Raw genomic sequence first — 72,089 nt, 5'->3', positions numbered from 1 at the left:
AGGAATAAAGCAAACTGTCAGTGTTCATTTGAAGATCAGTGCTTCCATTAAACCCAAAGAAGTTCAGAAATCTCCTGGGACAGTCTTAAACGACGTTCCCTGTTGGGAACATACATCGCTGTGCACATGTAGACACAAAGGAGTAAATAGATATGGGGTTTCAGGATGGAAAATCCTTACTTTGGTGATAACTGAAAATAGGGCTGCACAATACTTTGTTGATAACCAGATTGCGATAAATAAACAGATATTAAAGGTGAACTCGGGACTGCCTTTCTCCTGTTGCCAGTATATTGGTCAAATACAATAAATTCTAGAATTTGAGAAATAGGGTGGCCCACAGGTGCAAACACGGACAACGGCCTAAAACATTTCCATTAGGAGAAATGCGCTGCAGTTAGAAAACCATATATTAAAAAAACACAAAAATGTCCCAAAACACATGCAAATGAAAGGGTCCATGTCGTGCTTTTCCGGTTATTACCCGTCCCCTTGTGTGTTATGAAGGTTTCTATGCATGTAAACAGTCTGCAGAGTCACAAACCCTCAAAGTACACCCTGTAGCGAGTACAACTCTAACACAGTCTATGCTGCCCCAAAAGGCCTCGTTGGAGATTTCTCATTTTCCATTGTTTACTTCCTGGGTACTGTGCCGTGTGAATACCCAGAGGCCACACTCTCTGCCAGCATTCCACGAAACAAAGCTTCCCAAACCTTTCATGCCGGATATGTGCAGCGTAGGGCACTGAAGAACGAGGCTGTTCCTACTTTGTTTGGACCAGCAGGAGATTCGGGTACACAACCTGTAAGTATTCATTGTTGTTTGTGTATTTATGATGTTTAAAACAAACAAGGTATCTACCACGGCTGCTTAAATGGGTAAACGTTTTTCATGCTGCTAAGTTGGGATCGCAGAGAAATGCTCTCCGCAGATCATACTTTCCAACCCTCCCGATTTTCGCGGGAAACTCCCGATTTCATTGCCCTCTCCCGGTTTCCTCCCGGGGTCATATTTCTCCCGCATTACTCCCAATTTCTGACAAAATCAGATTTACTCACTTCCACTCGGACCTTAATACAGCTACACCATTGTTTGGTTTCCATGGTAGCGCGTGTGGTGCCACGTGATAGGACATAATTCACCGTGTGTTTGGTGTGTGTTGCAACCCGGACCTGTTAGTGAGGGCATCGGGGTTGTTGTTCACACTATAGATATATATAAACACTAGATGACTCACCCGCGCTGCTGGCCAATGGAGACCGACGTTGCCACTTGGCCGCCATCTTGCCACAGGCAGTGCTCTCATTCATAACATTATGGTTTACTATTTAAATAACCATAGCTTGATCAATTTTCAACCAATTTTCAAACGGTTTGGTTTTTTATAAACATCAAAGATGTAGTTATGATACTGCATACTTATAATCATGGACTTTCATATGAAAATAACATTAATCAGATAAAGCAATATCTATACACACACACACAAGGTATTTATATTAAATATTTGCCGGTGTATATATTTCCACTTATTTTATTATATTGTTAATATTTAAAATAAATTATAAATAAATTATAAAATTAAAATACATTTATATTTTATATATAAAAATCGGTCTCATGTTACCACTCTGTAAGCCAAGAGTTGTTAATTTAGCAATGCCTTAGCTTGAAGAACAGGGACACAACTAATGACAATAGCATATGTTGGTATATTATTTAGATATTCACACCTTTATCAGAAGAACCAAACCAACATAAAATGTGCTCACAGACAGGCCAGTTCTGTCTAATTTATCACAATTATTTTTGACATGAGATCTTCATATCATCCTAGTTTTGTATTTAGTTTCTCGATTTGTAAACAAATCCAGAACCTTTGAAATATGTTATTGAAAAAAGACCAAGAATAATATAAACTGTACCATGTGTCCTTTTGTGTCCTTCTGTAGTCCATTTGTGGTTTGTCTTGTCTCACCCCGGCTGATATATCACAAAATCCACTGTTTAAATTGTTCCCTATATTGCCCCTATGCCCCTGTAAGGTGTCCTTGGGTGTTATGAAAGGCGGCCCCCCAACATAAATGTATTATTATTATTATTAAGAAGAAGAACAACTTGGTGTGGTGTGGAGGGGATGTAGGAAGCAGGAGCAGGTGGGGAGAGATGGGGCTTCAAGGTTCAAGGTTATTTGTTTTAAATGTGTCTTGGAGATAAGGACCAGCTGCACACAATAAAATACAGTATAACACAAAACCAATAAGTCACACGGTGACACATAGCACACCAACAATCAATCATCGTCCAGCCTCAGCTTTGGTATTCTTTCACAACCATGTTATGGGTTTATTAGACTGAGCAAACATAAACATATGTGGGGAACATAGTGCTGCGTCTCATGGAAGATGAATATTTAATAAATACATAGTAGTTGGCGATATATGCTCCTAGTGATAGCGATTCGCCATTAAACATCCGTAGGCTGCACAAAAGTCTGGCATAGTCAGGTACTTCTGTAAACACAAAGCCAGCAAATTCCTGTATCATAATGCAAGACGTTTTTAACAAGCCAAACCACTTGGAAGAAATCATGTGTAACTTAAGTTATGTTGAAAAGAAAGAGCAGTTCTGCCTCTCCCACTGGTGTAAAGTTGCTGGGTGAACTTTGTAATACTAGGTCTCACTCACAGCCTCTTGTTATTAGCCAGCTAATAAATACAACCACATACACAAAGAAAAGCTGCAATTTCAACATGTCCAAGCATACTGTGTCATAGCCATGCTAATAATGTTTCTAATAAACCAAACCGTTTGTAAATCAGTCAAGATTTCAGAGAGTTAAGAGTATTTTTGTGCAGATCACTCACCTTACAACAGCTACCATAACGCAAATCAGAGTAACTGTTGACTGTGACAAGATGGCGGCGGGTCAGCTATGCTGGAAAATCTCCCATGAGCCATCTAGTGTTTATATATATCTATGGTTGTTCATTCTGGCTAGCATGACATGCAGTAGCAGCAAGTGTACTCATCTCTTTTGATCCAATGTATAATAAAATGTGGAGTTCCATACTTAACACACCGCCTCCGACTCCCATTCATCGGCTCTACACGCGTCTCTTTAGCAGCGCGCGCAACTGAAAATCTAACGGTACGTCCCCACAGCAGCTTCAGAAGAAACTTCCACCGCTTCCAACGCTTCTCTGCCCATTGACTTTGAATGGGGATGAAATCACTTTGCGAAGCGAAGATTTCCAGGATGTCCAGGATCTCCAGGATTCAAAAGTTGAGCAATGTTCAACTTTTGAAGCTGAGCTGGAAGCGCCAGCCAATCAAACACGTTTATGCAAATCTGCCAGTACAAGCGCTAGCCAATCAAACCATGTGTATGCTGGGAGAACCAGACCGCAGTTCATTTCCTCATATTCCAAACGAGAAATTACGGTAGCAAATCACCCGGTTCTTTACGACCAGAACTATTAACGGGATACAAACCGGAGGAACCAGGCATGGAGGGAGGTGGCAGAGACAGTGGGGGAAACTGGTAGGTTTTCGCCTGTTTGGGGAGTTTATATATATATATATTGCTCGCATAAAATCCCCGGGGTTTTTTGCTTTGTATGTCGGGGGCGGGAGATTCATGTGATTGGTTGTTGGTCGCATTGCTCGCAAAAAATCCCCAAGCTGTCAGACACGCCCAGCTCCAAGATTTTCAAGATTTTTGAAAAGCTGCTGTGTGGACGTCCCGTAAGAGGGTGAGGAAGATAGTCACAGAAAACAGAACAAGAATCGACAACTCGACCCTCTGCTCACTCCTTTCCTGTAAAATACAGGTCCAGCCCATACAGTATGCTCCATCAAGGATGGTGCTACAGGCTGCAAGGCAGTGCACTTAGAACTACAATAAGCATGTTAATGTTGATCTAACAGCTCCGGCGATCGACTAGCACCCCAACGTGCAAAACGCTTACAATGAAACAGACTCACTGCCAACAGGGACACTTTGCCAACTTTATAATCCCCGTAAAAACGTTAACAAGCCCTCCTCCCAGCTGCATCACGTTTTAGTATCTGTTTCCATAGAGTTTTGATCTTCTTGTGTTCTATATTTGTTTTGTTTATGCTGCGCTTTTAGTAAACGCTGCGCATGTTTGGTCAAGTTGTTGAAGATGTTTCTTCATTTGCATGCGTTTTGGCACATTTGTGGTGTATATTTGCATAGTTTTACAAATGGCATCGCGTTACTGGAAGTAAGTAGGAATGGGATCTTGTAATTATCCAACAAATACAATTTTATTTAAAGACAATTTTTTATATTTTGTACGACTGTATTAAACTGAAAGACGGATTTGGTCATATTTAAGGTGTTCTGCATGCAATGACTGTGTTATGCCAAGAATGTCTGAATGTGGAGTTTGGAAAAAAAAGATACATCGGTGTCCAATGACAATATAAATTCATGATGTATCTCCTTTGGGCACAGCTGCATCGTTCCTTACGTAAAGGACCATTGATTAGAAGTGTGCAGGCAGAACATGCCGAGGAGCAGCGATCACAGGGAGTAACACAGCCGGGGGCTCGGAGGAGAAATGAGACTGTAAACTGTTGTCGCCGCCGCCGGCACGAGATGCCACCGCGCACAATGATAACAATTCATCATACAAGCAAAGCATTAATTATAAGCTTTTATAATTAAGTGCTAACCTGACAAGTAATGCATATTGATCCCAAAGGAGGACAAATAGTAAATACTCTCCAAACATAACCGGCTGAAATACATCATGCTTATCTCTGAGATCGATAGCATGGCTCATTCGAACCGTGACCTCATGTCTTCATACAAGTCAAGGTCAAGCTCATGGAAAAAGATGCCACATTGTGGTTATAATATTTCTCATATAATAATTACTGTCGCACGCTACAGTGGGTGTCAATTAATCCATAATCAATTTCCAGGCCAGTTGGAAGCTTATGATGTATTTCCACTGAGGGACAGAATAACGGCCTGCTGTGTGAGTGTGTGTTAGTTTCAAATACAAAACAGAGCCCTTTATTGATCTGCTTGTGTGAACTCACTCAGTCAAAACGGGCAGGAAATGCTGATCCCAATGGGTGCAAGTTGTTTTTTAATGAGAAACGTGATTGAATCCTGAATTGAATCTAATTTGGAAATCCCGCTCGCTCGAAAATGTGTTTGTCATCTGTGCAGAATTGAGAGGCATGAGATAAACATGTTACGGTTTATATGATAAAAGCAATGAGGAGATTGAGTTGTATGCATTGAAAAGTTCTTTGTATTTTATTCACCCCCCCCCCACCCTGTTCTGGGCCTGATTCACAGTTGGAGCTAAAGAGAATCAATAATTCTCACCAAGGAAATGTCTACATCAAAGACAGACATTTCTCTAACTGTAAAGAATATAAAGTAGATATCTGGCTGACGTCTACTTTAACTATTACGCAGCGATTCAATTCATTCCTGCAGTTCAGAAATGGTCTATTTGAGACTTGGCTCATGAACCACAGGCATATATATATATTTCACTTTAAAACCCTCATATGTAATGATACTCTTGGCGCCATATCGCTTAATGCTGCCATGTTTCGTTCGAGGACACTCGATGTGATTTATGTCCGGTGTTCGAATACAGCGTGCAGTATAGGAAAGATTTACTCAGCAAACATGGAATATAAACCAAACTTTAAACCACCTTGGATATGAATCCTTATAGAGCACATGTGTCAAACTCAAGGCCCGGGGGCCAAATCAGGCCCTTGGTGGATTTAATTTCGGCCCGCAGGATAATTACTATTAGATCTGGCCCGCCGGTATATCTCACGCACACCTTCACTCCATCCTGAGGGTCTCCTCAGCTCAGAGCCTGAGCCCAAACATTGATGAACCTGCTCCCAAGATGAGATGCCAAGTATCTGGCTTGAACTAGCATCACAGAGCAGCACTTTGTTTCTCACGACAACAGGGCATGATTGTTTTTTTCTTTGAGGGAAATAGTTTTTTTGAAGCTGTTGTTGGCCTGTGGAAAAATGTAATCATAAGAAATGACTGAGGAAAAGCTGCAGATAGAGCCATAAGAAATTAATGCAACTGATTATTTAATGTTTAATGTTGTTTTTATAGGCAATCATTTAAGCTTTGTTGGTTCCAGGTTTAATATGTGGAATAAGTTCATTTCAAGATGTTTTGCAATAAACATTGAACCAGTCCGGCCCTCCACTAGTACCCATTTTTTTATTTTGGCCCACTGTGTATTTGAGTTTGACACCCCTGCAGTAGAGGAAAGATTTAGTCAGCAAACATGGAATATAAACCAAACTTTAAACCACCTTGGATATTAAACCTTCTAGAGTAAAGACATTTGGATCTTGGATGATTTTGCACAGAAAATAATCAAAAAATACAAAGAAGATTATTTACGATTGCGCTGTAAACAACTTTTACACAAGATCCGATTGTCCTGAAATACCATAAAAGATAAACTCGAAATCATCTAAAAGCCATATAATGTCCTTACAGCCATGGCTGCCGCTCGTCCTCCTGCAGTCCACTCTCTCCATTAGATTATGAAGTACTCTCCTCTCCACTCCTCAAAGTACAAACAGAACTAAATGTTCTTATGAAATCACTAAAGGCTTTCTTGCAGACAGTTGGATTAGAAGATTGATGCTACTATTTCTGTACGGAAAATATGTAGCTGCAGTTACGGCTTCGCATAAAAAGAGAAAGGCTTTTTCCAAAGGTAACATTAACCAACAATTTACAATACATTGAACATCATGAATTACCATTAATCTTGCTGCACTGATCTGCCTTGTGGCGGGTTTTAAAATACTTATTTGTGCAGCATACAGAGACTAGGAAATTGCAATGTGAAGCCAAGTATAACTAAAAGTACTTTTCAAAGAGGCCCTCATGTAATTTTTGGGTTTTCCTTTTCCTGTAGTGTGTTTTATTGGTTTTAGTGCATGTAAATCACAAGTGTCAAACTCAAGGCCCGGGGGCCAAATCAGGCCCTTGGTGGATTTAATTTCGGCCCGCAGGATAATTTCTAATTACTATTAGATCTGGCCCGCCGGTATATTGCACGCACACCATTTAAGCTTTGTTAGTTCCAGGTTTAATGTGTGCAATAAGTTCATTTCAATACGTTTTGCAATAAACATTGAACCAGTCCGGCCCTCGACTAGTAACCATTTTTTTTATTTTGGCCCACTGTGTATTTTAGTTTGACCCCCCTGCAGTAGAGGGTACTAATATGAACCTGAAAATGAGCTTAAGAGCGCCCCTTTAAGATTCTTTTTACAAAACTGACCAGAGGAATTGAAAGCAAAAGCAGAACAGAGGAGAGTACAGCTGTACGTCTCTACCTCTTCAAAGACACATCTACAGCACTTAAAGCCCCTGTCACCGGCTGGTTGTGCAGATTAGTAAACATCTCAGCCCTTTAATCCTTTTTTCCCTTTTACAGTTGTTTCTTTACATCAATCACAGGAATGGGAATGAGGCTTGTAAAGAAATGAAGTCAGAAAAAAACCTCTTAATGATTATCACTTAAGGGTTATATTGAAGCGCATATTAGGCGCCAAAAAGTGAGATGTAACGTAAACAGAGGGGATAATGAGACTGAGTGCTGCCATTTGCTTCACTTTGAGTTAAGAGGCCACTCCATCGCTGCAAACGGCACTAATGGCTGATTGTGCCGCATTTATGATAGGGTAGAAACACATTCATCCTCACATGTGATTGGTGCAGAATTAAGACGACCAACTGTGTCTCTGCCCTTTTCTACCTAACTTGTATGCTTAGCTTTTCACCCACTTCTAAACCAATTTGGTCTCCAAGCAAAGAAAATACCAAAAATCAAAGGCATGCATTTCTGATTGCAACAGTGTCATGCTGGCCAGCACCCCTTATTATACATAACATACTAATTAGTTCAGTTTTCATGTCATCTAGAAACTTCTGTTTGCCTCCTTGATAGGCTGTGAAACATGGAGGAAGATCAAATTGAACATTACAGCAGAGAATAAGAACTCAGAAAACAGAGAAATTATTATAGTAATATAACAATGAATAAGGACAGAGTAAACAGAATTAAAGTTGAGGTTTAGCAGGGTCTTAAATCACAATTGATATGGAGGAATGCACACAGCAGTACATTTCACGAATAGGAATATCACATTTCCCTGTACGACTATATCTCGGCGCCGGTGCAGCATAGAATTGACCCCTAAATGTGGTCAGGGAAGGATTTCTAATACAGCAACGGGGAGCCGAGATAAAGCAGATCCTCGCCCTCTCTGCATATATACGCTGCACATCAGCACCGCTGGCAAACAACACAAATGCCTTTGCATATGCGGGGCATATAATGAACATCGACGCACACACAACCAAAACATGGCTTCATGCTGCACTCATCCTAAAAGGCAAGAAGGCACTACACCTACACACACACACACCCACCCACACACCACACACACCACACACACACAACCACACACACACACACCACACACACACACACACACACACACACACACACACACACACACACACACACACACACACACACCACACACACACACACACACACACACACACCAACACACACACACACACACACACACACACACCACACACACACACCACACACACACACACACACACACACACACACACACCACACACAGGCCTATGGAAGGCTCAAGCAGCTGATGACCCTCGGCTAGCTGCTCTTATCAGTCTAAGCGGTCACTGGCTTAAGGCAAAAGGAAACTACTGGAACTGACACTTTGGATAGATTTAGGAAAGAAATGTAATGGAGAATTTCTGCAAACCATAAATGATTAACTCTGCTATTTCTCAATGTATAGTATTTGCCTCGTAAACACAAATAGTTAAACATTTGTGATTAGACTCTGGTTGAGCTGTAAATGCACCGATATTCAAATATAGTGTAAATTGCACCCAGCAGGGCCGTGAGGAGCATTTCCCCTCAGTGACACTTTGTATTACAACCCACTGAAAAGGAAGTAGTCAAGAGCCTCGTTCGCCCCCGAGGTATTAAATCTCACAGACGTGTATTAAGTTTGCCAAAGACAGATCCGTCAGTGGATTCAATCAGAGGGGTACAAACTGTCTTCGAGTTTCTCAGCCACTTAAACCCCACATAGGCAGAAGTCGCCAAAGCACCGCAGTCATTTCAGCAGCCAGTGGTGAACTCGCAAATCCTTTTCTCTTCTGCCTCCCGCGGCTTAGGCGCTGCGGAGCGAGCGGAGTGGCGTGCCACGGCCGAGTCTTTGAGGTATTCAAAACACACACACACACACACACACACACACACACACACACCACACACACACCACACACACACACACACACACACACACACACACACACAGATGAAACAGCCTCTGGGAGGTGGTCAGCTCACAGGTAGGGCTGTGTGTGTACACGCGTTTTCTCGTGCGTGTCCATCTAGGCATTTGTATGCGAACATGTGTGCACGCTTGAATCTGGATATTTGTATTATGCATCAGAGTGTACCTCTGTGTGAGAATGCAGCGCCATTTCCTGGTGCCTGGTTCAGAGCTGATAAGGACTCAAGACTTAAATGCATTGCAAATTGAAGAGACAATTAGTGCTCTGTTGTTTTACAATCAATACACTTGCTGCAGCACCGTTACAACAGAGAACACTATTGAATTAGTGTGATGATGGCTCACCGTGGCCACTTAAACAAGTGCTTTTGTTCCAGGTGTGCCAAGTAAAACAATGGAGGTGTTTTAACCAACCTGATCTCACCAGAATGCGTGACTCCACCACGACTCCTTAACACCACAATGCGTGGTGGACTCACGAACTTTGTTACATTTGCGTGTCGGCACCACGCAAACAACCCCAATGTAAAGTGAATGAGGCTCCTTTGTCGTGGTGCACACACGCATTTCTACAACGTCCTTCAGGGAGCTTTTATTCTATAAAACGTTTTTAAAATATACTTTATAGCTTGTAGTAACTCGCGGGAGGCTTCTTTTATTTTATTTGTATTCATAATAATTTTTATTTTTCGTCAGAATGTATTATGGTGCATTATTTACGATTTTTTGTTCTCAAAAACAGTGCATTGTGTGTAATACAACTGTGATTGTTATTAATTAGTTAGTTTTTAAGGAAGGCCAGAGCTTCAGCTGTGTCCAATAGATTGTTCCCTTTAGTTAACGTTTTTTAAAAGAACATTATATTCCAATTTGATCATGTCCCCTTTATTGTATTACGGAGAGCAATGTGAGCATCCATTCCCATTGGATAACGGAGGATTTTACACCCGGAAGTAAGTATACTCTTTACTGTCGATTGATTTTACAGTGATATCTGCACTACTCATCGACTCAAAAACACCAGATTATCCTTGTTGATTACACAACATTGATTGGTTTAAGTTGTGTACAATACTTTTGTAATTTTCCCCTTCGATTCGGAGAAACAAAGATTTGTTCAGTTTAGGATGGCCGAAGACACTACACTACCCAGAATCCTCAGCTATTGTTCCGCGTTGCCTCAAGCTCTGTGATTGGTTGACCTCCAACTGCGTTCCATATGAAAAAAAACGTTTCGTAAAAGATAAATCATACTTTATTCAGCAGTGCTTGCTTTACTCTTTGAAAGTCATCACATGAATGCATTGTAAATAGTACACATCTGTCGTAGTTCTTTCTTTATCTACAGAGATCTGGCCTCAAAATAGACCGGAAACTATTCTTTTACTGTTCTGTTTTAATTTCACAATAAAGTTAGTAGTAATAATTTGTTTGATATTATTGTTTTTTATTAACTACTAGACCGCTGGGTCATGTTAAGAATATCTTTTCTGTGTTGCTGTGGGGTTTTTCCATCGCTTTTGTGTTACAAATATCAAAACAATAACTAAATATATCCGTCGTAAACTAAACCAGAAACAGCAGTATATTTTATTTTGTTAACACTGTAAACTTGACAGCTTTTTAACCCAAACCACCTACTGGTTAAAGCACGTTATTACACGTTTAGAGTAATATTGAAATCTTGAAAAGGGATGTCCAAAATAGCAATTATATACAGTTTTTAATTAACTAATTAATTTGTAGAGAATAACGAGTAATGTATATACTTTATAGGGATCTGCAGATAAATATTTAGTCTTCTCAAGCACCAACAATCATTACATTACATTACATTGCATTTAGCTGACGCTTTTATCCAAAGCGACTTACAATAAGTGCGTTCGACCAACAAAATACAACCTTGAAGAAAACAGAATCATAAAGTACATCAGGCTTCATAGAGCAAAAACATTTCAAGTGCTACTCAACTGGCTTCAGATAAGCCAGTCCTCCAATCAAATATCTCTCCTGATTGTTGGCACTTGACAATCACCTTCCCTGAATTTTACTCAGGTGTAACTAAAGTCTGCTTTAAGGGTTGTTTATATTTCACATCATTAATCAGAATCTGTAAAGTAACTAAAATAAATGTAGTGGAGTAAAAATACCAGGTTAACCTTAAAGAAAGCCCTCATACTGACGCTGTGTACAAGAAGGGGATGAACAGACTCTATTTTCTGGGGAAGCTGAGATCCTTCCACGTGTGCAGCAAGATGCTGGAGATCTTCTAGTCTGTTGTGGCCAGTGCACTCTTCTTTGCTGCGGTCTGCTGGGGGGGGGGGCAGCATTAGAGCCGGTGACACCAGCAGGATCAATAAAGTGATCAGGAAAGCTGGGTCTGTCATCGGCATCAAGCTGGACCCCTTTGAAGCTGTGTTGGAGAGGAGGACACTGAACAGGCTGTTGTCCATGATGGATAACCCACCCATCCTCTCCACCTGCAGCTGGACAGTCAACGGAGCTCCTTCTCCAACAGACTGCTGCAGCTCCGCTGTCACAAGGACCCATACAGGAACACATTCCTGCCCACTGCAATAGCTCTGTACAATAAATCACCTCTGGCTGGAAGAGAACTCTCTGCTCCATAGTTTCTCTAATACAACATCGCTGTACATTGTACACATATATAATCTGTTCAATATTTGATATTCCATATTCCATTGTCATATATTTTTGAATATGTATATTTGCATATATAATATCTACATGTATATTTTTTATTTCAACACGTAGCCTATATTTTCTATTTTCTTTTTTTTCTATTCTTGTTTATTTGTGGTTTTGTTTTATTGTAAAATGCCTTGTCTTTTATGCTGCTGCAACAAAAACAATGTCCCAAATTGGGATCAATAAAGTACCATCTTATCTTATCTTATCTTACATCCGGACTAAAACCACCAGACTCAGGGACAGTTTCATCCCACAGGCCATAAAACTATTAAACACCTGAACTTTGAAATAACATCCATAGCATTAATCTGGCTGCTACTTAGAAATGATTTGTTTAATATATCATATTCCAATCCCTTGTATAGACTCTTATTGCACTATTTCACTTTTTACTATTTTACTAATTTTCTTTTTGTATTGACTTGCACTATTTTTTCTGTGTATCTGTTTTATTGTGTTGCACTGTTGGAGGAGCCTGTGACCTAAGGGGGAGGGGGGGGCATCGATGGGTTTCATTCCATTTCAAAATGCTGTTTGTCGCTCAGCATACACTCCGCGCACTGCCACTCCAACATCCAATCACAGAGGTTGAGGACAAATCACGGGGTTTGTCAAGCAAAGCATATGGTGGAGTCCCAAACGATAGCTGAGGATTCTGGGTAGTGTAGTGTCTTCGGCCATCCTAAACTGAACACATATTTGTTTCTCCGAATCGAAGGGGAAAAATACAAAAGCATTGCACACAATTTAAACCAATCAATGTTGTGTAATTAACAAGGATAATCTGGTGTTTTTGAGTCGATGAGTAGTTCAGATATCACTGTAAAATCAATCGACAGTAAGGGGAATACTTACTTCCGGGTGTAAAATCCTCCGTTATCCAATGGGAATGGATGCTCACATTGCTCTCCGTAATACAATAAAGGGGACATGATCAAATAGGAATATAATGTTCTTTTAAAAAACGTTAACTAGGGAACAATCTATTTGACACAGCTGAAGCTCTGGCCTTCCTTAAAAACTAACTAATTTAATAAAAATCCCAGTTGTATTACACACAATGCACTGTTTTTTGAGAACAACAAATTCGTAACTAATGCACCATAATACATTCTGACGAAAAATACAAATTATTATGAATACAAATAAAATAAAAGAAGCCTCCCGCGAGTTACTACAAGCTATAAAGTATATTTTAAAAACGTTTTATAGAATAAAAGCTCACTGCAGGATGTTGTAGAAATGCGTGTGTGCACCACGACAAAGGAGCCTCATTCACTTTACATTGGGCTTGTTTGCGTGGTGCCGACACGCAAATGTAACAAAGTTCGTGAGTCCACCACGCATTGTGGTGTTAAGGAGTCGTGGTGGAGTCACGCATTCTGGTGAGATCAGGTTGGTTTTAACTCAATCGTGTATTTCCCTGAAATGCTGTAATGTAAGAGCTTCCCACCGACAGCGTGAGGCTTGATTTATCCACAGCTAGCATGAATATCCAACATTAATCTCCGGTGTTGTACACCCCCCCCAGTCTCATTAATTGTCAGTAAAGGCCACCTATCCACACACTTGTATAACAGAGGAGCAGCGAGCATCACCCGCGCTGCTTTCTGTGCTTCTGAAAAACAACCGACGAGGCCATTTGTCATTGGAGTTGCACTGCATCAGATACCAATCCATCTCCCCTTCCTAAAATACCAACTTGTTCTCTCAATTTCTTCCACTCCCCGAGACAAAGCCCCTTCCTTCTCTTCCTCCACCTTTCCTCCATCCGTATCCTCACGATCCCCCAGGCAGAGATAAAACTGTGAATTACAGAAGTCCTTGAGAAACCCCGATTCAGACGATTCTGTGTCAGCTCCGCGGCCCACCCGTACCCCTGGTGATCTCTGCCCATCCATCTATTACTCCCCCTTCAGACATCTCCCCTCCGTCTCCTTTTCCTCCTCATCACCAGCTCTTGTGATACTAAATCACCTCTAACAGTTATCTGGGCTTGCATAGGGCAAGGAGGCCATAAAAGAAGGGAAACCTAAAAAACTACGCCAGCTGCACACCAGGGACAGAAAAGCCTACATCAAACTCTTCAGGTCTGCACATTTGTTGCTGTTGGTCCTCCACCATATAAATAAAAAGTGTTTCGCAAGACAATGAAACTAACTTCTAACTCTACCAAATGAGCAGCATCTCATTCACATTAGATAGAAAGAGTAAACTTGCATGTCCATGAGCAACTGATAATTAAAGGGTCCGTCTTATGCCGTGTTGGGTCTTCCCCTTTCCTGTAGTGTGTTTTATGGGTTTGTTGTGGTCTGCAAAGGCAAACAATCCCAAAGATTCAATCTCGAGGATACTGGCTTCCAAGCCAATATTTCAAGGATGCTACGTCATCGAGTGCCGCCGAAGGACTGTTCCAATCTCCAGCATACTTGGAATTCCACCGAGGCCGCGTCCTTGGTTTGGGGGAAATGTCGAGGCTGCACATGGGTAGACTTCGTGTCCTTAAAATCCCCACAATGCTTTGCGCACCGACCAATTTCAAAAACCCTTGCGGAGAATGGCTGAACCGACGCGGCACACATTTAAATGTAAGTATGTAGTGGCGTAGAACATGTGTTGGTAAATATGTTAATTTATTACATTTGTTTGTTATCACCAAACATGTGTCCCGTGAAAGTAAAGCAAGTTCATAATTAGATAGACATCGTGAGGTATTTATTTTCGGTACAGTTTATGTTGAAACCGTTAGAAAGAGTGGCACACTTGTTAGCCTGTTCCATTCTTCTTCGTTTTCCGAGGCCGTGGCTTGGAAGCATACTTGCTTCGTTTCTGAAGGAAGTGACTTGGAAGTACGCGACTACCAAGCCAGCATCCTCGAGATTGAGAAACGGCCAGCATGTCGTTGTGTCCCTGGGACACTTCACCCCAAATTGCTCCTGGGGATTGCCCACAGTATTGAGTATGTCTAACAAGTGACATGTAATGTAATGTATAGGCTAAGGGGCGGGACATCTCTTGACACATCACAACAGAGCGGGCAGGCAGTACTGGAAAAATAAAGAGCTTTTTGAACATTAAAGCATGGAGACATTTCCCAGTAGAGACACACAATACAAAGAGGAACCTGCACATGGGAATTTGAAGTAAAACTCTTTTGACTGTATAAGAGAAGCTACAGTTTGAACAGAAGTGCATTGACACCTCTAAAACAAGTGGAGTTGGTGCAGGGCCTCCAAAGTATGTTCATTGATAAAGACATCAGTGGTGATCAGTTTACAAGTCACTGATGTTTTACTTTAACACCATTTATTTCAGGAGTTTATTTTCCAGCACAAGAATCAATACACACTCCGATTCCTCATCCAAGAACACACGCAGCCTCTATATGTAATGGGTTTTGAGCCGAAAGTGAACCAGTGGTGCTTGGTCTAAATAATCCACGACAGAGACAAGAGGGGACGGAGTCAAACACACAGAAAGAAGGACATAAGACTCTCTTCCTTCCTGCTTTGACCCGCTGGGTTTACACTTGTTCTTCTTCCGCTGCTGTAGTTTGATGGACAAGCCTCAGCAATTATATAAAGGTGTAGTGATGTGTCATCCGTCTTTCCTGGGGGACTGATGTCAACCCCACTCTCATACGAGACGCCGTTTGCCTGACAAATGGCCCAGGGGTGTGCCAGCCGGAGCAGATGAGGGGCAGAGGGAGGGACTGGGGCCATTTGGATATTAAGATGATGGAGACGAGGTTTCCTCTTTCCACTGAAGTGCCCGGAGCCAAATTGCTTCTTTAGAGAAATGATTTGAGCTCAATATTCCTCCACAGGAGACAGGGAGGTAACAGAACTGAACAGAATGAGAACAAAACACACACAGGTGCTGCTGTCCGCACAGAAGTGATTGATGAGATGCTGGATCAGGATTTTCTTTGGCTGAGTTACTCCTGAACTTAGAGTATAACAGCTCCGTGCAATTCTTTAGGTATTTGCCTTTGAGCTCGGTCGATTTCACCTAAGGCCTAGATGGTAACTGTAACTGTGTGTGTGTGTGTGTGTGTGTGTGTGTGTGTGTGTGTGTGTGTGTGTGTGTGTGTGTGTGTGTGTGTGTGTGTGTGTGTGTGTGTGTGTGTGTGTGTGTGTGTGTGTGTGTGTGTGTGTGTGTGTGTGTGTGTGTGTGTGTGTGTGTGTGTGTGTGTGTGTGTGTGTGTGTGTGTGTGTGTGTGTGTGTACTAGCATTACTATACTTGTGGGGACCTACATTTGTTTACATAGTCACGTGTGGGGACTCGCCTCCCTTATGGGGACAAATTGGAGGTCTCCATGAGGGGGATCATTAATTTTAGGGTGAAGACTTGGTAAGGGTTAGGCATGTGTTGGTTATGGTTAAGGTTAGGATAAGTCTCCAGGAAATGCATGTAAGTCAATGTAATGTCCCCTGAAGTGATGTATACATGGTATGTGTGTGTGTGTGTGTGTGTGTGTGTGTGTGTGTGTGTGTGTGTGTGTGTGTGTGTGTGTGTGTGTGTGTGTGTGTGTGTGTGTGTGTGTGTGTGTGTGTGTGTGTGTGTGTGTGTGTGTGTGTGTGTCTAATCTCTATTTATCCAGGGAAGGTTTGCTCAGCACTTGCGGCTCCTCTTGCGGTAACACTTCTTCTCATCTCCAAAGCCGGCTACTGAGGCGGTTTTAAGAACAATTAAAGTCATAAACTGTTTCGACTAAACTGTTTAGGGAAAACACACCTGATACATTTTTCCAAAAATGTTGATGTTAGTTGCTATGGGGGGGAAAAAGAGCATTGTACTTTTCCATTTGTGCCACCTGGGTATCACAGGTTTTATTGCAACCTCAAGCGGCAACTTTCCAAAATGCAAATGCTGTCAAAATGTGACATTACTGTCTCTCTGGGACCGGCCTGAAGCCTGTAATGTTTTATTGGCTGGAGCTGGTTGACAAAGCCAGCCTGATTTTAAAGTGTGTGATGGAAAAAGTCATTAGGATTAAAGGCCCAATCAGATGCTAATCAGCTGATCTGGTGGGACAGAATGGAGGCTTGTTTTCCTGTCACAGTTGGAGCGAGACAAATAAGACAGGAAGGAGGAGGAACATCGATCCAAAAATGCACATACTGTCCACACACACACACACACACACACACACACACACACACACACACACACACACACACACACACACACACACACACACACACACACACACACACACACACACACACACACACACACACACACACACACACACACACCACACACACACACACACACACACACACACACACACACACACACACACACACACACACACACACACACACACACACACACACACACACAGCATAAGAAGGCAGGTGTACTAGATGCCCCGCCATGCCTGACTGACTAGCTGACTGGCAAGGTCACACAGATTTTGGATGAGTATGCTGGGCATCACTGAACCCACCACTGACAGGGGAAGGATACACACACACACACACACACACACACACACACACACACACACACACACACACACACACACACACACACACACACACACACACACACACACACACACACACACACACACACACACACACACACACACACACACACACACACACACACACAAGGGCGAAGAAGCCTCCATGATTAAATTGGTTTATTTAAGAGGGGGAAGGCGGGGTTGGCAGTCAGGGAGCAAAGGCAGATAGGGGGTAAAAACATTTAAATGCAATTGTATGTTTAAGCTTACATAAGGAATGGGTTGGGGGGGGGGAGCAACCACTGAACGCAAGTTTTCAAACATAGAAGCAGGATAACAGAGGGAGACGAACAAATAGAAAAGCACCATGAGGAAGCGATGATAAGAACATTGGCAATGAAATTGGTATTTGCAAGTAATTTAACACAAAAGCTGCATGTATCCATGTATACATACTGTATACTACACACTCATTATTACAGTATCATGTACACGAGTACACAAACAAAGTACCGGTGAGAGACAAGCCTGTGGTTCAGACGAGAGCAGTTCCCAAGTGCCTCTTTGACAGGCAGCTAAACCGCATTAGCAGAAACAATGGACTCAATCTCCCCAGCGTTCCCTGGAGAGTCCCAGAGAGGGGTAGCGGGGTGAGAGGAAGGAGGTTTAGCCTAATATACGTGGGGAGGCAGGGGGCTTTGGCATGACCCGGTTTCCAACGCGTCTCACTGTCAGCTGGTAATTGAGGAATAGCAAGGTATAGGAGTCAGTGGATAAGTAATGATCTTCTTGGGTCATTGACCCCCGTCCATTATCGTTAATCTAATCTGAGAAATAAATAATGAAATCCACCTGAGAGGCGATCCCGGAGAGGATCAGCACTCGTGCCAATGTGTCGGCACTCATTCTAAGAAGTGTCTGAAAGGCAGGAAATGGCAGATAATTCGCACAGACCGGCCACGGCTGCTGTCGGAGCCTCAATGAGCACAGATCTGTCAGCTTAAATGTCTGTCTTCAAAGGCGTATTGATTTTTTGTATTGCCGCTTTGGGCACAAAGAAGAAACGATCAAATAAACAAAGACATTATCATCTTACAAAGTTGATCGGGGATCTTTTCATCAAACATGACCTATCGACACGTAGCAGCGACGCAGTGACGTTGGCAGATGATTGGTTCATGATTCAAGTCTGATATTTGACTACTTTAAGCTCAGTTTTGGTCTCTTTTGAATACTGAGGGAAATTGTTAGATCATAAATTGTGTTAAAGCCTCAAGCGTGCCAGTTGCTGGGAGAGTAGTGTACAGAGGCTTAATCTCGCTGTGACTGAAAATAGGATTGATGAGGGCGGTGAGAGAGAACCAAACCAAACAGTAAGGTTGCGGCCCATAAAAGCAAAGACGCTGAAACGCTCCGTATGGCTGATGGAAACTGCAGAGCTGAATGATTACTCTCCTCATCATCAGTTTCAGACATAATCACTTGCCCCTGTGTAATGTGGAATATTCATTAGTGTGACTATTAGGAGTTCAAACATTTAAGGCGAGAGTCAAATGTGTATTTGCTTTCTGAGATGAGACGTATACATTAACTGAGGAGCTGGAGCGTGTGAAGTCTGGCTTAGCGTTACAACATGCAAAGGAAGCAGCGAGCTTAACTGCCTTAAAACAGACAAGTGTTTCATGTACTTTATTTAGCATCCTTACAGACAATAGATACGTACATCGAGGAACTAATTATGTTCTGGTTCGATTTCTCGGCGAATCACAGATGTTTTCCCAACTGCTCAGCCTCTCAACGTTTTTGTGTCCCGCTCGTGTTGCCAGGTTTGGAATTATCATGCTTTTACAGAGACAGAAACTTGTGTTCGCCAAATCTGGCAAAGAGCGCTAGCCAGAAATGGCACACAAAAGGACACACGTACTCAAATCGGACAAAAAAGGGTTGTGTTTTTAAGCGGAGACACGCGTTATTACGCTGAAGGAAATACAAACTAATATAACGCATACTGACAGAAAAAGCACAGACTGCCAATAACTAACTAATTGCACACTGCTCGTTGTACGACACATGGGGCTGCTCAATTAAACGTATTTTAATCGCAATTACAATTATGGCTTGCAACGATTACGAAAACAACGTAATCGAAATAAAAGGATTATCTTTTTATTATTATTTTCTTTTCAAATTTTTTTTTTTTGTATTGGTTTTTCAGTTGAAGTATACTTAACGTTCAGGTCATCTTCTCCAATAAATTGATGTTTTCAAAGTAAATGGATAATCGTTTTTAATAATCGTGATATCAATTATTACACTAATTATTAAATATACTATTATATATAACATGTGGAATAAGAGAAGAGCACCCTCATCAATATAGAATCAATACAAAATGTACATTGGCAGCATTACTATTCTATTGATGTACATGTATAGCAAAGTACAATTTTATTTTCTGCAGCAATGCCTTTGCCTTTGCCTTGGCTATAGGCAATAACTCAACTCCATATTTAACAAACAGTCTGGGGTTGATATCAATCTTTTGATTTCACTCTTGGAAAGAAAGCGAGCAGGGTATTTCCTGACTATCCACGCATAGTCCACCATCTTTCACACATGGCCCAACTTCAACTCAGTGCAGTGCTGCAGAGCCTCTCACCCAGATGATATACAGACCTCCGTCGTGACACATCTCCCTCTGTCTCACTGCCCAACACATCTCCTATATTAGGTAATGCACAGCCCACCATGTAAAGAGCAATAGATTATTCTATTCCTGGCGACAACAGAGGAGAAAGGGCGAGGGAAGGGGGATTATACAGTAAAGAGCAGAATGATGAGGAGGCTAATTTAAGCAGTTTGGAAATGCTAGAGCGAGAGAGTGAACGAGAGGGAGAGTGCAGGCTTAATGGAAATTAACTTTATGTGGTGAGGTGCCAACTGTCGGTGCTTTAAAATATGTTTGTTGGAGGAAAACGTGTTTTAGCACATGTATTTTAGAAAACAAAATGCCTGGTTTCTAATCCAATCTCCTCACCCTTGCTACCTGCGTAAATCTCTCCCCAGCACTAATGAACTATTAAGACAAATACCGAGGGCATATTCACTGTGTTGACAGAGGCTACGCTGCTCAGTCCCTGGGGCCCATGTGAGTTATGGGTCACCTCTTCCTCTCTTCTCGCCCCGTCTGCTTTCCTGTTTCCACTTGTAACTCCCTTTCTCTCACTTAGCCATATGGGGACTGACACATGTATCTCTCATCTCCTCCCACAGAGCGGCGGGGCCGTGCGACTGTTCTGTGCGACTGTTCTGTGCGGCATACAGTTAGCAGAACCTGTGGTGATGTATTGAGGGTAATGGCCAACCGCGTTGGCTGAGATTAATTGATACTAATGGCTAACACAGTTAGCGGTGAGTGATGGCCGCTACACTGCAGACACACTGGAGGATTAGACACAAATCAAGTTGCGACTCTGCTTCCACTGCAGCAACACGCGCCGTCTGCTCCGTCATCTAAGAGCTGTCTGAAAGAAAAGAGATGTGTGTGGGACCATAAAGCAGCTCTTGGGCCTCTACTTAGCTGTGAGCTTGACTGGAGGCTCTTGCTCCAAATTGTGACATCCACAGTTTGACAACCTAAATGCTTAAAGTGATTGATGACTTTCCAATTAAGTTATCTTTAGTGAGGCTCTGTTTTAAAGTAAGTCACTGAGCTGGAACCGCTTTAGGAAGTACAAGAACAGGGTGTATAAAAAGTTTCCTCAGAAAAATCACCCCAAAAGTACATTATGGAGGCCGAACAGGCGGCAGGCAGATCGTAGAGCAGCATTATAACAGGAAGTGAACTATTCATATGCATATGCCATGTCTTCCCGGACAAACAGACTCAAGTTTAGTTTTTTTCCCAGGGCCATATGTGCACTAAACGCTGCTAATGTTTAAGTTATATAAGCCTTCCGTGCAATACGAGGGGAATCGTGCAATTTAATTAATTTATTATTTGTTTATGTACATATTCCCTTTTTTTAAGTCCCATTTATTGTTTTTATTGTTTTTATAGTGTCTTGTTGTTTTTATATTGTCTTGTTGTTTTTATATTTTCTTGTTGTTGCGTATTGGCACCTTGAGTCTGTTGTAATTTCGTTGAACCTGTACAATGACAAATGCAGTTCTATCCATATTGCAGGAGAGAAGAAGATGCAACCCATCCTAATCGTGCCTTAGCAAATATCCAGACAAGAGATGCAAGTTAACACCAGACATAAGGCTCGGGATATACATTCATTTCCACTGAATAGCAACTTACATTTGGTGGAGGCTGTGAGCTAAGAGAGGGTTTCATTCAGAGTCACATAGACCTTTATTTGAATGTGTGACAATGCCTCACTGTCAAGTAAAGAAATGTCAGCGCAAACTATGTCAGAATTCCTCTAATACGCAGACTCCAGTTTAACTCGACCGAACTTGAACAGAAATGTCACTTTATTGTCAACTAAATGCTGTTAAATGCCCACCAGACGCACTTTAAGTCCCAACAGAGACAGCTATTATGAAAGGAGATTCATTTAAATGTGAGAAACAATCAATAGCTCGTGTTTTGAGAGTTGAGACAACAGGTGTTTGGTTTTTGTAATGATGTTAACCTGCATGCATACCAATACCTCAGATAAGGTTGAATGAGTTGGATAATTTAGCAATATATGCACTTGTTTTTTATCAATTCAAACCACGTAATTGTGTATCTTGATATCTCAATTTTGGTTTTCATTAAGATGGTACCTTTGAAAGATCATCAATTATCAATCTGCATACTCGCCCAGCCCAAAGTGTATTTTAGAATGATATGATGAATGTATTGTTTTTTCTGAGCAGATCAAGCATGCATCATTTTGACAGAAACTTCATCAGCTGGAGCCACGTCATGTAGCACTGTGGCTCCTCTGCTCTGCCTGCTCTTAATCACAGAATATGACTTGACAACTATTTGAAAAAGAGCCCATCATTGCACCGGACCGAGATGACTCATCCAGTATGGCTGCCACTCCATCACAGTGGGCCGGCCTACTGCGATCACTTAATCAGTGCTCCTCTCCGCCTCCCCGCTCATAACTCATTCTCTTCGACTCCTGCGGACCCCACCTCTGAACCGGACCACTGGTTTTGCTTTTCGGGACAAAGGGGGTGCCATTGATCGTCATTTCTTTCAATTGCCTGACTGACAGCTCTGACAGCATGAAGGGTAGGAGAGGAGAGACCGTGACGTGCAGCTTCCTTTTCCCTCGCCACAAGGTTTTAAACTTTCTGCTGCGTTCAGGGCCCAATCCACCCTCAAACACACAGCCAACACCGCAGCCCCCTCTTCCCCTCCCCAGGAGGCCTAAAATCCCATCATCCCTCGATGTTGGCACCGCTGTTGCAATCCTCACCCCATTAGCATAATATTCCCATTCCCTTGCCGCCACACTCCTACAGTATCAGACAAACTGCTTGGGGAATCATACTGGGAGATGCCCTGCTCATGGTCATATTCCGTCTTACGACTTTCTCACAATTCATTCCGCTTTACCACCCTCATGCAGATTCATTCACTCGCTCTCTGCACGTCTTCTCAAATGTGTCTGTCTGTTAGTGCAAACGACTCTATTAGAGGTGTGAGTGAGAAAGGTTGCAGGGAAAGGGAGAGATATGAAGGAGATGCAGAGTAAAGCGAGAGAGATGAAGTGTAACACCGTCTGTTTACATGGCTGAAAGGCTCAAACCACTTACCCCAATGATCTAAAATGCATTTGTATCTTATCACGTTTTACCCTAGATGGGATGCAGTCACAGTATTTGCATTTTGGTTACTTTGACAGTTAACACAGCACACATGCAAACATGAATATCCAGTAGAGTAAAAGCAGCCATTTGCAATGACAACAGAAAGACAGCTAATGATCCCCCATGCCGGGTGTCAGGCGGCTGGTGTGAGGGCCAGAGGGTCTGACCGGAGCCGCGTCGGGGGCTTGTAGATCGGCTGAACGAGCTTTCTAATTGCCTGAACTCCAGTAAGTGCCTGCAGCTCTCCATGTATGCAGCTGCCATGAATATAAGTGGGATGCACGATATTGGTTTTTTGAAACCGATACCGATAACTTCCTGCTTCTCAAGACCGATACCGATAATAAAAAATTTTTTACGCCACTAATTATTTTAACGCGATTAACGCATGTGTATTTTTTTACCTCGGCCGCCCCGTAGCTTCAGAGCGCATCGAGTTTAAAATACCATCTACAAGCTGATGCTGACAGCCCCGCTCCTGCCGCCCGCTTGTGGCAGACCACACTTCCACGCTCACCGGCAGGCACCGACTGGCCATCTGGAGGACCGGGAGGGTGTGTGTATGTGTGGCCCGAGCGAGCGAGAGAGATACCTTACGTGCATTATTGTTGTTAGCATCTGGTGCTAGCTAGCTGCGCTAACGGATATAAGGAGCTGTTTAAATGAAAACAGAGGAGCGACATTTCGCCGACAACTGCGCCAAGCACTTGACTTTATGCAGGCAGCCAGACAGTGGGACATTGTAGGAGAAGTCAGCACACTCAGCACGGATAGTGCGCAACATGATTGCAGCGTCCAGGCAGCTCCGGTTCGAGCATATGCCTTGAGTTGCACGTTGCACATAGCTCCAACACACACACACACACACACACACACACACACACACACACACACACACACACACACACACACACACACACACACACACACACACACACACACACACACACACACACACACACACACACACACACACACACACACACACACACACACACACACACACACACACACACACACACACACACACACACACACACACACACACACACACACACACACACACACACACACACACACACACACACACACACACACACACACACACACACACACAGTATTGTATTATTGTACCGATAATTATCGGGCCGATAATTATCGTGCATCCCTAAATATAACTCATCTTGGGTAATAAAAAGTACATTTCTGATTTAGAATAACTTGTCTTTTAAAAGTTAACGAAGCCATGCTGGATTCATTATCTCCCGTAAACAAATCCACACTAGAGTAGCCATAATTGCTCATCTTCAGTGCAAGGCATAGACGCAGCTGGAGGAAATATTGAGCATGTGATACATGTGCCATCACTGCAAAACTTCTGGCTGCAACTCTTGTTTTGTCAGCAGATACTTTGTAATATGTTGCTTTTTCCTATCGAACTCAGTGCAGCTGGTTGAATAAAAAATACATAAATGCAGCCCACGTTGGATTTTGAAAGGTAAGGTAGAGTTATACTGTTGGGAAACACTGCCGGAGTGAGAAATTGCAGGCACTCTCCAGGCAAATTGCAATGATCTCAAATCTCTGATAGCGACAATCAGATTAATATTGCCTTTTGGATATCAGATTTTCATCTAAACAAAACAGACCCAGTTAGATATTCAATCAAGGCATGGCTCATCAGAATCATATTTAATAAAACTTGGATAAAGCAAAGAAGTGGGACAAACATGCCTCTCCACTCGATGACCTTGTGGAACCCTGAAGTGTGTCTCTGTTTCTCTCAGACTGATTGCAATGCTGCCGCCACATCACTGGACTGATGTGAGTGATGGAGGACTTACTTAACTCCATCGGCATTGACAGGAGGAAGGAAACACTGTGTCCTATACCAGAATATCAACTACAGAGCAGTGCAGGGCTGGGACGCCCTCTGTTGGTCATTTTTAGTATGGAGCAATCAAAAATGTAGGGACTATACAGTATAGACCAGTGGTTATCAAATGGGGGTACGCGGAACCCCTAGGGGTACGTTGGAGTACTGCAGGGGGTACGTGAGATTTATTTTATGTTAATGAAAAAAAACGTTTAAACAAACTACTAATAGTAGATTATCTACTTTCTTCAAAAGTTTACAGTAATTCTGGATAATAAAATGGGAACAATAAACGAGGTGCTCTCTTTTCCTCTCCCTCTCCTGACAGCCGGTCAGTCTCGTGCAGCTCGCTGAACCTGTAATAAGTGACCCGACAGTAAAGAATAAATATATGTATAACTAGTTTAGCTAGTTCCAGGGTAGATGATATTAATAGATAAGTGTTCTGTCCTCATCAGGACATTGTTGTTCATTTGTTGGATTTGTCTCCCCCTGCTGGCGGTAGTAGTAATGTGTAAAATATGTACCATGTGACCTAGTGCATAAGGAAGCTGCATGTGAACAGGACAGCCACATGTTTTTTTGGTGACCACAATCTGCCCTAATCCTTGACGTGCCGTGCCTTTGGTCGCATTATTGGTATGTACAATTGATATAAACGTAGTGTTCTTTCATTTACAATGAATATGTTTATAGAGAATAGTTTTGAGATGATAGTTAATGTGTGTTGTAAATTCCTCTGTAGAACTACCGTTAGCCACAGCCATAATTGTGTGCTACAGCCACGCGTGTGTGTATGTTCTTTGGTGTTGATTCAACGTATAATGTGTGTAAATATTCTTCCACATATTTATGTACTTCTTGTATTGTGTTTATTTCCAAGTTTCACCCTTTCTTCATGATTAAAAGCGATTAAACGACATCTACGGTCTCTAGTCCTTGATGATGGAAGGTGTTTAGCTGACAGTCAAAGTGCACAAACTCGTTCAAAGTCAGGTCTGTCGCATCAAGCTCCGTGAAAAGCAGTGCTTCCACAAACAAAGCAGCAGTTATTGCATGCGCAAAAGCAGAAGCAGCAAGAGCACGAGTTTCTTTTGCTAAACAAGAAATGAAAATAGAAAGAGCACATATAGATGCATCTCTGGACGTCCTGAACATGGAGAGAGAAGCAGCCGCTGCTATTGCTGAGGCAGAAGTCCTTGAGGCAGCAGCAGACAGTGATGGGGATAAACATAGCTTCAAATTAGAGTTCCCACTCAAACCCGAAGAGCGTACATCCAAATACGTACTTCAACATCCCAAATCACACAATAGCCTTCAGTCAATGCCAGAAATGGAACCCATTAATGGATATGGAAGCGCTATGCCACAGCAGGATAGGATTTTCCCTGCACTCTGTAACCAAGATAACGACAATAACTCTCCTCTACTGATTAATGCTCCCGCTCAACAGCCGGTCAAGTTGGAACATAGATCAGAAAGAAGATATCCAGACAGGTTGGACAGAATCATGGATGGATGAGGACAGGAGGACTCAATGATCGTAAGCGTTCACCAGCTCAACACAACGGCACTCCATTAGCTGGCAACGCAGAGGAGAGTCAGAGCATGACAGACTTTGTGAGATTCTTTGCTCGCCGTGAACTTGTCAGCACAGGATTGTTACAGTTTGACGATCGTCCAGAAAACTTTAGAGCCTGGCGAGCTTCATTTTTTAACACAGTCAGAGGCCTAGACTTATCGGCTAGCGAAGAGATGGATCTGCTAGTCAAATGGCTAGGAAATGAGTCTGCTGGTCATGCAAGGCGTATCAGAGCAGTGAATGTGAACCAATCTGAAAGAGGGCTAGCCATGGTGTGGGAAAGACTGGAACACTGTTACGGATCACCAGAAGCTATTGAGAGCTCACTCTTCAAGAGACTTGATGGGTTCCCCAAGTTGACGAACAAGGAATTTCAGAAGTTGAGAGAGCTGGGCGATCTGTTGATGGAGGTTCTTTCTGCCAAGGCTGAGGGAAATCTACCGGGCCTCGCCTTTCTAGATACCTCACGTGGCATCAACCCCATTGCACAAAAGTTACCATACAACCTAGAAGAGAGATGGATAAGTGAGGGCACCAGATGCAAACGTCAAAACGGTGTACCATTTCCCTTCTTTGTGGACTTTGTCTGTGAACAAGCAATGACAAGAAATGACCCCAGTTTTGATCTTACCATGTTCAACAATACCCTGTCTTACTCTGAAACGCCTGCCTTCAAGCAAAGCAATAATAGAACAACCATTTCAGTCCATAATACCGACGTGTCTTCCCACTCCGATGCAGAAATGACTCAAAAGATGACTGAGGAGCCCGGCAGACAGTGTCCTATCCATAGGAAGCCTCATCCTCTACAAAAATGTCGCGGATTTAGAGAGAAATCCCTTGAAGATCGTAAGGCCTTTCTTAAGGAAAATCGGATCTGTTAAAGATGTTGCGCCTCAACATCACATATTGCCCGAAACTGCAAAGCGAGCGTCAAGTGCTCAGAGTGCGAAAGTCACAACACAGCCCTACATCCAGGACCCCCGACCTGGAAGACCACAGACCCTGCCATAGAGTATGGCGGGGAGGACGAAAGTACACTTGCTAACATTGCAGCCCTGTGTACCAGTGTCTGCGGGGGGGACCCGAGCGGCAAGTCATGTTCCAAGGTCTGTCTCGTTAAAGTCTTCCACTCAAGTTATCCAGACAAAGCACTAAAGCTTTATGCCATCCTCGACGATCAAAGTAACAGGTCACTTGCTCGACCAGAGTTTTTTTATCTTTTCAAGATACAAGGCCCCAAGTCACCTAACTCACTGAAGACATGCGCAGGAGTGGTAGAGACGGCTGGAAGAAGAGCGACTGATTTCCAAATCGAATCTCTTGATGGACAGGTTTGTGTATCCCTCCCTACGCTAATTGAGTGTAACGAGATTCCTAACAACAGATCAGAAATTCCCACTCCAGAAGCTGCTCTCCACCACGCACACCTGAAATCTGTAGCTCTTCGTATTCCTAAGATGGACAACCAAGCCCCAATACTGCTTCTCCTTGGAAGGGACATAATAAGAGTACACAAGGTGCGGGAACAGATCAATGGTCCTCACGATGCACCCTATGCTCAGAGGCTCGACCTAGGATGGGTCATCGTGGGAGACGTCTGTTTGGGAAATGTTCATAAGCCATCCATGGTGAACACTCTCTTCACAAGCACGCTAGAGAACGGTCGTCCATCTCTCTTTCAACCTTGTCCCAATCGCCTCCTCATCAAAGAAAGATACAGCGACTTTACGTCAACTTACCCCACAAAGAGCTACTTCACAAAGGTGAAGACCATCTTGGGTGTACAGTGTTCCAAAGATCTAAGGAAGATAACAAAATAGCTCCCTCGATTGAAGACAAGGTCTTCATAAAGACCATGGAACAAGGGTTCCGAAAGGATGATGCCAACAACTGGGTTGCCCCTTCCCCCTTCAAGAGGTAGAGACGACATCGTCCAGACAACCGATCACATAACCTTAAACGTCTCTCTCCCCTCAGATGGTTAATTTCCATACGTGGTCCAGTAAAGCATATCCGCACGGATAGAGGCACCAATTTCCACAGAGCCTGCAAGGAGCTCCAGGTTCCTTTAAACATTGACAGCGTCCGTGTGGAGAGACATGAGGCTCTCACAACCCTTTTGGCAGAAGTAGCGGCCATCATGAACACAAGACCCTTGGGTCCAATATCCACCGATCCTCCAGATCCATTGGTGCTGACCCCTGCTACCCTACTCACACAGAAGAAAGGTACCTTCTCAACTCCTCCGGGGGATTTCACCCCCAAAGACCTGTACAAGCGTCACTGGCGTCAGGTTCAATTCCTTGCAGATGCCTTTTGGAGCAAATGGAGGAAGCAGTACCTCTCAACTTCGTAGACAAAGACTAAGTGGCACAGAAGCAAGCCAAACATTGATGTTGGAACTATTTTTCTTGTGAAAGACTCTCAAGCAAAGAGGCAATAACTTGGTCACCAAAGCATCCCCGAGCAAAGATGAAAAAGGTCCACATCGTAGAGGTCAAGATCACCAGAGAAGATGGTGCTAAGCCTTTCCTCAGACCTATTACAGACTTAGTCCTTCTTCTCTCCGAGGAAGACTAAAAGAGCAAGTAGTGACATTCAAACATTGATATTTAGAAGCCAAGTTAATGGGCGTTATCAATAGATACCAGGCAGGGAGTGTTCTGTCCTCATCAGGACATTGTTGTTCAGTTGTTGGATTTGTCTCCCCCTGCTGGCGGTAGTCGTAATGTGTAAAATATGTACCATGTGACCTAGTGATTGATATAAACGTAGTGTTCTTTCATTCACAATGAATATGTTTATAGAGAATAGTTTTGAGATGATAGTTAATGTGTGTTCTTTGGTGTTGATTCAACGTATAATGTGTGTAAATATTCTTCTGCATATTTATGTACTTCTTGTATTGTGGTTATTTCCTAGTTTCACCCTTTCTTCATGATTAAAAGCGATTAAACGACATCTACAGTCTCTAGTCCTTGATGATGGAAGGTGTTTAGCTGACAGTCAAAGTGCACAAGAGATATGTGCAAGTAGGACGACACAATACGTGTGTTAGGTCTAACTCTTAGTGTATTTTCCTCCGCTCAACAGTCCGTCACAGCGGACGGAGCTGTGATCATGCAGAGCTGCGTGTTCTCCGTCAGCAGAAGCTGATCTGATCTCTCTCTCGTGTTAGACTTCACTCGCGTTTATGTCCAAATCTATCAGATCTAGCTAGTTCTAGTTAATGATATGACTGCCTGCTTATCAAAGGACCTAAACAATAAGCGTTGCTTGGCAACGGCGTGTAGCCGCAAAGTATAGCATTAACCCTAACACTAACCCTAGCATTATGCTAAGAGGGGTCAAAATCCCATGCTCATAAAATGCTCATATATCTTTTTCTCTTCATTCCCCACGCCCCAGAGAGAGAAGTAACGAAGTTTGAGCAGTGTGGGTTTTATATTAACAGAGTTACACATGTTTCAAAACGCGAAGTGTAATAACTGCAGTTGCCTCATGTCAGAATGACAAAGCTCCTCAGTGAAGCACAAGCCCATGTTTCACTACATTGTACAACTTATTAAAAAGATCAGTTCAATGCAACTAATGTCGTCTTAGTGTTATTGCATGATATTAAAATGTTGCGCTGATCAGGGGGTACTTGGCTGAATTTTTTTTTCAAAGGGGGTACATTATTGAAAAATGTTTAAGAACCACTGCTGTAGACTGTAGAAATCAGTGGTGGAAAGAGTATTCCCATCCTGTACGTGAGTAAAAGTACCAGGACATATGTCAAAATACTCCATAACAAGTAAAAGTCTCACATTCAATTTCTTACTAAAGTAAAAGTACAGAAGTATTACCAGCAACATGTACTTGTACATTGCCTCCATATAGGAATATATTATCTTATATAAATGACATTATCTTTTAATTTGTTGGATTAAGCTGTAAATATATTTTAACATAAATATTCATATTTTATAACTTTACATTTTTTCACCTCAAGCAATTATTCCACTTAAGAGATGCAATATCTCTAAAGTATATCATTTTTTAAAAAGCTAAATCCCCTATCTAAAACAAACAACAACATTGTATGTAGTTACAGCAAAATGAGAAGACAAGATAGTGCGTGGAATACAAATAGAAATAAAACAAAATAAAATAAGATACAACAAAAGACAATACAAATATATAAAACAGTCAAATTAACCATAGAAATAAAATAAAATGAATAACATCAAATGCCAGTTCTAACTGAAGGCTTTGTTAAAAATGTAGGTCTTCAACGCGCTCTTAATCTGAAAAGCTTTCAAATAAATGTCCTGGAGTAGAATACATTATTTCCCTTTTAAATGTAGTAGAGTAGAAGGGTAACGTAGGACTCAATGGAAACACTCAAGTAAAGTACGTAACTCAACATTGTGATTAATTACTTTGAACCACTGGTAGATAGGGGCTTGCAAAACAACAGTACACACACACATATAAATAGTGCGAAGGACATTTCCAGCCTATGCTTAGAACAAAACAAAAAGCATCTCCAGCTTTAAGGAATTGACCAAAAATAAAGAGAAAAACTCTGTAAAATACACAGAAATGTCTAGCAATCAACCAAAGACACAGCAAATGGTGCACAAAAACAAATTTAAAGAACACCTATCATGCTATATTTGAACAATATATTGTAGGGCCATACCTATATAAAGTATATAAATATAGTTTTATTTTCAAAATACCAAAAAGATTCTGCATTTTCTGCCTCATTTCGCTCCATTTGCTCTTTCCAGCGCTGTTTTTGCAGGGGGCTGATTCTGTGAGCTGCAGCTGACCACGCCCCCCTGCAGGAGAGGGGAGCGTGCTCTGAGATCAGCTGCTAGGCTGCAGCGGGGAGAAGATGGGGAGAAAAAGAGATCTCCGTCCACCGTGTTTTATTCTTATAGAAGTAAGAAGAGAAGTAATGGGGCAGAAACCCTCCTTTTTACGCAGCGGTCCAGACATAGACATCAAACGGCAACACATATTCAGTTGCCAGTTACTTTGGCATAAGGGCAGGGATATCTAGATACTTTCCAAGGTTTGACATCATGAATTGTGCTACTTTTAAAGCAAGCAACAATGTTTTCAAATCTGTAATCAAAAAATCTCCTCAAAAACACTATCGAAGCAGTTCCTGCCGTTGCTACGTTAGTTCAAACTAGTGATGGCAGTTTGACACTGAAGCTTCGAACGGAGCTTCAACCCTGGATTTCCTATTCCATAGAAGCAGTGCTTTGAAGCTTGCTTCAAATCACGTGACATATGACGTCCGAAGCAGCAACTGCTTCAAATCATGTGACATGTGACGTCCGAAGCAGCAACTGCTTCATTTCCTGAATGAATCAACTCACTGGTTCCCCGTCCAATCAGGTGATTCAATGCACTGCCTCGTCTCGATTCTGACAGGTGACAAGTTGAAACAGTTTCAAATGTGAGCGCTTCAACACTTTATGACTGCTCTAAACAATGCACAATGTGTGGGTTGTCGTAGTTTGCGTTTTTGCTGTTGAGTTGTTGTTGGTATTGCATTTGAATTGGATCATTATAGAGCAAGCCAGGAAGAAAGATAGGTCGTTCTGGCTCGGGAAACACTTCGAAATGTGGAGAAGTTGTGAACAAAAAGACAATTATCAGTAATATAAAAACAGTTCAATATTTCAAGGAATAGATAGCCCAGTGGGTAGAGCCGGCGGCCCGAATGCGGCGTGTCCTCCGCGCAGCTGGTTCAAAGCCCAGAATGGATGTATTTTAATCATTGCTTTTCAACTTTAATAACTGATAAAAGGCCCTCTCCCCCAAAGAAATGTCCAGCACTCTCTAGTCTCTTCTCAATAACCCAATACACACAAATATTAATCTTTAATTGCAAATAGAACATGATATTCAGTCTTAGTGTGTGTGTGTGCATCGAATATTTTTCAAGGCAAAGATACGTTAAACCAGGGCCGTATTCACCATATACATTTAGGGGGACATTGATTTTTTTATTTAAATAAAATGGCCATTCTATGACTTCTTTATTTTGGTTATTTGTATACTTGAAAATCTGTATTTTCTGTTATTGTGAGCTTCACCAAAATGATATTTCTTTTCATATGTAAATTGGTTCCTTATTTTGTACCCGCGGGTGTATTTCGCTGTTGCACGTCTGAGTCCACCTTCAGTTAGCTTGATGCTCCAAGCAGGTCAGTCATGTTTTAATTTACCCTCCATCAGTTCTGGTATATTTTCTAGTTAGCCCTAAAGTAATCTATATTATTTTTATTTCGTAATGGTAATGTTAATGAACCCTCCGGTTTAGCTTCTTTGTGTAAGTAACTTGTAGTTCTGATGTTAAAACCGAACTTTTCAGGAATAGTAGCTAACAAGCTGTGGGCTAGCTGGTTTCAGTTGTTAGCCAGGGTTTGGCGGGCTAGTGTGAGTATATAATATAGATATCAATATAGATGTTTTTAAAGTAAATTCAGATAGAACATAGTAAAAAAATGTAAATGATAGTGTCCGTGCAAAAAATAAACCATTACTTATTGTGAAAACCACCCTTGAATGATGGGATAGTAGACTAAAAGCTTTAGGAATCCAAACTATAACATATAATAAGTACCCTGTATCAAGATTGATGCAAAACAAGTATTTCCAAGGCACACCTTTATATGATCATTATAGTTATACAAAATAACAGAATAACAGGTATGAAATCATTCCAACTCATACTACAGTTTAAAAAGGGAGTGATTTTTAAAATATGCATAAAGAAAAGTAAATCTGTTCAGTTCTGTTTCACATGGGTGTTGTTGAGATGTATCCATAGATTTAGTCCCTAATGTTGCTCTCAAAGTGGACCAGATTGATGCTTTTAACTTCAACATTTAAAAAAAAATCTTCGGGGGGTTCGGGGGAGCATGCCCCCGAACCTCCCTAGAGGAGGTTAGGTCCCCCACCAGCCCACACCCCCCGTCAAATTGTCACACCCACATTGTGGATGCTTCCTACACCCATGCCTGAGACACAGTTTCGTGACTATTGTTGTGTTTTGCCCCCACGGGCAGGGGCATGGGGTTTAACAGGTTTTAAAGTATCCAATGTGTTAGTGATTTTGTATGTATTTTACTTTAGAATGGCAGGAAATTAGTATTCAAATTCTTATTGAATTTTTGGTCCCCCCCAATGTTGACTCCATGAATACGGTCCTGCGTTAAACCCACTGCAGCCTTGCACTTCGCCAGGAGAGGTTGCTGTAACTGAAGCTTCGAGAAATTAACCTATTTCCGACACAATTGTCCAAGTGGTTCGATGCTTCATTCAAAGCTTCATTTTGCCATCACTAGTTCAAACAGTAACAACGGACTATTTTTCTTAGTGGATGCATGTCAATTTAAATCAATACTTATTTTTTAAATCATTTTCTAAATACATAAAAGCATTTCAATTAATATTGGGAGTCATGTCGTTACTTTGTCGAGAATGTGGCCATGTAATAAGCGGGATAATGTGCACATTGCACATTGGATAATGTGCCTTCATGCCGATCTAGATCCCTCCGCTTCGCGTCGGGCTCCTGGTCAGCCTGCCGGTGTTCTTTTCCCCATAATGACCGCGTCGCTGGACATTATCCCTTATCTGATTATATAGTCATTATTCATGTGTTTTAAAGCAGGAGGCGCAAACGCTTTCAAAAACAGCTGCTCAGCTTTTGAGTAACATGTGTGTTGTAGGCCTACTCACCAGGCTGGAGTCTCATACATGGCGAAGTCCTCCGTGATTTGTTTATGCTTTCATTCATTCTGAAATCACTGAATAGTCTTAGGCTAAGACTCTTGCCTCTCTGTCGCAGCATAGTGTAGCACTCGGGCTCTCTTGGGCCACTGTGTTCCTCAAACTTGTCAAACATTTAGAGCTGAATGAGGCTCGGCTTTATATCCAGTATTAGTTTCAGATCAGCACAAAATCGTCACACACCTGACTGAAAGTGGAAGTTCCTGTGCACATGTGGAAGTCACATCTGGAGGATCCAACATGAGCATGTAGGTGAAGCGTTGTTATACGTTTAGCATGTTTGCCACCTGTTGCTCTGTGGGTGTGCTCGATTTGAGTCGCTAAACAAGCCCAGCGGGTGGTGCATCATTTAAATAAAATACCTTTAAACCTAGGTGCAAGTCTCGTTTCCCTTATGATGAGAAACACTTCATGCTAATTATTCCTCAAACCTAGGCCTACCCGTATAATTTCATTAGTAAATGTTCTTGCATTGCATCCTTAGTCACCGCCCCCCAGAGATCCCCTGAAGGTGGTCACTTCAAACACCCCCACCAGAGTGAAGTCACCTACCACCTTTCTTACGACATGACTTTTTCACGTGACTTTTGTTTGTACTCGGTAACTGTCTTGAAATGTGGCGAAGTACAATACATATATTGAGGTAAAAATACTTAAGTGCAAGAAAAGGTCTGAAAAAAATACACAAAATAGCCTCCTAGTTGGTTGAAGTGACTACAATAGATCGTAATGGTATTCGTTACTTCCACCCCTGCTAAATATTCCCAGCACTGCTTCTTTAGGGATCCAAATTTAGTATTGTGTGGGTATAATACAGATGTGTGATAGGCCTTTATAAAATGGCCAGTAGATGGCAGCAGAGTTTAGGTTACATCTCCTCAGCTCCAACACAGTGAGTCCACTCTGCAGCTGGGTTTTATCATTAGAGGCAATGAAGGGGCAGAGCAGGGAAATAAGGTGGGGTGTGTTATTTTCTAACTTGAAAACAAAATCCCTATCTAAGTTTCTGATTGGTTGTCACTTTTAGAGTAGTTTTTCCCTTCATAAACTCTCCCCTATAAAACCATGATGAGAGAGCTGCATTCTTCTGAAGTGCGCACCACAGCTCCATTGATGGACTAACTGAACTGCGAGGGGGAAAGTAAACTTTGACACTGGATTAACTTGTGGAATATCACTTCTAAAATCAGTTAATTTCTTTAATAACTCAACTGCATTTCTACGGTTTCTAACGGTTTTTGACGTGGGAAAAGTGGTCTTTACGTACACTTTTTCGCTATGGCAAACTCTTGTCTTCAACTGAGTGGATTTCTCATCACCTGCATCGGCTGGCTGTGCATCGTGATCGCAACAGCCACCAATGACTGGGTGATTATGTGTAAATACGGGTTGAACACATGCAAGAAGATGGATGAGCTGGAAGCCAAAGGACCCTGGGCGGACTGTGTCATCTCCACTGGACTCTACCACTGCATCGCCCTGACGCAAATCCTGGACCTGCCAGGTAGACATAGTTCTGTGTACATCCCCCCAAACAATGTGTTTTTTTAATCATTTAGACACATTAAGATGTATTTATTTTTCTCAGCTGGAATTATACAGTTTATTTACACGTTTTTTCCCCACTATGTTTCTTATTTTCCTACCTCACATGAAACAATACCCACAATCTCTGTGATATGAAGACATTTTTTTGACAGTCATTTTATATGTGTTTTTAAAGCCCACATCCAGACGGCTCGTGCCCTGATGATCACTGGTTCGATCCTGGGTCTCCCAGCTCTGGGTCTGATCCTCATGTCCATGCCCTGCATCAACCTTGGAAATGAACCCCAGGCCTCCAAGAACAACCGCATCATCCTGGGAGGAGTGCTTGTTCTCATAGTCGGTAAGAGACTCAACTTTACTTTATTCACAGTACTGGATGAAGATGGAATCTCACAGAGACACCATATAGAGTAATTCAGAGCAGGGGGAATTGTTTAACGCTGACAGGCACACATTAGGATCCTGTCTAACCTTCCTGCCTGTGACCTCTTTTAACCCCACCTCAAATGCTTACAAGCTGCTGAGAGCAGAGCATATGACTGACTTCCTCCCAAGGGTGCACACAGATGGACTCACACACGTTATATGTTGCTGTTTCATTGAACCCTCCCCCAGATCCCCTCTCATTCCTCTCCTCCACCTACTCTCATCCACACCCTGCCTTTGTCCTAAAACACATGGAAACTGATTTCCTGAAAAGTCCAGTTGACTATATATTTGATTGGTCCTGCTGAAGTTTTCCAACGCCTACATCCATTAAATGAATTTGAACACCTGTGTCTGTCATATGAATTCTCCACTTTCAAACATCACCATTACGTGCATAGGAAAATAAAGAACCTGACTTAGTTAATATGTATTTTTGTCACTGGGAACATTTTTACATCAGGGAGGATTTGTTTGTGTGTTTGAACGCTTGTTGCACAAATCATCATGTTGCCAACCAGACTGGCAACAAAATCATCCCACTAGCAATTATTTTAATTCCAACTCTAATTATTTTTTGCAAACTGTGTCCTCTGAAGCAGCAGTTGGAAAGACTTCAGTCCACAGTGGATTTGGTTATTGCCCTTTCTGGGTTGCATACTGGCAATCATCCAGCATATACCAAGGGTGTCCCTGTAAGCTGTGAAGGGATTTCAATATTTGTACAAGATCCTGCCTCTCTTCTGTAGTTCAAGGCAAAGCGTACGTAACACCAATAAGTCTTGTTGCTAGCTAATATTATTTCACACATTCTTTCTTCCAATCTGACATCCCCATGTGTTGTGTTTAAAGAATAAATGATTACAAAACTGCAATACTTCCACAGTTTAATAACCGGGACCAGGGCTAGTGTGAGAGTTAAATAACTAGGTCGCAGTAATGCAGAATTGGTGCCGCTATACTTTCGCACCACCTTAATTCACTAACATTTTATTGTCTGTATTTTTGTCATGATGATGCGACAGGATGTTTGTGTAAAGGCAGGATTTAGATGCACCATTCTGCATCCCTAATTGTATTATGTATTATCATTGCCCCTCAAAGACAGCACTGTGTGTTGATGGAAGACGTGTGTGTACGTACAACATTTAGTTACAAGCTTTTACATTCAGATTTCAAATGCTCCGCCGCTTTTGTGAAGTGATGTGCCATTCAAAGCCAGCCATGTTTAATGATAGAAAGTGTTTGTGTGTGTTGTATAACTTCTTTGCATTCCCCATTTAACTGCACTTGGAATAAATCCTAACCCTAACCCTAACCCTAACCCTAACCCTAACACTAACTCTAACCCTAACCCTTTTTTTTTTTTTTAAAGTTACTCGTATGTGTGTGGTTGTTTATAATACTTCCAGAGGCAGAGTTTGTATATTTTCAATGTAACTAAAAGGTTTCTGTGTGTTTCTCCTCAGCACTTTGCGGTTTGATATCCACCGTCTGGTTCCCCATCGGCGCTCACCAGCAGCACGGCCTCATGTCATTCGGCTTCTCCCTCTACACCGGATGGGTGGGCTCTATCTTCTCCCTGCTGGGCGGGTGCATTCTCACCTGCTGCTCCTCAGAGTCCTCCTCCGCACCTCGCTCCTACCAGGAAAACAATCGTTTCTACTACTCCAAACAAGGCGGTGGCAACCCGCCGGCAGCAGCCTCCACCAATCACGCCAAGAGCGCCCACGTCTGAGAGGGGAGAGATTTCTGAAGAGGACGCCAAGGGGACTGTAGTTTATGTATAGATACATTCACACAAGCACAGACATACAATCACAGTTACAGGCATAGAAGAACATAAACACACCCATTCACGGTCACGAAAAAGACACAAGTCTTGAATGAAGCATACATAAAAGAGACATTCACACAAAGACTGTTTTTGTTGGAGCTTTGGGGGGTTGTTTTTGCGTCACGTCTCCGCCTCCTCGTGTTAGGCGTGGTGAGGACTCTCCCTGCTGTTAAATAGTTCTACCAGCTCCTGTGTGCACCGAAGCCTGAGGTCCCAATCACCTAAGACATTAAGGGCTGAGATATTGACCTTCTACATTTCTTATATTTTTCTATTTAGATCCTCCTACAGATGAAATATAATGTGTGTTTCCCTTGTTTGAAAAATCGTATATCATGGTCTGTTGTTTTGATAAGAGCAGTTTGTATTTGAAAATGTGTTGAGTAACATTACAGATTTGTCTTTGACAGTATTGTACAGCTCTCTAGTGCCTCGACTGACCGACTTGATTAAGAAAGGCAGCACTGTTTTCCCAGCCTCTGCAGGATGAAGGCGACATAAATAACACAGCATGTAGGCAGCAATCTGTATCGGAGCCTTAATATGTGCACTGACTTATAAGAGAGTGCGAAACCTTATCTTTTGTTGATTCCTCACCCATCTCAGTAGTTTCTTATAAACCAATGCTTACATATTCTAATGTGACTAACTTTTTTATTTGAATAACAGTGAGTGAAAGACCAAAAAGCAGCTTACCTTTCAGCTGTATAATTATATTTCCATCAAGCATCTTTCCATAGAACAGGTCTGTAGCCGAAAGAATGTCTGTGTGCACCAAAACACATCAGTATTATTGTAGAGGTATTAGCTTCTCTTGAAGGAATGTGATGACTTGAATGTTTAATTTCACAAACGTGCTCTGAACAGTAATGGGAAACTCAGATCCATGCAGAAGCAGTATTAGTTGGTTATTTATTGTTTCATTGATGTGCTTTTCTTTGATTTTCTTTAATAAAGACAAAGTGATTAAAAGTGCCTTTGTCTTGAGTCACGCAGAGTCGATAAGATGTTCTAACCCCGTGAATCAGTTTGCATTCATATCTGGTTGTTAATATTAAATAAAAACATGATACAGTAAGTTAGCGTAGTATGTGACGTGTGTGTGTGTGTGTGTGTGTGTGTGTGCGTGTGTGTGTGTGTGTGTGTGTGTGTGTGTGTGTGTGTGTGTGTGTGTGTGTGTGTGTGTGTGTGTGTGTGTGTGTGTGTGTGTGTGTGTGTGTGTGTGTGTGTGCCCTGCTGTGTTTGGTATATGTTTCCCTGTGTGTGTGAATATAAGCTGAGAGCAATGAGAAGAACATGAATGTATGCACCATATCTGTAATGAGACTCAGTGACCTCGAGTCAGGTCAGCACAGAGGAATCTGTCGAGGACACTCAGCGATACACACTGTACCAGCCCTCCCCTGCTAACCACAACACACACACACACATACACACAGCAACAAAGAAAGATAATTGTGTCCAGTGTGTGGTTTACTTTGTGCTCCTTTGTTCATATCAAGGTCGCTGAGTCAAATATTAGATATTTCATGATACTTTTAAAAACAATATTTGCTATCTCTTCTCTTTGTCCTCAGCTTATCTTCAGACAACCACACACAGCCGTCTTTCCTTTCTGCACATCATTCCTGAAAATGTATCAGGATTGCGATCACGTCGGTGTGTGTGTATACTCTGAAATGTGATGCTGTTCGAGGCACACAGCCATCCCGTCCACAGGAAGCCAGGGGAACCAAGCGGTCCTGTATTACTGTAAGAGACTGGCGCTGTTATTTTACGCTATGCTAAAAAGGGGCTATCTTTAGTTTCTATCGACCAACATGTTTTATTGTTGACTCAAGTTTGAACAGAGATTCAGGACATTATCATACACAAACACTAGTCCTCTGTGATATTCCTCTCCAGCAATTATGTTTTGATTAAGTATTTTACTTTTCTGTATCCACGGTCCTTCCATCTGACTTGTGTATTTCTACTTCGGTGTACATTTCTGTTTCATTTCCCAGAATACCGTTCATCAACACCCAGATAACTCCCATGACCGCCTCCCCTCCGGATGTGTGGAAGGTGAGAAGAGAAAATCATAGCAATCATGTTCGAGGAATACAGCTAGTTTTTTTTACAGTTGAGAGAGAGAGAGTCGAGCCCTCTGATAAAAACTCATGTGTTGTGTTCTGGTTTATTGAAGCTACAGTGCCGGTGGACAAATAGGGTTTTTTTGCTTTAAGAATTTGTAGTTTTGTGAAGAATCAATATAAACCACTGTTCTGAGTGAAAGACATCACAGCTTTCACTTTCAGTTCACAGAATTGTACAATAACTGTGTTGCTTAACTCAAAGGGATGTTCTACCATCTATGAAATAATTGTGTTAAGGATATGGTTTGACCGTGCAAATTTGACTGAGAAAGATGCAGTGAACAACTTCAAGCTTTTGTAAAGAGCCAGACAATAATATTGAAGGTGCTCTGCTGAGTATTTCATGGACATTGAGGTCCATCAAAAAGGTTGAATGCATTTCATTCCTCATAAAGCATTTGCACAACTCTTCTTAATAGTTTGAACCCTGTTTTGTTAGGATCCATGTGTTAGAAGTCTGTTGTCTTCCTTATTGCCTTTCATGACATGTGACTGCCACCTGTTGATCAGTGTATGTAGAAAGAATCCTTTGGCTTGAATGTCTATCTTGCTTTTAAACCAACACATCTGGGATACACACTTTGTTTTAAAGGTCACCTGTTATGCAAAATCCACTTGTTCATGTCTCTTCTACATCAACATGTGTCCCCTCTTCTTCATGTCTCTTCTACATCAACATGTGTCCCCTCTTCTTCCTGTCTCTTCTACATCACCATGTGTCCCCTCTTCTTCATGTCTCTTCTACATCAACATGTGTCCCCTCTTCTTCATGTCTCTTCTACATCAACATGTGTCCCCTCTTCTTCATGTCTCTTCTACATCAACATGTGTCCCCTCTTCTTCATGTCTCTTCTACATCAACATGTCTTCATGTCTCTTCTACATCAACATGTGTCTCATCCTCCGTTTGAAGAGATTCTGGAAGTTTCAGGAAAAAAGTTTCTCTCCCTTTTATTGTCTGAAGATGAGCTGATCAGATTTTGGCCACCTTATCACCTGAATCTCCTCCTAGAGCACCATTGAGTTCTTTGTAACCAAATGTCTCTCAGAGGGGCGTGGGGAGGGGCTCCTTATTTTCATCTAAAGTAACAGACAGAGAATCAGCACTTTGGAAACAGGGCTGAAACATTTCAGACTTAATCTGACCATTAAAGTATTATCGTATACTTGCAAGGATGTTAGCAAGCTAGTAGGGACATGCTTGGGCTCAGTAGCATGACCTCTCCAAGCTAGCTGGCTCAGGAAGGTAGCTAGCTTGAGCACCAACCAAAGTGGAAGATGCTTAAAGAACTCATTATACCCTACTGTCCTACTAGGGCATTGCGTTCCAAGAATGCAGGGTTATTGGTTGTTCCTAGAGTCTCTAAAAGTACAATGGGAGCCAGAGCCTTTTCTTATCAAGCTTCACATTTGTGGAATCAGCTTCCAGTTTGTGTTCGGGCGGCAGACAGCCTATCCGTTTTTAAGAGTGCGCTTAAGGCCTTCCTTTTTGATAAAGCTTATAGTGATAAAATAAAATAATCTAATAAGAGTGCATTGACGAAGATACGTTGTGCCTCTTCACCTATACATGGTAGTTCTTACTCTTTCACTTAAATCCTAAAAACTTAGATCTTATATTTAAAACTTTATCAAACCTTTCCCCTCTCTGACCTCTCGAGGTTTATTAGAGTGTAACAGGTTGCAGAGAACGCCTAGCCCGGCCGGGGAGTGTGGAACGTAGCCACTGACCCACTCCTACCTCCAATGGGGACCTTTCTCCCTGTGTACCTCTCCACCTCTGTTTCCTACTTCTTACTTGCTACCCTTATCCCTCAACCTATCCTAAGGGAGTGCATGTGTGTAGACACGTTAGTTTAGCTGCTATAGGCTTGGACTGTTGAGGGGCACCTTACTCCGTCTTTCTGTCTGTCTGTACCCGTGTACTCTCATGTTCCGATTAACCCAGTTTCCCCAAATCTCTTTTTTGTGTCTACATATACGCCGGGATCCTGAGTCGAGGCTAATCCTGTTGCTGTGGTCGTGTGTCCTGGATCCTCTATCCTGAGCACTGGATCTGAGTCCTGGACTTCGAGTCGTGGCTGAACCTGTCTCTGCGGCCCTGCCAGACTCTCACCTTACTACTTCCCTGATGGCTCCCACAAGATTACTGACATCCTCCTGGATTCATCTTCCTATTATACACACATGCATTTCCAAACATTTGGACTACCTATGTTGTAAATGTATTATCTTTTCGATTTACACACGGCATCTATTGCACGTCTGTCCGTCCTGGGAGAGGGATCCCTCCTCTGTTGCTCTCCCTGAGGTTTCTCCCATGTTCCCTTTAAACTGTGGGTTTTCTCTGGAAGTGTTTCCTTGTACCATGTGAGGGTCTAAGGACAGAGGGTGTCGTATTGTCATACTGATATTCTGTACACACTGTGAAGACCACTGAGACAAATGTAACATTTGTGATATTGGGCTATATAAATAAACATTGATTGATGCTAATGGGCTAATGTTAGCTTGTACTGTTTTTGACTGTCCGTCTCTTTTTCTTTCAAGTCTAGCCCTGGTCCAGCTGGTTTGCTGTCAGTAATATGAGTGATGTATTATGTTATTGTATATCATGTATTGTCATTGTAATTATAAGCACAGAAAACCTTCAAAAAATGAGCAAGCCTCTTTGTATTTGCAATAAATAGCTTTCATTGTCGCATGGAAGCAATAACAACTCAGCAAAAAACAGTGCAACCAGGAGCAAATATAACCACACATATGGAAGAAACCATTACAAAAATTACGTAAAGAACAACTACATCATACAGCTTTGTGACAAAATATACAGAAGAGTAAAGGAATATCTATTTGTTTGCAAGAAAAGCCAACCTCAACAGTCTGACACACACTGAGTCGACACTGGGCCACAGCGAACACAGAGCACAAGAAGAACATGGCACTCCTTCTCCGAGACAAAATAAACAAATAATAGCTGACTTTCAAAGCAATGGTGGCAAAATTGGATTATGCTTGTATATTCTCCCTTTATAGGATTGTATTAAAATAGTTTCTGCATGTTTTCTGTAGTATTTCCAAACCTTCGTCAAAAGAAACCATTTTTCGAAACCCTTGAAGGTAAGGGATTAAGACTACACTTGTTAAAAATATATTGTAGCAGTTTCTCCCAGGCCTCCTTATGACTTAACACAAATGGAGAAGGTGAATGCTGACATTGATAACCATACCCAGCTGTTGTTGTGCACACCTACTCGAGGAGGGCCTGTGAATGGGAAAGAGTTGTAGAAAAATACGTTTTGGACAAACTGATCCGCTGTAGTAAATTAAATCTAGACCAATACTTAGCAACCAGGGTTTTAAAAATCATCATTGCACTGTTGCTTGTGACAAGAAAAACATCTCCTTGTGACAAACTGAAATCAGTAGCTATTAGCAGACCACCAAGCAAAATGGTTATCTCTTTTGTATCTTAAGTGTTTACTTTGAAGAAACAGTGAACACAAAATGGTGGACTTTGGTTTGTAGAGGTTTTGGTTAAGAAAAGGGATTTCCAGGAAGTAGGCATGCTGTAAGGGAGGAGTCATTGTCACACCTGTTTGCAGCTACATGTTCCACTACCTTTTCAGGAGGGGCCCTGGTTCCAATTCCTATGTGAGAATATTACTGTGTGAGCTTAAAGAAATAGGAGAGAATCCAGAAAGTAATCTTCTAAACCGGTACAATTCAAATTGTAACATACAGTAAAGAAAAGGTCTGGGTTTGAATCTGAATCTAAATCATAGGAGTCTGCATTGTATACGACAGCATTCAGTTCACTCGCTGGTAAGAGTTTCGAACAATGAGGTTTTTGAAGCTGCTTCGCTTGTCTGTTAAATCTTCTCAAAGCAGAGAGGCCAGCGCTCCCAGGTGTAAGAAGTGTTTTGGTTTAGTGTCGTATTATGTCTCGCAGCGCTCAGTCACCACATGCAGGAACAACATTTACGGTCAGAGCCTCATGCATGAAAGCATGCTATACATTCACCACAGAGTCACGTTGAGGCGCAGGCATAGATCACACACGTACACACACTGTACATGCACTCACACACTTACACACACAGACTGTAATAGGCTATGGTAGGTCGACTGTACAGTTCAGTGTCGAAGTGTCAGGCTGTATTAACACATATTTGAGCTATGAATGAAAACATCTGGATTGTTTTAGCTGAGATGAGGTGATCTGGGTGGAGGGAATAGTTCAATATAATTTAATAAATGCTTGAAATGGTGTGAGATGAGGTGTGTGAATGTTTAAGGACGTGCTGTTTTTTTTGCAACCCCGGAAAAAAACTTTTAATATTGGACAATTCTACAAGACTTCAAAATATGTTCGATGGCAACAACTTTTTTAACATAATATCTACAATCCAAATGCATAGCAACAACTTTTTGAACTATTATGGTTTTGGTATTCGGGACAACTCCCGACTTCTCTGCCGTACTGAGCTTGATGTTTCTTTGTGCCAAAATATAAACTACATTCGCATAACATTCTCTTCCTCAATGTCCTTCCTAACTGTCTACACTACAGTAACTTTAGGTTAAATAGGCGACTACTGTATTAATGACTTCGGAAATATGTCTACATTAAAAGAAGGCATTACAATTGTATTACTAAGAGCTATAGCAACAATTTAAAAAATACTAGTCATGAGTCCAAGTCCCCCAAAACGCAGTCTTATCCTCTCAATTTGGACAAGACACCAAAAAGAAGTATATGCTTTTTTATTTTCCATAAATGTTTATTTCGCTACATGAAGGTCCCTCCAGTACATGAAATACTGATGCGTGTCGTTGGCCAACATGTAGTTGAATTGAGTTTGTAAAATATACACCATTGTAGAATGTAAACACCGTCCAAGTCACTACACCACCCACATTTCTAGCTTAATGTTAGCCACGGCCATGATTGGTCCCTGATGGGCACCGCTACAACCTCATCATCCTAATGTTCCACTACCTAACGGAAACACTCACGACTTCCTTTACGAGAAAGCTGCAGAATCATCCAATACAAGTGTAATTCCTCGGAACAATGGGCAGTTTTTTGGGTACGGGTATTGCAATCATTTCAAAGGACGACACCGAAGGGCTTTCAATACATAAAAGAAACTATTTTTTCGGAGTGAGAATAGATGTGGGAGTAGCGGAGGTAGGGTGGGGTTTAGCGTGGCATCCTTAGATTTAGTGCATTAGACAAATAAGGCTTCCCAGGAAGGGACATATGCAGCAACAGGGGGCAAGAAGAAAAGGTACAAGAAGGACAATTTGGGAATACAGCAGCTTTTGTAGGGGTGCCCCGGCCCTCAGCATAACATCCCTTACAGTGCCACGAGTGCTTACATTCTTAGTATGGAATGAAACCGCCAACCCTGGCAGCTAAAGCTTACATGTCCTACACACTGAGCTCTACAGGACCATTTTTGATTTGATTGATTTTCACAAAATCTCTTCGGGGTGCAGCAAAAGTGTCGGTAACACGAAAGGCGTGGGGCTTCAACACTACATGAACAGGGAGGTTCACTTGGACTAGTTCAGACCAGGGCTTGGAGAGGAGTACATTCTCTAGTGACCAATCAGAAGGGAGATAGCAGACACCCTGAGGTGAAACAGGAGTTAAGGTATCATCAGGTCGGCATCCACATCCTGACTGAAAAGCAATCCCGGCTCCATCACTTGTGACTAAGTGGAAACTCCCTGCTGACATGGCCGGATGGATATCAAGAGCGGTGAGGTGGCAAACTGATGAAGAGGAAGAGGAAGAGTTGGGCTGGGAGAGCAGAGGGGTGGCGGAAGAAGAGAATACACACATGTATGATATTTAATAGCAAAAGAGGGGATCAGAAAGGGAGAGGGATGGAAGAGGAGGGATTATATTTCAGTTCAGTAAGTGTCAAGTATTTACAATGCAATCACTGATTTAGAGATCTGATGTAATGTCCCTCAATATTAAATACAAATGTAATTGTAAAGTACAATTTAATTCATTCATAATTTACGAACAATCTGGGAGAAGAGAAAAAAAGTGACGCTCACCTGCTCTTACAAAACATCTCAAACTGCCCTCTTTTCATCAAAAATCCCCCCTTTCGCAATAATAACCATTTTTCGACAGTCTCTATATTTTTCTCATCTCCAGGAGAAAAGCTGCACGCTCCGTATCAAACCCATTTCCTGAATTGAATGAACTGAAAATGAATTCCTTCCCAGCCCTAGGAAAAAGGGCATCAGTGGAGAGACGCAAATTTTAAATAAATATGACGTTAATCACATTAAACCACGAAGGTTGTCAATTAGGATTCGACCTGGGTTCCTCTCCTCTCTCCTCTTTTAGGTTACACCAATGAGCTGCGTGTTATATTGCACCATGAGCTGATATGTGGCGGGCGTGTTGATTGTGAGCTTCATGCGGGGGTAAAAATTGAGAAGAACTTAACGAAACAAATACCTACACATCCACGGTAAAATAACCTCACTTAATATCTACACACACACACACACAGTCATGAGCATCAATGTAAAAGGTTGAAGTAGATTGCACAGACACCCTCGCACGTACACAGGCAAAATTAAAGTAGAAAACAGACATAATAAGAAACTCACATACAGAAGATGAAGGCACTATTGCAAGCAAAGTCCAAGTACTATTTGTGACAGAAAACACCAACACCCTCTTCCCAGTCCAGTTCGTATCCCTTGGGCTAGATATCAGGGCTCAGGGGAAATGATTGAGGACGGAGATAACCGTTTATGATTGGTGTTTTTGAGAGCATGTCTTCCTGTGAAACATGCGGAGAAAGTCAGACCTGTTCATAGGAAGTCGTTTGGGTTTGGCATTCTGTCATCTAGCTTTCCTGTCGGTCTCCGTTGAAACAGGAAGAGAGGTGCTGATTCATCTGTCCCTCCCTCACCACCTTCTCCTCTCCTATATCCCGTACATGTCTAGGTATTCAGTAACGTTTCCTATCTGTCTTTACTTTGGGTCGGCGGTGGACTCCCGTGAATAACAAGTGAGTGTGACAAGACATTTGACCTTGAAGTCCTCATTTGCTGTGTGAGCTGAGGAGCGTGGTCGAGTGAACTGAATAATAAGTCGTTCCACTGTCAAGGAACTATCTAGCCCAAGGGTTAGCCACACAAACAAATACACACACATGCATGCAGGCATGCACACACACACACGCACACACACACACAATCATTCATGCGTTCACACTACTGTTCCCCCTCCCGTTCCCCAGGCAGCAGACAAGGCAGTACATTCAGGGTAACACAGAGTCAGTCCCTTCAGAAATCCATCGGATCCTCCTCGGCGAGGTTTTGTTTGGCATCGGTCCTGCCTCCATCTTTCGCTGGCGACCCGTCAATTTCGGGCTTGGCCACAGGGGGCGGGGTGAGACCCGAACCTCCCGCCTGCGCACCCCAGGCGTCAGCGGTAGGCGGGAGGAAATCATCGTCGAAGCCGCAGAAGCCTTCGTCCACACCGTGGTCGTAGCGCTGGTAGGTGGAGGCGTGCACCTCGTTCTCTCGGGACGCTTTCTCCAGCTTGCTGTTCCACATGCCGTAGCCAAAGTAGATTAGAACACCTGAAGGGACACACATATCAACATATATTCACAAATACATACACAATCAGAGGTTTGAGCAATATCGTAGGAGGTCATACACAGATGTAAAAGCACAGAGAAAGAGTGCATGCTCTATCAAGTGGTAAAAACAATTCAGTGAATGGAAGAATACAGCAGTTATTCTGTTTGTACAAAAACTGCATATATTCTGAAAACTACAAAGAAGCAACATGGTAAGTTGAACTGCATGCTGGGAGAATTTACACACAAACCAAAACACTCGCATGCACTCACACACAGATAAATACAGATGTACAGACAGATACAACGGAGGCAGGAAATAAAAGTGAAACGAGACTTCATTGTTCTTCCATCGAAAAACAAACACTCCACACAGTAATGAAATGTATCACTCCATGGTTTACGATCATAACACGGGGAGTTTCCATCTATCTAGGAGGACATTTACACGCAGATCCTGTCTTTAAATCTGGCAATAAAAGACACACATCTAAAGACAAACTGTTGTTCCGTGAGGTGGGCGCTTACCCACGAGGCACCAGATAGAGAATCGTATCCAGGTGATGGCAGACAGTTTGAGCATGAGGTAGATGTTGACCAGCATGGCTGAAACAGGTACAAAGGGCACACAGGGCGCCATGTAGGGCAGGCGCTTTGGGTTCTCTGGCTGCTGGAGGATGATGATGACGAGCAGGACGAGGAAGGTGATGAAGAAGATCAACAGCAGCAGAGCCCACCAGCGACCCTCCCCAATACTGCTCGCGCCTGGAAGGAACAAAAACAATTCGTTCAAATTAATTTCAACATTATATCGTAAACTCCTGTCTGAATGTGTTCTTGTGTTCTCACCAAAGACGACGAAGGAGCAGAAAGCGAAGATGGAAATGAAGAGGAGCAGCACACACACGGTGACTATTCTCCCCGTGGCCGGAGTGGGCCTGTCCATCTTTCCCGGGAGGCCCAATCGGATCCTCAAGGTGTAGTAGCGGGGTCCAATGAGCTTCTTCAACCGCCGGGACAACCCGCCCTCTTCCGCTTCGGCTTCGATGCCAGTGGTCATATCCACCGTGCCGTAGTTTGGGTGGCTGGCGGTGTAGGCGTTTTTATCTGGTTTGCCTATCAGCATCTCGTTGTCCCCCAGCGACGGCAGGTTTTTGGCTCCGCAGGCGTTCGTGGCCGCGCCTCCGAACTCATCTGCTTCGCTGGTTGGTGAACAGGCTTCTTTCTCGCACTCAGCCAGCACGCCTTCCTTTTTCTTGTTGTTCTGCTCCTCAGACAGGAAGTTCACAAAGCCATGGATGTCCCCCTCAGGTTGGTAACGCAGCAGGAGCACACACAGGCTCACCTGCAGACAGGAGGGAAACAACGTGTTTCCATTCAAAGCAGAAGGACCTCATTGTCACCAACCACGGTAACCCCCCCCCCCCCCACCTTATCACCTGAATCTCCTCATATGCCCCTTTCACACCAGGGTTCCAGGGCCGGTTCGGAGCTTGAGCCTGATAAGCAGCGGAGCCGGCTCTTTTCCCAGAAAACCGGTTCTTACCAAGCACCAAAACATTTTCGGTCTAGAAGCAAGAACCGCACACGAACCGCATATGAACTACATATGAACCGCATACGAACCGCATACGAACCGAACCGCATACGAACCGCATACGAACCGCATACGAACCGAACCGCATACGAACCGCATACGAACCGCATACGAACCGCATACGAACCGCATACGAACCGCATACGAACCGCATACGAACCGAACCGCATACGAACCGCATACGAACCGCATACGAACCGCATACGAACCGCTTACGAACCGCATACGAACCGAACCGCATACGAACCGCATACGAACCGCATACGAACCGCATACGAACCGCATACGAACCGCATACGAACCGCATACGAACCGAACCGCATACGAACCGCATACGAACCGCATACGAACCGAACCGCATACGAACCGAACCGCATACGAACCGCATACGAACCGCATACGAACCGCATACGAACCGAACCGCATACGAACCGCATACGAACCGCATACGAACCGCATACGAACCGAACCGCATACGAACCGCATACGAACCGCATACGAACCGCATACGAACCGCATACGTCGGATTAACCTTAGCTAACAATTTATGGCGAGTACGGCAAATACAAGTTGTAACAAGCAGTAGCGCTGAGCAAAGTGACTAGAACGCAACCACACAAAAAAAACACACTTTATAAAGTCAGGCAACACTAACCAGGCTTCCTGTGATTCTGTTTATTTGTACCTTACTTTGACCATCCGTTCGCTGTCATTGATCATTGTGGAGAGAGGCAGACGTGTTGTTTTGTATTATAGCAGCTATCGGATGGAATCAATACGTGGGCTACAGGTTGTCATGTCCGACTATCACAAGTAGAATCATAATGAAAAATACGCCGGTAAAATGTGCTTGTAGAAAACGGCTTATGCCACAATAGGATAGATAGTAGTCAAGATAGTCAGTTTAGCTTCGGTTGCTATGCCAACATCACCCATTTTATACCAGAGAAACCTTCATAACAGCGTTGTGATGCCAAACAGCGTCAATTCATACTAAAACACATCTAAAGTAACGGTACGTCCACACGGCAGCGTGCGTTGAAGCTCGCCGGTGGGCTTGTCTGGAGCGCGACCAACAACCAATCACATTAATCTCCCGCCCCGGACACACAAGCACGCAGTTTGATTGGCTGGCGCTTCTGTCGACGCTTGAAAAGTTGAACTTTTCTCAACTTTCGAAACCACAATGCAGTTTGGCGAAGCGTGACGTCACCCCATTCAAAGTGAATGGGAAGCGTCTCCGTTGAAGCAACGCACACTGCCATGTGGACGGTAACAGACAGAGGATCAGCACTTTTGAAACAGGGCTGAAACAGAGGGGATTATGGGTAATGCTACAATGTTCTGTTTGGTATTTCGAGCCAAACACTTCAGAGACATGTTTTGTATATAACTGAGACCTATAATATATTGATGAAAAACAGTATAATAGGGAAGACTCTCTTCCTACTTGTCTTAAGTTTTCACATAATTATCATTCAAGTGCATTTCAAATCATCTCAAAATCTCAGGAACAAATGTAAAAAATGTGATGTGTCCAGAGTGATAAAACTCACCAGGGTGTAGGCCAGCAGAGTCCCTATGGACATCATCTCGATGAGGTCTCTGAGGCTGACCATGAGAGACAGCAGGGCAGCCAGGAAGCCCGACACCACACACGCCACAGCAGGGGTCTCTGTGTATGGAGACACATTGGCCAGGAACCTGAACGCACAGGAAAATAAGATCAGAGACTCCGTTTTTTTATTTAGATTGAAGAAAAGGAACACTTAATAAGATACTGACTTAAACAGCAGGCCGTCCCCTGCCATGGCATAGATGATCCTGGGCATGGGGAACAGGGACCCCAGGAGGGATACAGTGAGTCCTGCTATGGAGCCCACCGCCACGATATACTTTGCGAACATACAGCCGTGCACGGCAAACATCTCCATGAGCGGAGCGTCCGCGTCAATCTCATCGTACGGCACCATCAGAGTCAGGATCACAGAAACCTGGATGGAGGAGGGTTGACAAAGCAGAGTTTGTTAATTACATTTTCTGTTGCTGTATAAGCTTGAACTATTTCTGAAAACTACTCATTGATAAGATATTTGATTAGATATTTAAAGGTGGGGTCGGTACGTTTGAGAAACCGGCTCGAGATACACTTTGTTATATTCCATTGAATGCTCTTAACATCCCGATAGCAATGAATATATTAAGTGCTTTGACAACAAATCCATTCAAAAATGTCATCTGTGGAAGCCGTGGCGCTGTAAAAAGCACGACCAATCATCTGAGCCTTTTTTCCGGCTGTGTATTTTCAAATTCTGGTGCACTCGAGCTGGTTTCTCCAAAATGACCTACCCCACCTTCTTTATTCACTATGTGTAGAATTTGGCGCCCCCAGTGGTAGTATATAAAAACACACTTTTGCACAGCCCAATGCAGGGTATTAATAACTCGTTTTCACAGTAACTAAGAAACCTGTTGAGGATGATATGATGTGATCAAAATCTGCAGTACAGCAACTAAATGTGTGACTGTTTCCCACCTCATCAGATTAATTTGATTAATGCTTTAATCATCTAAACATAAAAGCTTTAATTACTGACAAGTGTTAAGTTATATTTGCACATCCTAGCTTTAAACAGCTAGCGTGTTCAGCTCACTGCATTTCTTATCACATGCAAAATGCTCATTAGTCATTCTTCTTTCTCACTGTGTGTGTGTGTGTGTGTGTGTGTGTGTGTGTGTGTGTGTGTGTGTGTGTGTGTGTGTGTGTGTGTGTGTGTGTGTGTGTGTGTGTGTGTGTGTGTGTGTGTGTGTGTGTGTGTGTGTGTGTGTGTGTGTGTGTGTGTGTGTGTGTGTGTGTGTGTGTGTGTGTGTGTGTGTGTGTGTGTGTGTGTGTGTGTGTGTGTGTGTGTGTGTGTGTGTGTGTGTGTGTGTGTGTGTGTGTGTGTGTGTGAGCGGTTTTTATCCCCGGGTCTGACGTGTGAAATCATGCAGGGCCATCTGTCACAGCTACTGTGCTGCAATAGAGAAGGATCTGCTTGAGCAGCTTGCAAAAAAGAGAGTGGCACAATAAAAAAGACTAACCCTGACAGAGAGGAAGATGCAGAGATCATCTTCCTCATGGTGATCATGGTGCTCTTTAACCCTCTGACGAATCAGAGCACAGGACAATGTGAGTGATCCGGTCAAAGGGGACTCTACTAATCTACCAGGAACCCTGCGACACATGGTTTACATGTGTGTTTGAAACGGCTTCTTACTGTGAGTTAACCAGCTGTCGGCACATTTTTTGAGCTTGCATATACATAAGGCAGTGCTTCTCAAAGTGTGGTCCGCGGACCACTGGTGGTCCGTGAGCGCCCCCTAGTGGTCCGTGAGTATATTGGTAACATTTCACATTTGAAATAAATACATTTATTTAAGTTTTTCGCACTCTCGCGGGAATATCTCCGCAATGGAGCGAGCTTAAGTTTCACTTTCGATTGCATGATATAGCCCAGATAAACACCTTCATCACACATGTGGCCACTTGTTTGTACCATTTTCAGGCGATTTGTAAAAAACGATGTGTTTTTAGATATTTGTGGAGTTAGGTGGTCCGCGAGTGTTTTTTTATTGGTTAAGTGGTCCTTGGTATGAAAAGGTTTGAGAAACACTGGGTTAGAGCTACCCAACGTGAATAAGTCGTTGTAAGGAAATGTAACCTGGAAAAACATGACATACTTATTCTACATTCTTACACCCAAGCCACCAAAGAAAACATGACATGTTATTTGCTTAGTGATTACAGTTATGCTGGATCTTAAACTGCAGTAGCCAGAGGATCCTGACTAAAGCAAAAATATCTTAAGTTAAAAAATCTAAGATGCCTACGGAGTGAGACGGATCAAAGAACGATGGAGATTAAGAGAGGCTGAGAGAAAAGATCATGGTAAGACAAGGGTAGAGTTATTTGGAGAAATGGGTGTGACTGGGAGACAGAGAGAAAGAGAAGGAGGAGGTATTCAAAGAGAAGTTTTAAAGTTCATGTAATCCTTGGCCCCAGATGGTTTAGAAAGATTCGCCCTCCTGATTGGCTGCTGTTACATGGTACCCATAGCAACAACTTTCCATTACACATGTGTCAAAGTTAGAAATCTGGAAGGCTGTGTGAGCAAAGATGAGAGATGAGACTCACACCCACACAGTGTGAGTGCAGGGGGAACATCTTGACATTTGATTTTCAGATCTTTATTTTTAAAACACTCTCGCAATAACAACTTGGGATGCATTACCTGTCACTTATTAGACGCTTTTATCCAACGCGACTTACATACACTCAATACTGTTGAGGATTCGTCTGTCAAGTAAAAGAGGTATTCACGAACATTGGAGTCAGTGAGCCATGTTAAAATCTCTCTATTTGCTGTAGTGATACTTTGAATGACAAGATAAGGGTTTGGCATCCACAGCCCATTTCTCACTCCTCAATGATAATAACGAGAAACAAATGGAGACTTTTACTTTGTGTACACAGTATGTCTGTGTTCCTCAAGGTAACTCACAGAGACGTAGGCAGTGAGGCAGGTGATAAGTGAGGCAGTGATGGCGTAGGGGATGGAGGTGTTGGGACTCTTGGCCTCCTCTCCTGTTGTAGCAATAATGTCAAATCCAATGAAGGCATAGAAACAGGTGGCGGCACCCTGCATCACCTGGAACAGGAGAAGATAAAGCTTGCATTTAATTTTCATTTAATTTGTATTTGTTCCGTTCGTGGTATGCACAAATGAATGTATCACAATTATTCACAAAACATGTCTCTATAAACACACCATACCCGAAAAGGAGCAGGGAGAAGAAACTAATCTTATATTACCCGCCCCTTTCTACAAATAAATAAATAGAAATAGATGGTCTGTCCTTCATGTTTTCTTATTCACAGCCACTCATAACAGTATCATAGGAAATTAAGAGAAACACAAAAATGTACAAAACAAAATACTTAGTTCCCACTTGACAGTTGACGGAAAGAAACACAACATACATAGAGAACATCAGCAGACCTTCCTTCCATGTAATTACATTTGCATGTGCATGTGTGTGTGTGTGTGTGTGTGTGTGTGTGTGTGTGTGTGTGTGTGTGTGTGTGTGTGTGTGTGTGTGTGTGTGTGTGTGTGTGTGTGTGTGTGTGTGTGTGTGTGTGTGTGTGCATGTGTGTGTGTGCGTGTGTGTGTGTGTGTGTGTGTGTGTGTGTGTGTGTGTGTGTGTGTGTGTGTGTGTGTGTGTGTGTGTGTGTGTGTGTGTGTGTGTGTGTGTGCATGTGTGTGTGTGCGTGTGTGTGTGTGGTGTGTGTGTGTGTGTGTGTGTGTGTGTGTGTGTGTGTGTGTGTGTGTGTGTGTGTGTGTGTGTGTGTGTGTGTGTGTGTGTGTGTGTGTGTGTGTGTGTGTGTGGACTAGCATTACTATACTTGTGGGGACCCACATTTGTTTACATAGTCACGTGTGGGGACTCGCCTCCCTTATGGGGACAAATTGGAGGTCCCCATGAGGGGGATCATTAATTTTAGGGTGAAGACTTGGTTAGGTTTAGGATTAGGGTAAGGCATGTGTTGGTTATGGTTAAGGTTAGGATAAGACTCCAGGAAATGCATGTAAGTCAATGTAATGTCCCCTGAAGTGATGTATAAATGGTATGTGTGTGTGTGTGTGTGTGTGTGTGTGTGTGTGTGTGTGTGTGTGTGTGTGTGTGTGTGTGTGTGTGTGTGTGTGTGTGTGTGTGTGTGTGTGTGTGTGTGTGTGGTGTGTGTGTGTGTGTGTGTGTGTGTGTGTGTGTGTGTGTGTGTGTGTGTGTGTGTGTGTGTGTGTGTGTGTGTGTGCATACCCCCGACCAGCCGAAGGGCAGGAATTTCCCATCGTCCCAGTTCTCTCCATTGACGAAGAACAGCCCGGCGATCATCATGAACACCCACACTGCGAGGTTGATGACATTCAGCACGTTGTTGAAGCCCACAGAGTTCTTCACTCCCAGAGCCACGATGACCGTCACCAGCAGAGCGATGACCAGCGCCAGCAGGTCGGGGTACGACTGCTCGCCTTTACCTGAAACCACAGATGCTGTAGTTGTGATAGCAGTAGGGAATGCACATTTGCACAGCAATCAAATCAAACTTTATTTGTATAGCCCAATACCACAAAACACGTTTGTCTCAGTGGGCTTTACAGATAAAAACATTGTATATGATGGAGTTACAGCAAAATGAGAAGACAAGATAGTGTGTGGAATACAAATAAAACAAAAATAAAATAAGATTCAACAAAAGACAATGAAAATACATAAAACATTCAAATTAACCATAGAAATAAAATAAAATGAATACCATCAAATGCCAGCTCTAACTGAAGGCTTTGTTAAAAATGTAGGTCTTCCACACGCTCTTAAAGGTTTGGACACTCTCTGCCTCTCTGATTAAAACAGGAAGTTGGTTCCAGAGAAAGGGAGCTCTGAATGACTCTTGATCTTGTTTTGCAGACTCTGGGCTCCACTAATAGACCTGGGAGCGTAATGTTCTAGCGGGGCAATAGTGGATACAAATGTATTTTAGGTAAGACGGTGCCTGAACATTTAGCACTTTGTAAGTTAAAGGTCTCCTATCATGCTATTTTTAGGCATATATTATAGGTCTTAGATATATAAAAAGATATTAAAAAAACATGTCTAGGAAGTGTTTTGCTCCAAATACCAAACAGATCACCCATTCTAGCCATGCCTCATATCGCTCTATTTCAGCCTTTTTACTAAAGTGCTGATTTTTTTAAAGAGGGGGCGGAGCTTATGCCTGCTCACATTTCCGATATTACGTCATATCGGCAGCAAATCTGGATCAGCTCCGTTGTACCTCAGAGAGATTTGCGTACGGAGGAAAAGAGAGAGGGTTTGGTTTTTGACGTACCGGGGACAGATATTTATGCATAAAAGACATCAAAAAGTGCATTTAGCATGATAGGTCCCCTTTAAAATAAGTATTTTAAAATCAATTCCGTGCTTTGCTGGTAGCCAGTGTAGAGCTGCAATATCATTAGTTGCTATTTAACATAACTCTGCTAAGTCTTTATACATACACACACACAGGTGGCCAAACAGAAACTAACGAGACATATTTTGAGTTATATTTCCCTTGCTTTCCTGCGGTTAGGAGTAACAGCCGTTTATCTCCAGCAGGAAAAGGAAAACGTGAACTTTCCATTATGGATGGGAACAGCTGGCCATGCTGCTTACCATGTGACTAATACCTCTGCTGTGCCAGTGTCCGACAGGAAGAGGCTGTCAGGGTGGGGTCACACAGTGAGACATCCCTGGCACACACATCAGCTCGAGTGTAACACCACAGAGGCAGGCAGTCCCCTCGTGGTACGTTTATAACCTGGAAAACTATGTTCCATGAATCATTTAGAAATACAAGATGCTCCGTCCTCTATTTCTCTACATAATGACACAATTTCCGAGATAAGAAGCAAAACATTGTTTGGACGCTCCGTGGAAATATTCTGATACGGTTTGGATGATTTCCCAGATAATGTTGCAATCATTTTTTCCAAAACAGGACGTCAAGCCACTGTCATGTAAACTGTGTCCAGTGATACAGATAACAGTGTGCTTCTGTTACGTGTTGAGAAGGCAATTCATGACAGAGAACAAACATTACTGCAAGAATAAAGAATGACAGCAAAGATATAGTTCATTCAATCTGTTTCTTTGGTTCAAACGATTTGTAACGCAACCCAGGAGGACTCAGGTTCAAGCAAATACAAAGGTGATATGTAAAGCCAGAATCTAAGAGGAAGCTTTGATGACAGACGGGGAGTAAAAGGCATACTTTTCGCTTAGATTTCAATTGGGTGAATGTCTGTTTTTGAAGCAATCACTGCTTGACAGTAGACAGTAGACAGTTGGCTGATACATAATAAGCTGTAGATAAAATGTGGAAGATAATGAAGGGAAAGGATTCAATTACTTTTCAAACATAAAAAATAAAAACGTTCTCATTTCTCATTTGTAAATAGAAAAGAAAAAGCAAAAAGTAGAATTTGCTATTCCAAAGTCATTTTTTTCCGAGCACGAAACATTGCAAGTTTATTATCTCTCTCTGGTCGTCCTCAGACGAGCCCTCCATCGTCGCTTCCAGTCATCCCGGTTCTCCGTACATCTGGCCAGTTTATTGGCACTTTGTGCTGCTGCGTCGTTCTCGAGTACGTCCACGTGTGTTTGTGCGGGACGTCCTCGTGACCGATGCCCGCGTGTTGGTTCCCACAGCACCAATTTGCCGGCTGGCAGCTCTTGATGCCTTTGGCAATGTCCTGCTCGTCTCATTCTCCTGGCTGCAATTTTCTCGCTCACCCTTGGTAATCCCTCGTACAGGATGTTGTTGGTTACATGTACACTCTTGCTGATGTTAAATACTGCTCGCAACATTCTGGTGTAGCATCCGTCTAGAGACGTTTGCAGGGTTGGCTTCAGGGTCCAGCCTTCACTGCCATAGAAGAAGCTGAGGTTGATTTGACGGGGGACGTTGGAGTTCCATACACTGGGCATGCCGTTCAGGGCCCTCCATGCCTTCCTCACCTTGAGATCTTGCTCGGTTGAGTTGACCCATGAGCCCAGGTACTTGAAGTCCTTGACTTCTTTAAGCACTTCTGTTGTTGTCAGAGGTGGATGTTCCGGTAAGATGTTATAGGTAATAACCTCAGTTTTCTTGGCGTTTAGCCTCATTATAAGTTTTACTCTGTTGTATAGTATCACTGACGCAAGTACTTAACCTTATCTCATATTCATCCAAATTCATAAACTAAAATATGTGTAGTGGGAATATTGTTTTAATTGGATCCAAAGCAGTCGCAGACTCACATCCTTCCCCACTCACCTAAGCCGCTGAGCGTTCCGATGTGTGTGATCATAAAGTTGCTGATAGTGTGATTGGCCAGTGAGTCCGCCATGCTGCTGAGAGCCGACGCCCCCGCGGCCGTGCCGATCAGATACTCCAGGATCAAGTTCCAGCCGATGAAAAACGCCACGCACTCGCCCACCGTCACGTAGCTGTAGGTGTAGGCCGATCCTGTGGTCTTAGGCACCCGCACGCCAAACTCTGCATAACACACTCCTGTGGGACGGAGGAGAACACAGACACACACATCAGTGAAAGGGCTGCATTATCATCCAATTGAAAGATGTTGGAGTATAGATAGGAGACGATAGGGAGGACTAAAACATCCCCTGAGTGCCTTTTACATTATAGCTTTGCCCTAATAATGTATTTGCCCTTGATCGTATTGCAGGGTTATTAAAAGGCTCTTAATATCATATCAGTTTACTTGGGATAACCTCAATGCTTTGGCCTTTCATGTGTTATAGTGAGCCTTGTGTGTGTGTGTGTGTGTGTGTGTGTGTGTGTGTGTGTGTGTGTGTGTGTGTGTGTGTGTGTGTGTGTGTGTGTGTGTGTGTGTGTGTGTGTGTGTGTGTGTGTGTGTGTGTGTGTGTGTGTGTGTGTGTGTGTGTGGTGTGTGTGTGTGTGTGTGTGTGTGTGTGTGTGTGTGTGTGTGTGTGTGTGTGTGTGTGTGTGTGTGTGCGCGCGTGCGAAAGAGAGACAGTAATGGACGGCAGGAGAGAAGTCGCTATGTGCATTTTCTCACCCGACAGTATGGAGGCCACAGCGGCGATAATGAAGGACACAATGACCCCCGGACCGGCCATCTCCTTGGCAACCAGTCCAGAGACCACGTACATCCCCGTCCCCACGCAGCTGCCCACGCCCAGCGACACCAGGTCCACTGTGGATAAGACCCGGGCCAGTTTGGTCCCATGGGCGCCTGTGCCCGTCGTGGCTGAATCCAACATGGACTCCACCGGTTTGGTCCTCAGGACGCGGGACGTGAAGGTGTTCCACGTGGAGCCCCATTGTACCCTCCGAGGGTCTAGCTTCACTAACAGACTGCTCATAGTGAGAGCCCAAGGTCAAGGGTCAGAGTCAAAGGGAAGAAGAGCAGGAGGTTCTTTGGTACTCTTGGTAAGTTCACCGTTTCCTTGGACGCACCGTGGAAAAAGAGTATTCCTTTTCCAAATGATGGTATATTCAAAAGAAGGATGTTTTGTGTTGCTGCCCTTGCCTCTTGTCTCTTTTCCAGGTTTAGTGAAATGCCATCGTAGTTGTTCCCCACATGGTGAGAAAGCTATCTGGAAAACAAAGGGAACATGTTTCATCGTTTCAGCATTTCACAGCACATTGTCCCATATTATTGTTCTGTACTTTCATGCACGCCAAGGAGCCCAACAGAGGAGACACATTTCCCCACAAACAAAGCGTAACTAACTAGGAAGCAACTAATTAGCAGTCCTCTGCCTGCAGCCCTGTTGCTATAGTAGCCAAGCTCATTAGAGAAGGCAATGGATGCTAACCCTTTGTTCTTGTTTCTAAGTGTGAGAAGGGGCTGTACCTGTACTCAGATGTGATGAGAAGAAAGAAAGGGCTTTCAGGGTGTAATTGAACTCTCCTGCTTGGTGGCATTATATTCAGAATAATTGTCCCGGTTCATTTGAGGCTCCCTTTACGAATGCATGTAGTTCAGTAATACTTTACATGATAACAAATTTGAGATACTTGCAATTTACCTGAGTTTATGAGTTTTGTACTCCTTTCTACCTTTACTCATTGCATTTAAGATTGTACATTTAAAACGTAACCCTGTGAAATACAGGTTACAAAACAGTCGACTATCTGTATTCGTCCAATCAAATACAAATAAAATCTCAGCCAAAAAAATCAGAACTCCCCTCCCAAAAAAAATATTAAAAATAAAATGTGACAGACTAAAATGAGATTATGCTCACAGGGTCCGTTATTCTATATAATTAGCTATTTTCAGCTTTTTTATATTTTTTGTACATAAAAAAACGAAACTTTTTTATTTATTTTTTTTAAAACATGTAAACATGTGAAAAGCTGAATAAAAAGAGAATAAAAAAAAACGAAACTTATTTATGTTTTTCAACTTGAAAATGTTTGAGAAATAAAAATGGTTTGTATAATTATACTGCAGCAACAAAAAAGCAAAAGCCACTAAACTGTGCTTTGTTGTTTTAAATATTTTCTACATCATTGAATCAACCGATGGAAAAGGCTCTGTGTTAAACATGTGGGCAGCACAACACACAACAGGAACATGGAGCTGAATGGGATTCGAGGCAGGCAGTTAATCAAATACCTGAAGCTCTTTTGTGGAGAATAATTGCGACAATTATGTATAACGTTTTCAAACTACTTCAAACCGCAGAGGCTATAAAATAGTTTACTACAGCTTTTGAACAGAGCCTCTGATGTCTGATGTCATCAAATATAGTCTCTCTTTCTTTCTCTCACTCAACATCAGCGAACTAACAATCACCATTCATCCGCTTTGAATAACAGGCGCAGGTTACTGAACACACACACACTCACGCACAGGGCACTCACACTGCCTCTCGGCTCTAATATGAGCCACTCAAATAATGGCTGCAATTACCCAGCTGTTTAACCAGAGAGCGCCGGGGCTGCTATTGTCGCTGCACTTAGTGCGAGAACGAGTGTGTGCAGAGGTAGAAAAAGCTCTAGAGGTGATTTCATCTGTGTGTGATGGTGAGGGTGGGGTGGAGCGGGGGCTATTAACCCATCACAAGCTCACCTGCATCCTGATTATACTGCAATAAAAATGAGATTTCACTCTTTACCCTGACAGAGTGTGGAACTGTTCCACAAACACGAGTGCGGCCGTTTTAGTGTTAATAATTCCACTTCTCCTGCTTTGACTCGTGGTCAAAACTTCAGGCTGCAAATAAAGAGTATTTGCACATTTCTTCCAATAAAACGTGTTACAAGATCTTTTGAATTATGTTTGTCTGGTCGCACTTTGACCTTCATTAAGAGGACCACTTCTCAAAAAGGTACATTGTAGCTTATTTGTGTAGTTCAGAAATCAGAAACAGGTTTATTACCAGGTAGGTTTACACATACGAGGAATTTGACTTGATGTCATGGTGCATAAAAACAAGAATTAAAAACACAGATAGAGAACTAGAACAAATATAAAAAATAATTTTAAATATAGTAAAATATAACAGTATTTTAAAAATAATTGTTAAAGTGGGTTTGTAAGAGGCACTTATCCTTAGTCAGTCTACCTACAGTACAGTATAGCTGCCATTGTTTGTACTTCAAAACCCTTACTTACAAACCCACTTCAAAAATAAAAATAAAATAGTTTTAAATATAGTAAAATATAACAGTATTTACATTGCAATGGGATGGGATAGAAGGAATAAAATATGGAATAAAAATCAGCAGTAATACAAAATATTGTTGTGCATTAATGTAATGCATAGAGTTTGTGGCTGAGGTGTCAGTGGCGGCCCAGCAGATGACGTTATGGCAATACTGAGACAGGAGTACCGTCACAGGAGCAAAGCAATGTACTGCTGATGACGGGGGTAAGAGAACATTTGATTTGAACCACCTAAAATAAATCTTGCCTTCAGACAGCCCCGTCGCTATCTCTCTTCAAAGCCACCAGATACAAAAACAGGAAGATCACAGGTTTGCTGATCTCCTGCTGCCGCGGCCTGTGACTGCAGTTGGTCTGTGTTGTTGTGTTTCAAAGGGTGAGTTTGGATTCACCAAAGGAACACAGTAACAGTCCACAATGAAGTACAAACAATGGCAGCCAAACTGTACTGTAGGTAATACACTGACTGAAGATAAGTGCCTCTTACAAACCCACTTCAAAAAACGGCGCTATTCCCTGTAACGGCCTATTGTGTTTCATATTGCCATTAAGTGGTCTGAAAACACGACTGAACAATTTGGCTTGATTGCTATAATAACAACTCTGAAACAGTGGGTCATTTTATTCATTGATTCAAGTAAAGATCTCTGAATTAAAAACATTTTTTAAGGTGAGATTGTCCCAAAGATTCCCAACAGCACTAGTAAGAGCGTTCTTGTCTTTAACTTAGCAACAACAATTCTATCATGCTGTATACAAGTTAATACCATACACAATGAAATTAGGTTTTAGTTCATTTACCCTATGACTAACAGTCATTGGTGAAAGGGTGAACAAATTGCATTGTGTGTGTGTGTGTGTGTGTGCGTGCGTGCGTGCGTGCGTGCATGCGTGCGTGCGTGCGTGCGTGTGTGTGTGTGTGTGTGTGTGTGTGTGTGTGTGTGTGTGTGTGTGTGTGTGTGTGTGTGTGTGTGTGTGTGTGTGTGTGTGTGGCCAAGGGCCATTTCAATTTTTCCAACATCCTCAGAGGGCCGTACAAATGATTGACCTCTGCTTAAAAATCACAGCCCATTCATTCGGCCTTTCTTTCATGCTGTGCAAAGAAAAAGCAACCTCTTAATCCAGATATCTTACCCTGACTCGCGTATGCATGCACGTGCACAGTTGTTGCATGACCACCCAAACAGAAAGATATGGACACAAGATGTGTGCAAATGTATTTAGTTTCCTATCCATGTGGACATGATTTAAGTGGGGGGAGACCTAACCTCCTCTAGGGGGGTCCGGGGGGCATGCTCCCCCGGGAAGATTTTTTTTTTTTTTTAAATATTGAAGTTGAAAGCATCAATCTGGTGCACTTTGAGAGAAAAATGAAGAGATCTATGGAAACATCTCTCAACACCCATATGAAACAGAACTGTAAGCAGATTTACTTTTTTTCTTTATGGATATTTTTTTATGGATATTTTTTTACTGTCATATAGTATGTTATACCCGTTTACTTTATTCTCTTGTTTTTTGATAAGTATAATGATCATATAAAGATGTGCCTTTACCTCACTGGTTGGAGAAAAAGCTTCTTATATTCGTTAGCATAGCTAGCTAACCAGATGCTAATAACAACACAGTTATTGACTGTATGATCAGTATGACAGATGAACAGATCGCGACTGGGCTTTCAACTAAAGACACAGACACGCAGAAACTGCGGCATGTGTAGCCTACAGATTTATAGGTACTGCAATTTTTTGAAGTCCCGGAGTGGCGTTCTGGTGCTCTCCGTCAGCACTGCACCCCTGTCAGACGAGACATATACCACGTGATGACACGTTAGGCTCGTGTTGTGTTCAAGGACCATGACCGTTGCCAGGAAAAACAGGCACTCGCTTGTTTAATTATTTTGCGGTCTAGATTTCTTTAATTTTTTTCTTTTTTGCGTGTGTTTATAAATTACCTCGAGGGCCAAACCAAATGGTCTCGCGGGCCGTATACGGGGAATGGGGACAAAATTGAGGTCCCCATGAGGGGAATCATTAATTTTAGGGTGAAGACTTGGTTAGGTTTAGGATTAGGGTAAGGGTAAGGTTAAGGGTAAGGATTAGGGTAAGGGTTAGGGTTAGGCATGTGTTGGTTATGGTTAAGGTTAGGATAAGTCTCCAGGAAATGCATGTAAGTCAATGATTACCTTTGCACGTATCCAATCGCAATCAGCTAAACTGGAAAAAATAGTGTCCATTCGGAACAAAATACACACACACACACACACACACACACACACACACACACACACACACACACACACACACCACCTTTCATGATTCAATATCACAAGCTTGCTTTTCTCAACATCTGTGACACTGTAATGGCCTCCTTCTAGTCTCATTGACCACCACCTGCCCCGTGCTGGTGGAGCTATTTGAACAGTCGTAGATCAACAACACGATCTGCACAAAGCGCGGTGGCAGCAGGTGTTCCATCAGCGCTGGCTGGAAAACGGACTTCCCTTCACTAACACAGTGCTCCAGGCAGGGATAAAGGTTAGTCGAAGAGCATTTAACCAAGGTTTATGTGACTGCTATAAAATAAGGTTTTCACAGTTAACTCTACAATTACACTAAACAAGGAATGATTCAATAGAATTACATATTAAATCACTAACAACAAACAAAACATATGTTTGCCTGAACATTGCACAGGGCTCTGCCACAGTTGGGTTTGAGTTAGATACTACTGAAAAGAGCTAACCACGGGCCCCAAGCAGGACCCCATGATGCTAGCAGGTCAGTGTCACAGTGGTCAGGAGTGGATGAAATGCAGCGCGGCGCTTCAGCAATCTGAACTGATGCTAACCTCTTAATCCACCAAGGCCATGCGGTTTTCGATCTGGTGCAGATTAAGACCCAGGTACACACCCAGGCATCATTTACTTACTTTAACCGTACAGGAATCACACGATGTTATGTTACCCTGTGTTATCAAGTTTACATGTGTATACTTTTCTAATAATATAATTAAAGCATGAGATGTGTGTAAGGTATGTGTTCTCTAGCTTTCAGTGACATTGCAGTGGCTGATGCAGACAGCCTTTTAATTATACTTTGACATTTTGGAAAATATACTTTGCTTTCTTGCCAAGAAACAGATTAGAAGATCAATAGCACTTTGGATCTGGAGCCAGGAGGCGAATAGCTCAGCTTAGCATAAAGACTGAAGGCGGGGGAAAACCTGGCTCTGTCCAAAGTAGATTCTTGTAATTAAAGTGAGGTTATCCAAGGTAAAACTGGGTCCTTTACATTACAGTACATGTCAATTGTTAGACGCTTTTATCCAAAGCGACGTACATACTCAGTACTGTGGACAATCCCCACAGAGCACTTTGGGGTGAAGTGTCCCAGGGACACAACGACATGCTGACTGCAGTGGGGTGTGAACCTTGATCCGAACACCAACGCACAATCCACTGCGCCACACGCCTCCTTTATTGTGCGTGCAGTTTGTTCCTGCCTCAAGTCGTTATGCTAAGCTAGGCTACGCACCGTGTGTCTTCAGCTCCATGCGGTGCAAATGAAAGTGGTATCGACCTCTTCATCTAACCCTCAGCAATAATGCAAATATCTTCCAAAAAGTCTAACTATTTCTTCAAGCTACATTTCTTTGCAACATTTGCATCCTGGTGCTCAGTGATAATCTTCTGAGCAGAGGATAAAGTCCCAGAGGCGACGTTAGCTACTGAATTATTTAACATAGTGTGGGCGAAGGCAATACATGTTATATTTAAAACGTAGCCATGGAAATAACTGTAATTCTCTTTCACACGGCGACACACAGCAAAATAAAGACAAGACGTGTTCGAGAAAGATTTGGAAGAATTATATCATCTGTTGTCATCAATGTCATCTTGTCAGTGTGCGCAATACACTTCCGGTGTGTTTAACAGCAGCTTTGTCTCACACGGATAAGCAGTGTAATAGAATTTCCAACAAATCTCTTCTCCGATACTTAAAAATCACACATCATGTGCTCTGCAGTGCTGCAGTTTAAAGATCAATAGTTGAATCCCTGTCATCATAATCACCTCTAGCATCTTAACATTAGTGTTTCCTCTCCAGGCTGTCAGAGCATCCATCATGGAGCCTAACCAGCCGTGACTAAGCCCGTCTGTGTGTCCGCCCGCCTGGGTCTGAATTACTGGATGAATAATCTGATTGAGCTCTCACTGCCTTTACAGTAAGTACGGCATTGCCTTAATAAGGCTGAGAGCTCTTCTGATTCTCTCAAACCCAACCTGGCAATAGGCTTGCGTTGCTCAAGCTCCCATAAACAATGCCTCTGGCAAACGGCCCTGTGCTCATGGCCGACAGACAGAACAGGAAGTAGCCGTCATCGTCCTGCAGAAATCCAGGAGTCAGGAAATATTTCTCACTACTTAAATTTGTCTTTCTTATTTTTTTCCCACGTCTTTGGTTTTGGAGCGTGTAAGCAAATGTTGGCATTTCTGCTAATATGCTATAATTAAGATTAGCATTGTGTAACATTGAGTGTTATACAACTGCATTTAGGTCATTCTATTAGCAGAAAAGTGGATCTGGTGTGATACAAATGGCCTCTGAAATATATTCTTGCTAAAAAACATCCTAAAACCTGTTGTAAATAGCAATCAAACTATACTTCTTAAAGGTGGGGTAGGTAAGTTTCAGAAACCGGGCTCGAGATACCACTTTTTGTTATATCCATGGAATGCTCTAACATCCCGATAGCAATGAATATCTGAAGTGCATTTTGACAAAAATCCATAAAAAAAATGTCATCTGTAGAAAGCCGTAATACTGTAAAAAGTAGGGATCGACCGATATGGCTTTTTCAAGGCCGATACCGATACCGATTATTAGTAATCAAGGAGACCGATAACCGATATTTGGAACCGATATACATTTGCAGTAAAATCAGAAACTCTTGGTGTCAAAATGTAGAATAACACAAACTCCAACACAACTTCTTTGAAATGCATTTAAGCATAGCCTATATTATGTTTAATGAACTTTTAAAACATCTTACAACTGGTTTCCTCTCTGTGCCCTTTTCTTTAGTGCAGCCATCTGCAATGAGTTAGAGAGACAAGAAGTGGGGCAGCAGGCTGACATGCTTAACTAACAATAATGCTTCATTTATTATATCAAACCAATGCCTGTCTGTCTAGCATAAAATCCCAATAAGCTGCTAGCAACTGCAAAACACTATGCTAGCTAATGTTTTGCAAACTATTAAAAGTGAGGCTATTGCAGTAGACCTAACGTTAGACTAGTAGCCTCACTTCTAATATTTTGCTAAACATTTTCTAAATACATGTTGGCTAGCTGATGAGCTTCACATATCAACCTGAAAAACTGCGAGGCTTCACTCGCAGCCCCCCCTCCGCAGTCCGCACCACAGTTCCGCTGCAAGACGCTGCACGCTGACTGACTTCCCCCGTCCCTGTGTAACTGGGAAGCTGATAGAATTAGATCAATAGATCGTGCTGTTTTTGAAACTTCAGCATAGGGGATTGGGATGTTTATTGAACTTCGGCTTTCAACTGATTTACCTTCGAAACACATGTATGGCTCTGCCGCTCAGCGCTGCTGCTTGCCTCTGTCTGTGTCTGCGTTCTTCGCACCTGCCTGTAATTTGAGAAGGTCCCGCCTCTATGGCTGGCTCCCGCCCGGAAAATCTTCAGTGTTGATTGACACTTCAGTAATAGCCTATCAGATAGCGCTGTGGGCGGGACATTGCTCGTGTACAGAGAGTGGTGACTGCAGACAGAGAAACGGCCGCATCAGAGCTAAAGTGTTATCGGCAATTTTATAAAAAAAAGGCCGATACCGATAATCGGTCAAATGATGAATATCGGCCCCGATAATCGGCCTGGCCGATAATCGGTCGACCCCTAGTAAAAAGTACAACCAATCCGTTTAGCCGGCCCGGCTAAAGTAACTGGACGGCCTACCTGCCTGTCAGCCTGCCATCGGGGCACAAACTTATCTCGTGCCCTCATTGGTCATGTGCGCGTTCGTGTGTGTTGGGGGAGGGGCTCTGTAAGGACGTGGCAGATTTTCTCCGGTTCTGTATTTTCAAATTCTAGCGATCTCGAGCCGGTTTCTCAAACTTACCTACCCCACCTTTAACTTGATGAATCCACAACAAGTAGAGCTTAAAGTATTTTTATTTTTATATATTATTTTTATACTTTATACAAAGCTTATTTATATAGGAATGTCACTGGTGTTACGTGTTACCAGGAAGAAGAGTAACACTAGTGACAATTTGGAGAAAACACTACCATTTTAACAAAATGGCTGCCATGTGTCAGACCAAATGTGGCTTCAGTCAATATCAAAATCATCTAACTCTTCAATAAAATACATTTTCCCATTCAAATGTTCACCCCTAGGGCTATGCAATGAGTAACACTATGACAGACTTGAAAGACGCATGTAACATTTGAAGATAAAATGACACCTTTAACAAACAAAGTAGAAGTATCTGCCTTTCCTTATGTCTTTGTCCACTGCACCGCCTCAAATGATCTCTTGTTACAGGAGGCACTTCAGAGACGGTACATTACTTCAAAATAAAAGCGTTTTGTGTAGCAGTAACACCAATGACGTCATTTTGGGTGACTGACATTCATTTTTTCTTACCATTGCAGTGTTAGCCTATATTTAATGCATGTAATGTTATGTAAATATAAATTAGATTTATTTATTGAAAGAAAAATCTTTTAAATGAAAACTATAGGCTCCACTCAGGGCCGGCCCTCGGCATAGGCAGTATAGGCGAATGCTAAGGGCGCATCAACCCATAGGGGGCGCCAAAAATTGAAAAAAAAAAGTTAGAAATAAAAAAAAAATATTTCTTTTTTATTTCATAACAACACAATTTCCCGATTTTGGATCAACAAAGTACATCTTATTATCTTATACTAACAGAACTACGCCTATATTGCGTACAGCACCCATAAACTATGGCACACCCCCCCCCCAAAATCAAGTTGAACTGCCCCAGTCCCAGTAAAAACCAAAGGTTTATGTGAAATTGTTCTTTTTTTTGAAATAATGGTTTTAGTGTGCAATTATAGGTTTTAATTTTGTATTTGTATTCATTTAAAATAAATCAAACTCCCAAAAAACGTACACAGCTTCTGTGTGCTTTTATTAACATTGGAATTTACTGTGTAAGCGGCCGCGAGGGGGAGAGCTTTAGAGAGCCCTCTCCTGAAAGACTGAGAGGCTCTGATAACCTCAGCTCAGTGAGGTAAAGGCAAACCTTTATATGATCATTATAGTTATAAAAAAATAAGAGAACAGGTGAAAACAGGTAAAAAATACTGACAGTACAAAAAAGTTGTTATTAATAAACAAGAATACAGTTTGAAAGGGGAGTGATTTGTAAAATATCCATAAAGAAAAAGAAAATCTGCTTACAGTTCTGTTTCATATGGGTGTTGAGAGATGTATCCATAGATCTCCTAATGTTGCTCTCAAAGTGCACCAGATTGATGCTTTTAACTTCAATATAAAAAAAAAAAGTCTTCCCGGGGGTGCATGCCCCCAGACCCCCCTAGAGGAGCCCCCCCCCACTTAAATCATGTTCAAATGGATATGAAACTAAATACAGTTGCACACATCTTGTGTCAATATCTTTGTTTTTGTGGTCATGCCACAACCATGCACGTGCGAATCATAGTGAGTGTCTGCACTTTTTTGGGGGGGGGGGGCGCCAGCTAAAATCTTGCCTAGGGCGGCAAATTGGTCAGGGCCGGCCCTGGCTCCACTTCCATGTAATCAAAAGCCGCGTTCACACTGCGGTACTTTTCCCACAAAGGTTCATGCGAACTTAGTTCATGATCGCGTTCACACCAAAAAGAGCCGGTACTAAAAGTAGTTCATGCGAACCGTTTTACCCCCTCGAAAGTCCCTGCTAGAGAGCAGGGACTTTCGAGCGGCTCTTTTTTGAGAAAAGAGCTATATTTCTGATTGGCTGGGCGGATTGCAAACCACGCCCCGTAAAACTCCCAAAAAGTTTTGTGAAGCCGCCATTTTATTATCCTCGCATTAGCATTATTAGCATTAGCATTAGCCCAGCGCAGAGAGACTAACTTATGGCAACACAAAATAAAACATGGGAGCGGTGGAGATGAGGAGGTGTCGGCGTTCTGGCGATTTACTCGGAAGGCTTCAGTAGAAGCTGCTGGGACTCCCAGCAGCTTCTACTGAAGCCAGTCCCCAACTCCGGGGACTTCCGGCCGGGGACTTTGGGCGGCAGTATACGCCGTGAAGTGGTTTGCGGCCTGCCAGTAAACCCAAAGCAGAAGAAGTGACGACAGCGGCTTCATTTGCCTAATCCACCCGCAGGGACTTTTTCTGGTGTGAACGCGATCTGTACTTAGTTCATGCGAACTAAAGAGTTCGCATGAACTAAGTTCGCATGAACCTTTGTGGGAAAAGTACCGCAGTGTGAACGCGGCTAAAGTGACAAGGCAGTTCCTTGAACTTGGCATTTTAAATAAATTGCAATTATTATTTTTTTATTTAGTACCATTGCAAAGACAATCTCTATTTATTCAACATATATAATGAATGTGAGTATTAGGTCAACGTCATGTATTTTGGTGTCTGCAAAAGTAAGTGACAGCACTTCCACCTTTTCTGTAGAATGATTTCAGAAAATTAGCGTGTTGACCATTTTGTATGTTTGCCAGTCTGGCAGTAAAGAACAATGTTACACAACCAGCCCACTATACTGTGTATAATATATGTGTGCTGGAAGATAGACAGATAGCTGGATACAGTACAGACGGTGCAATGTGTAAAAAATGAAAAGTGAATGTGCATAATTCATGTGTGTGTGCACAGCTCTACTTCAGTGCCTCAAGATTTATGAGGCCGTCCTCTGTGGAGTGTTACACAGCATTGCTTAGAGCAACATACAGTCTGCAGTCAATTAATATCCATCACAGCTACTCCATTAGACCTTATTGGTATATATAGTACGGCCCTGTAAGAAATGAATTTGATTTGTAATATTGTTTGCTTGATTATTGTGTAAACTTTAAAGAAACGACTTGTCTTTGTGTAAACAAATAATCAAATGTCATGTCTTTAAAAGCAACGGCAAACCATGAACATACTAGAGAAGTCTTACGGCTACGGTTTGAGCTGTAATATCTGGATATTAAGCGGATACATGGAGACTGATTTCCCTTCGCTTGGCTGACTTTGGTGACTGCCTGGTTGACTGGCTCGCTTTATCCGACAGGCTTAATGAATCTGATTCCTCATTTACACCAGGTTGATTTCTCTTGTCTGGCTCATCAGTAACACATGAACTATCCCTGTCTCTGGAAGCTATCAGAATGAATAATGTCATGTTCTCATCAGTTTCACTGCGATGGCTGCCTGACTGCCATTGACTGATATAGTCTTTGTTTGATTAACTCATGTCACACTGTACATGTTCAAGCTAATTTGGGGGGCAAAGACTAATCTAAGAGGTAATGCAAGGTACCAAAAGAAACAGGAAATACACTAGTTACAGAATACGCAAACAGACCCAATGTATGCCATGAGATAATGCTGTTATGCTTCCATGCTGTTAAATACTCCAATACATCCTTACCTACCACTCCCCCTTCCTCCTGGCTGAGCTGGCTTATTAATTGAATTGAACACAAGCAAAACAACTGAGAAAAATCCAATGAGACTGTTCACTGGTCTTTGAACATGGAATACATCAAAACAGCCATTACACAGGCCAGATATTCAGTATGCCAAGAGATGAAAGAAAAAACTTTTTTTTTGGTATAAACAAATGAATGACAGCTGACACTATCCAGCATGCTTTGATATTTTAACATTTAGAGTCATCTGTTGATCCACACTGATGGAACTGGTAAAAGGCTAAACTCAAATGTCCCTCT

The 72,089-nt window shown here is 42.5% G+C and overlaps 2 protein-coding genes across 2 annotated transcripts; one reads left to right on the top strand and one right to left on the bottom strand.

Moving 5' to 3' along the window:
• Positions 1–35,764: 35,764 nt before the first annotated feature.
• On the top strand, positions 35,765–39,459 carry cldn11a (claudin 11a). The gene is made up of 3 exons (XM_034112247.2): positions 35,765–36,180; positions 36,400–36,564; positions 38,120–39,459. Exons 1-3 carry the CDS (start codon positions 35,955–35,957, stop codon positions 38,386–38,388), a joined length of 660 nt encoding a protein of 219 aa, XP_033968138.1. The 5' UTR covers positions 35,765–35,954; the 3' UTR covers positions 38,389–39,459.
• Positions 39,460–43,295: 3,836 nt separating this feature from the next.
• slc7a14a (solute carrier family 7 member 14a) lies at positions 43,296–60,047 on the bottom strand. Its single transcript, XM_034112079.2, has 9 exons — positions 59,513–60,047; positions 58,747–58,983; positions 55,710–55,927; positions 54,395–54,541; positions 51,639–51,847; positions 51,410–51,557; positions 49,106–49,601; positions 48,785–49,021; positions 43,296–48,253 (listed from the first exon to the last, which is right to left on the bottom strand). Exons 1-9 carry the CDS (start codon positions 59,817–59,819, stop codon positions 47,955–47,957), a joined length of 2,298 nt encoding a protein of 765 aa, XP_033967970.1. The 5' UTR covers positions 59,820–60,047; the 3' UTR covers positions 43,296–47,954.
• Between the last annotated feature and the right edge of the window lie 12,042 nt (positions 60,048–72,089).

The sequence above is a fragment of the Pseudochaenichthys georgianus genome, chromosome 22, assembly GCF_902827115.2.
Source record: "Pseudochaenichthys georgianus chromosome 22, fPseGeo1.2, whole genome shotgun sequence".
Taxonomy (NCBI): Eukaryota; Metazoa; Chordata; class Actinopteri; order Perciformes; family Channichthyidae; genus Pseudochaenichthys; species Pseudochaenichthys georgianus.
Note: the sequence above shows the minus strand (reverse complement) of the source record. Positions and strands in the feature narration are given on the sequence as shown.

What these genes read in the sequence shown, in the direction of transcription:
- cldn11a (XM_034112247.2), top strand. Translation starts at nt 35,955, where the DNA reads ATGGCAAACTCTTGTCTTCAACTGAGTGGATTTCTCATCACCTGCATC. An exon ending in GCAAATCCTGGACCTGCCAG is followed by an intron (nt 36,181 to 36,399) that starts GTAGACATAGTT and finishes GTGTTTTTAAAG; the next exon opens with CCCACATCCAGACGGCTCGT. An exon ending in AGTGCTTGTTCTCATAGTCG is followed by an intron (nt 36,565 to 38,119) that starts GTAAGAGACTCA and finishes GTTTCTCCTCAG; the next exon opens with CACTTTGCGGTTTGATATCC.
- slc7a14a (XM_034112079.2), bottom strand. Translation starts at nt 59,819, where the DNA reads ATGAGCAGTCTGTTAGTGAAGCTAGACCCTCGGAGGGTACAATGGGGC. An exon ending in TGTGGCCTCCATACTGTCGG is followed by an intron (nt 58,984 to 59,512) that starts GTGAGAAAATGC and finishes TCCGTCCCACAG; the next exon opens with GAGTGTGTTATGCAGAGTTT. An exon ending in CTGCTCCTTCGTCGTCTTTG is followed by an intron (nt 49,022 to 49,105) that starts GTGAGAACACAA and finishes TGTTCCTTCCAG; the next exon opens with GCGCGAGCAGTATTGGGGAG.